This window comes from Carassius gibelio, chromosome B19 (assembly GCF_023724105.1).
Source record: "Carassius gibelio isolate Cgi1373 ecotype wild population from Czech Republic chromosome B19, carGib1.2-hapl.c, whole genome shotgun sequence".
NCBI lineage: Eukaryota > Metazoa > Chordata > Actinopteri > Cypriniformes > Cyprinidae > Carassius > Carassius gibelio.
Window position 1 is genome coordinate 14,151,948 of NC_068414.1, and position 72,089 is coordinate 14,224,036.

At 38.0% G+C, this 72,089-nt stretch overlaps 4 protein-coding genes and 1 long non-coding RNA gene across 8 annotated transcripts; 2 read left to right on the top strand and 3 right to left on the bottom strand.

Moving 5' to 3' along the window:
• Window positions 1–10,385: 10,385 nt before the first annotated feature.
• On the bottom strand, window positions 10,386–12,048 carry LOC127978845 (CD209 antigen-like protein E). The gene is made up of 5 exons (XM_052583789.1): window positions 11,771–12,048; window positions 11,392–11,694; window positions 11,152–11,279; window positions 10,953–11,059; window positions 10,386–10,853 (listed from the first exon to the last, which is right to left on the bottom strand). The coding sequence occupies exons 1-5, from the start codon at window positions 11,859–11,861 to the stop codon at window positions 10,694–10,696; spliced, it is 789 nt and encodes a 262-aa protein (XP_052439749.1). The 5' UTR covers window positions 11,862–12,048; the 3' UTR covers window positions 10,386–10,693.
• Window positions 12,049–14,530: 2,482 nt separating this feature from the next.
• LOC127978842 (C-type lectin domain family 4 member F-like) lies at window positions 14,531–16,675 on the bottom strand. The gene is made up of 5 exons (XM_052583783.1): window positions 16,421–16,675; window positions 16,030–16,344; window positions 15,790–15,917; window positions 15,590–15,696; window positions 14,531–15,490 (listed from the first exon to the last, which is right to left on the bottom strand). Exons 1-5 carry the CDS (start codon window positions 16,509–16,511, stop codon window positions 15,331–15,333), a joined length of 801 nt encoding a protein of 266 aa, XP_052439743.1. The 5' UTR covers window positions 16,512–16,675; the 3' UTR covers window positions 14,531–15,330.
• A 6,697-nt stretch (window positions 16,676–23,372) lies between these two features.
• On the bottom strand, window positions 23,373–28,316 carry LOC127979631 (C-type lectin domain family 4 member F). Of its 2 annotated transcripts, none has more exons than XM_052585218.1 (7): window positions 27,589–28,316; window positions 27,429–27,500; window positions 27,174–27,290; window positions 26,912–27,001; window positions 25,774–25,898; window positions 25,471–25,577; window positions 23,373–25,354 (listed from the first exon to the last, which is right to left on the bottom strand). In XM_052585218.1, the coding sequence occupies exons 1-7, from the start codon at window positions 27,653–27,655 to the stop codon at window positions 25,204–25,206; spliced, it is 729 nt and encodes a 242-aa protein (XP_052441178.1). In that variant the 5' UTR covers window positions 27,656–28,316; the 3' UTR covers window positions 23,373–25,203. The 2 variants fall into 2 exon arrangements, with proteins under 2 accessions (XP_052441178.1, XP_052441177.1); XM_052585217.1 differs by having other exon boundaries at window positions 27,417–27,500.
• A 7,467-nt stretch (window positions 28,317–35,783) lies between these two features.
• LOC127979630 (uncharacterized) lies at window positions 35,784–45,866 on the top strand. Of its 2 annotated transcripts, none has more exons than XM_052585215.1 (3): window positions 35,784–36,336; window positions 44,947–45,139; window positions 45,282–45,866. In XM_052585215.1, exons 1-3 carry the CDS (start codon window positions 35,801–35,803, stop codon window positions 45,525–45,527), a joined length of 975 nt encoding a protein of 324 aa, XP_052441175.1. In that variant the 5' UTR covers window positions 35,784–35,800; the 3' UTR covers window positions 45,528–45,866. The 2 variants fall into 2 exon arrangements, with proteins under 2 accessions (XP_052441175.1, XP_052441176.1); XM_052585216.1 differs by lacking the exon at window positions 35,784–36,336 and adding an exon at window positions 44,573–44,826.
• A 21,540-nt stretch (window positions 45,867–67,406) lies between these two features.
• LOC127979632 (uncharacterized) lies at window positions 67,407–70,763 on the top strand. Of its 2 annotated transcripts, none has more exons than XR_008158821.1 (5): window positions 67,407–67,707; window positions 68,555–69,002; window positions 69,141–69,273; window positions 69,625–69,755; window positions 70,320–70,763. It is a non-coding gene; the product is annotated as an uncharacterized LOC127979632 (long non-coding RNA). The 2 variants fall into 2 exon arrangements; XR_008158820.1 differs by having other exon boundaries at window positions 67,424–67,707; window positions 69,636–69,755.
• Window positions 70,764–72,089: the final 1,326 nt, after the last annotated feature.

Genomic DNA, 72,089 nt, shown 5'->3' on the forward strand with positions numbered 1-72,089 from the left:
TCTACAACATAAACAATCAGAGCGCCTCGTTATCACTAGTTTTATTTTGATTTCCTGGGTCCGTTATTATTAGCTTATAGCCCGTTAGCATCAGCAAGCGTAGTTGCTGCTAATTCCGCTTACATTGCTAATACTCTATTCACACACATTACCATTGCTGTACTCACTGTTACTTGCTTTAATGGCGGATAAATGTCTACCTTTGATCGCAGATGAGGACATGTTCAAGCTGCATTCTGTGCAGCTCTAACTGGAGGCCTTGGAGAAACAGATTCACGACCTGGAGGAGAGGCAGGCCCAGCTGAGAGACCGGAGAGCCGCGTTGGAATCATCCGGGGCTGACGCTCACAAGTTTGGGGTAAGTATACAGCGCGCTGCTAACAGTCCCACCACGTCTTCTCCATGTGTTTCTCTGCACAGGCCTGGTGCACCCTGGACGCGATCTTCCCAGATGTCCTTCACTCTGGCGTTGGGACACCACGGATCATCCACAGCGGAGGACAAGAGCCAGGCCCCGGGCGACGACTTCTCCCCCTCCGATCTTCAAGATCTCCACCCGGAACCGCTTTGCTCCACTCCGCGAGACATGGTTGCGACGCTGTGACCATCGGAGACTCCATCGTCCGACAAGTCCATGCTACGTTAGCCTAAGGTAAAGTTCACACTCATTGTTTCCCTGGAGCTCATGTTCTCGATGTTTCTGCGCAGATACCCGCGATCCTGAAGGCCAACGAGAGCCCCAGAGCAGTCGTGCTTCACGCTGGGGTGAACGACACCACGCTGCGGCAGACGGAGACGCTGAAGAGGGGCTTCAGGAGCCTGATCAAGACGGTTCACAGCACGACAACTGCGGCAACGATCGTCGTGTCATGACCACTGCCCACATATCGACGAGGCCATGAAAGGTTCAGTAGACTTGTTGCTTTAAATGAATGGTTGTTGTCATGGTGTAAAGAACAGAAACAGCTGTTTGTTAATAACTGGAATCTTTTCTGGGAGTGTCCTAGGCTGTTTCGCGCTGATGGCCTGCACCCCAGCAGAGTCGGAGCAGAGCTGCTCTCTGACAACATCTCCAGGACACTTCGCTCCATGTGACTAGTAAGACAATTCTCAAATAACCATTATGATGAGTTTTGTTCCCGCTTAAATGATAGAAGTACTTAATCTATTAAGACTGTGTCTGTTCCCTGAATAGTGAGGTCAAAATATAAATTTAATGTAGGATCTAAAAAAATTGTGATTAAACCAGAAACATGCAAAGTAAATGAACAAAAACTATTTTTAAAGTTAATAATAAGTTAAATATTTTTAAATATTAGATCACTCACACCCAAAGCAGTTATTGTAAATGAAATGATCACAGATAATAGTTTTGATGTACTCTGCTTGACTGAAACCTGGCTAAAACCAAATTATTATTTTGGTCTAAATGAGTCCACTCCACCAAACTACGTTCATAAGCATGACCTCCGTCAGACTGGTCGTGGAGGAGGTGTTGCAACAATATATAGTGATATGCTCAATGTTACCCAAAAAACAGGATACAGGATTAATTCATTTGAAATACTTCTGCTTAATGTTACACTGTCAGACATGCAAAATAAATCTAATGTATATTTTGCTCTGGCTACTGTGTATAGACCACCAGGGCTGTATACAGAATTCTTAAAAGAATTTGCAGATTTCCTCTCAGACCTTCTGGTTACAGTTGATAAGGAGCTAATCATGGGAGATTTTAATATTCACGCTGATAATACAAATGATGCATTAGGACTTGCGTTTACTGACCTAATAAACTCTTTTGGAGTCAAGCAAAATGTCACCGGGCCCACTCATCGTTTTAATCATACACTAGATTTAATTATATCGCATGGAATCGATCTTACTGATATAGATATCGCACCTCAAAGCGATGATGTTACAGACCATTTCCTTGTATCGTGCATGCTGCGTATCACTGATATTAACTATATGTCTCAGTGTTACCGTCTGGGCAGAACTATTGTTCCAGCCACCAAAGAAAGATCCGCAAATAACCTGCCTGACCTATCTCAACTGCTATTTGTACCCAAAAATACTAATGAATTAGATTAAATGACTGACAACATGGGCCCTATTTTCTCTAATAATAATAATAACAATAATATATTTATTTTGTATAGCGCCTTTAAAAGTAGCTTTCTCAAAGCACTTTACATACAAGCATAACAGCAAATTAATAAACACAATGTAAGTACAAGAAAATAAATGAAAAAAATCAAGTTCATGTAAAAGCAATCCTAAAATAAAATGTTTTAAGAAGACATTTAAAAGTCACTAATGAATTTGCTTCCCTGATATCGGCCGGGAGAGAATTCCAGAGCTTAGGAGCATAGACAGAGAATGCTCAGTCACCCCAATTATGAAGCCGTGTCTTCAGAACAACCAAAAGATCACTCTGAGAGGAGCGCAGATTGCGACGTGGTGTGTAGGGGATTAATAAGTCAGTCAAATACTCAGGTGCCAGATTGTGCAGAGATTTATAGGCCAACATAAGAATTTTAAAATCAATACGGTACCTAACAGGTAGCCAGTGCAGGGACTCCAAGACCGGAGATATATGGTCCCTGGTCTTGACCCCAGATAGTACTCTAGCAGCTGAATTTTGAAGATATTGCAATTTATCCAGTGATGATTTAGATACCCCAGCTAGAAGCTGTTGCCCCCATCAAATTGAAAAAGGTTAGAGAAAAACGTACTGTGCCATGGTATAACAGTGATACTCACTCTCTCAAGAAAGTAATTCATAGTCTTGAATGCAAATGGAGAAAAACTAACTTGGAAGTTTTTAGAATTGCATGGTAAAACAGTATGTCCAGCTATAGACAGGCTCTAAAAACTGCTAGGGCAGAGCATATACACAAACTCATAGAATATAACCAAAACAATCCAAGGTTTTTATTTAGCACAGTGGCTAAATTAACAAATTGCCAGATGCCACATGATTCAAATATTCCACCAACGTTTAATAGTAATGACTTTATGAATTTCTTCACTGATAAAATAGATAACATTAGAAATACAATTGCGATTGTAGATTCTACAGCGTCTAACACTTCAGTTTCATCCATTGCACCCAAAGATAAACTGCAGTGCTTTAAAAATAAAGGACAGGAAAAGCTAAATAAACTTATCACTGTATCTGAACCAACAACATGTTTATTAGATCCTGTACCCACTAAATTATTGAAATTAAATTATTGAGTTGTTACCTGTAGCCAAAGAACCTCAATATCATTAAATCGTCGTTATCTTTAGGTCACGTCCCAAAACCGTTCAAGCTGGCAGTTATTAAGCCTCTTATTAAGAAACCAAAACTAGGTCCTAGTAAATTGGCAAATTATAGGCCTATTTCAAATCTTCCATTTATGTCTAAAAAAATTTTAAAATGTTTTTTAAAAAATGTGTAAAAAAGTTGTGTCTGCTCAACTGAGCACCTTCCTGCACAAAAATTCCTGCACCAAAATTTATCTGTATGAAGAATTTCAGTCAGGTTTCAGGCCCCACCATAGCACAGAAACTGCACTTGTTAAAACTACAAATGACCTGCTTCTTGTGTCAGATCAAGGCTGCATCTCATTTCTAGTTTTACTTGATCTTAGTGCTGCCTTCAACACCATAGATCATGACATACTCATAGATCGATTACAAAACTATACAGGTATTGATGGGCAGGCTCTAAGATATTTAGATCCTACCTGTCTGATCGCTACCGTTTTGTTTATTTAAATGGGGAGTCATCTCATTTATCACCAGTAAAATATGGAGTGCCACAAGGATCCGTCCTAGGTCCCCTTCTATTTTCAATATACATTACAATCCATCACGCTCCCTGAGGTCAAAAAACGCTGGAACAGCCTTCCTGATAATGTTCAGTGCTCAGACAAACTCTCTCTGTTTAAATCTAGATTATCTCTTTCGCCAAGCATTCGAATAATGTATCTCTTAAATTGTGAGTGTCGTTGCATCTTTTCATATGCGCATTCTTATTTTTTAGCTTGGTTTAAACTAATTAATTTTACTTTGTTGGATCAGCAGCTATGCTAATGATGTCTCTATTTGTTTCTATGTTTTGCCACAGGATGTAACTAGAATTTACACAAGCTCCAGTCTGGATCCAGAACACCTGAGAAAAGATGATGCTGACTCTAAGTGGACCTCAGATGATGCTAACCCTGAATAAACAAATAGAACTAACAAATATTGCTACAAGTGTGACTGCATCATATAATAATTATTAATTATTAATAATATTAATAATGTTCATCATCTAGCTGAATACATCTTGTATTCATTTTTCTAAAAATACTGTCATACGTGCACAAACTGACAGTCACCACTTATAAGCTACTACTAAATACTGTAGAAACATAATTTTCTGTAAAGTTGCTTTGTAACGATTTGAATTGTAAAAAGCGCTATACAAATAAACTTGAACTTGAATTGAATTGAGAAGCTACCAGACGTCTGTGCGGTGTCATCTGCAATACATTTTGACAGTTGTGTGTGTGATTTTGTCAAATGTCTTAAGAGCTATAGATTAGTGTTTTTTGTTTTGTTTTGTTCTGAGCAAAAAGAAAGAAAATAACTGCATGTTATAACATTTTATCACCATTTCAAGTCCCTGAATATTTCATAATCTTCAGAATGTTGACAAAAATATAACTAGTCAAATTAAAATTACAATTAAATCAATTAACTTACATTGTTATTTATAAGTGCTTATAACTTGTAAAACAAAAACCAGGAACAACCAATAAACAGCTTTCTTGTAAGCACCATATATCATTAAGGGTGCTTTCACACCTGCCTCATTGAGTTTGGGTGCATCATACCAGAGTTTGTTTCCCCCTTTGGTGCAGTTCGTTTGGGCAGGTGTGAAAGCAGCGATTGCACTCAGGTGCACACCAAAGGCGGACCAAACAAGCATACCGAGACCTGCTTGAAGACGTGGTCTCGGTACGCTTTTAAACAAACTCTGGAGCGGTTCGTTTGTGGTGAGAATGTGATCCGACCTCGAACAGACCCAACTGCAAAAAGTACTGATCAATTTTGGACTAAACCAGCTGCCGTAGTCATTAGGGGATGAGGAAGTGTTTGTTAGTTTGTACTTTAGCATGGCAGCTCATAGACAAACTTGGAATAGTGAGGAGGTGCAGAGCCTCATAGAAATTTGGTCAGATGACCATGAGCATGTCAGAGTTAAAGGTGCTGTAGGGAACTTTTGTAAAAAAATATTTTTTACATATTTATTAAACCTGTCATTATGTCCTGACAGTAGAATATGAGACAGATAATCTGTGAAAAAATCAAGCTACTCTGGCTCCTCCCAGTGGTCCTATTGCCATTCGCAGAAACTCCATCGCTCCCGGTAAATAATAACCAATCAGAGCTGCGGTCCGTAACTTTGTTTGTGTTCAAAATGTAGAAAAATTTATATAATAAGCGAGTACACCATGAATCCATTTTCCAAACCGTGTTTTTGGTTTGTCCTGAATCACTAAGGTGCACCTATAATAAGTGTTTATATTCGGACTATTTTAGATTGCTTCGGGGATACCGCGGTGGAGTAACCCAGTACCTTTGTGATTCTTCATAGACATTAACAGAGAGAAGTAGTTCCGGCTACGATGTTCTTCCGCAAGACGCAAGCAGTTCTGTTTATTAACCGCTAGAGCGTCAAAAGTTCCCTACTGCAGCTTTAAGAAGAATTAATGCACGCCTCCGCTTGAAGTAACGAGCGACGCTCGCCATTTGCAGTGCATTAGAACATTGTTTTCAAGCCGCATCCGCGCTTCATTATAGAAATGTTTTGTTTGCATATTGTGGTGTATACAAACACTAGATTATGGCCAGGGACAAAACCAGCCTGCGTAATCGTCTCTCCATAGTTGTGTTGTCTCCGTGTTGTTTGCTGGCTCTCCGTCTTATGTTGTGATATTCCCACACGTAAATTTTGACCAATCGAAAAGCAGTTTAGGAAATATGTCATGGCCAATGAGTGATGTGGATGTTGTCATGTGACTGGATTTTGGTTCGTTTCAACTGGTTCGGACCAAAGCAATCAGTGATGAGTGAAAAGGAACCAAAAAAGCTGAAAAATGCTACAATGTATAATTGTTTACCCTTGGTTCGAACTGTGAGATGTGAAAGCACCCTAAGATAATGGCAGTATTTTCATGAGTTTAAGAGTTTTGTCCCCATGAAAACCAATCTTTTTTGCATTTCTCCCCTCAAGCAGACGTTACAGATCTCTGTGCACTAGAACACCTAGACACTGTGAGCACGGAGACTGTGGTGTTCACAGCAAATTACGCTTAGCTTAAATACGTAATATTAATTAAATAGTATTAATAAATGGCTGCTGAGATGGTATTCTCAAGTGAAATGAGTAGAGTCTTGGACCCAGAAACAGAAGTCCTTACGTCATACTTAACAAGAGGATTCTCCCAAGCCATCAAACTGACTCTATCAGAGCAAGAACGCCATTCCAGAGCCAGAAGCGATGGGAGATTATTTTGTTCCCAGTGTATTGAGTTGCATGTTTCAACTATTTGCTACAAGACTATGGTAGTACTGTGCACTAAAAAAGCAAGTACGGTTGTTTTTGATTTCATGATGTACAATCATTTTCAATACCATTTGCAAAACTACCACATACTGTATACTGCCATATACCTGTAGATATTTTTTTTGTCCATCCATTTTTTCAAGGCATTCATTATTTCAAGCTTTGAAATTGGTTTAATCCAAGTCTTCTAAAAAGACACATTCACTTTATATGATCAATAGATTTTACATAGGCTTTTATTTACATATATAAATATTATCCCTTACAAAAGGAAAATATATTTACCAATATATTTCTTTAAATATATTGTGATATATTGTAATATTTTATTTTCCATTTTTATTTTTTAAATATTTTCTATATTTTAATACATTTAATAATATATTGATGATACATATATTATATAATATATTGCAAAATATACAAATGATTGCCACTTTCAATATATTGCAATGTATTGGAAAAAATAAATATATATTAGAATATATGCCTAATATATTTGTTTCATAAGGGATCCCCCCAATTAACATTACAAAAATCTCAATCTTAAACATTTGCTCATTCTTTGTATTTGTGTCGTTAAAATAGGGTAACTTACTGTCACAGTGTCTGGGTTGTGTTCCCTGGGAATCCACTAGATGTCCGCCTTCCCCACTGTGTCCGTCACTTTATGAACCACATTCCTCACGTTCTCTGCTTAATTATTGCACCCAGCTGTCACTAGTTACCAATCATTACACTCTGTCAATTTCCCATTAGCGTTTGTCTCTCCTTGTGTATTTAACCCGGTCTGTCTTAGTATGTGACATGGTGTCCTTGTTTAATTCATGTCTGTCAGTTTGTGCCCTTGCCCTGTGTTCATGTTTGGTTTATGTTTGGATTGATGTTTTGGTTTCGACTCATGCCTGGATTGTTTATTCTCTTTGGATTACCCCTTAATAAAGACGTACTCGCAATTGGTTCTCTTTCCGTGAATCTTTGTATCCCGGACGTGACACTTACAGTACAAGGAAGCTTGATTTCAAAATGAACTGAATTTACAAAAAAAAACAAAAAAAAAAAGTACACAGTAATACAATTATAAAACAAATGACCTCAATTCAGTTTGAGGTATTCAAAATATGACCACACTGAATTTTTACAAGCAAATATTTAAAAACCATATACAATATGTTAGGCCTATTTATGTAGATCAGTGGTTCCCAACCTTTTTCAACTCACGGCCCACATCACCAAACACATATGTTTGCGCGGCCCACTGCAAAAAAATTAACTGAGCCCGCTAATGTTGGGTTAATAACTCAGTACTCAGAAGCTAGATTGTTAATTGTATTTAATGAATGAACTGTGCGGTATGGACAACAAAAAAAATCGCGATTTCTTTGATCAATTTTGCGATTGTGACACAAAAATATGCTTTTACAGTCATAAATGCATTCAGGATTAATTTGAAACATATCTCCAAAAGAAAACCAATTAGAGCTTTATCAAAAAGTTGTAATGTCTATAGAACAGACATAAGTCAAAATTATCACTATAGCAAAGATGTAACAAAATTTATAGACTTGTGCCGTGTCCAGGGACTTTTTTTTCTCTTTTTTGCCATGCATTGTTCATAGAGCTCATTAATTGTACGGTGCCTCAGGTGTTTGCAGTGTGTATACAGTATGTGTATGCTGTCAGCAGTGAGAGCACATTAAAATAATGCACGAGCGCGAATCTCTCTGCTCACACTGAGATTTCCTTTGCTCTCTCACAAAACCAGACGTGCTTGCTCAGATACACACTGCTCTGCACGGAGAGTGTGCGCACTTAAAACACGTCTCCTCTCACTTAAAGGGGGGGGGGGTGAAATGCTATTTCATGCATACTGAGTTTTTTACACTGTTAAAGAGTTGGATTCCCATGCTAAACATGGACAAAGTTTCAAAAATTAAGTTGTACGTTTGAAGGAGTATTTTTGTTCCAAAAAAACCTCTTCCGGTTTGTCACAAGTTTCGGAAAGTTTTTTTCGAGTATGGCTCTGTGTGACGTTAGATGGAGCGGAATTTCCTTATATGGGTCCTAAGTGTGTGCTCTTCTACCGGAAGAGCGCGCGCTCCCGTATAGCAGAGCACTGAGAGGCTGAGCACAGCCTGATCAGAGCGAGAGCGTCGCGAAAAGTCACAAAAGAAGTGTGTTTTTGGTTGCCAGGGCAAGACAACCCTGCACAGATTACCAAAAGAGAAACAGCATTAAGGGACCAGTGGATGGAGTTTATTTTTACAGAGCATCAACGGAGTTGTGCAAGTGTTTTTGTTTGTTCCCTGCATTTCGGATTGCACATCGTTTATTTCTTAAGGATAATGCAGTCCCAACGGAAAAGGGTCAAGATGGTGTGTTGGAACCACATGCGGTGAGTAAAACTGCTTCAAATATCTCTGTGTTGTTAACTTAGCTATCGGCGCGTAAGCACATCAAGTAAACAATATGCGATGTTGTCATCAAACTGCACTTTCCACATGTACAGCTTAAAAAAAAAAAAAAAAAAAAAGGCGACATAAAATGGAACTTAGTCATTTTCCAAAACCGCTAAGCAAATATATACGGTTTCAGTACATACCACATAGCATACCGCCTTTGCTGATGCTCTTGTTAAATTTCAGCCTCTGGATCTGTGTCACAGCTTCCACATCCTCTCAACGCAAAAGCCTACTGGCGCTCGTGATTCTTTAGCTCCGCCCACACGTCACGCCTCTAGGCGCTCGTGTTTTTCCGGGAAAAATCGGTACAGACTATCTTTCTCTTATAAATATAATAAAAATAAAGACTTTTTGGAGTTATGAAGGATGCAGTACTACTCTATAGGTACTCAAGATTAACAGGATATTGAGTGAAAACGAGCATTTCACCCCCCCTTTAAACTGCATCCTGTGCACTCACAATTCTCTCTATGCTCATGTCTTCGATATTAATCATTTTCGCACATTTTTATTTCTAGCCTTTTACCCCGTGCAGTGTGAACGCTCTGATCCATTAACATGGGCTCAGAAAAAAGCCGCATCACAGACAGTGTGTGAACCTGGAGTTAGGCATTTGCCCAGTCTGTTCTGTTCTCGCGCTAGGCATGTTGCATTCTGATTGGATTGGATAGCATACTGCGGGAGGTCAGAGCCGTGGAAAATGGTGCTATAAAGCGATTTAGAAATCGCACATGTTCAAATCGTTACTTTATGGTGATTTTGATTAATCACACAGCCCTAGAATGAACTGGAGATGATCAGAAAATAACTCAGGCTGGCACCGCTCAGAAAAACGAGGAAAAGACAGTAAGTGGAGCAAGCAGTCTGGAGGGAACATGCTGAAAGCCATTTATGCATGTTTGAATTTGTTGTTCTGTAGCATATGCAGCAAAATGCATATGCTTATGTGCATCCGATTGATGCACATAAGCATTGCCATTTTACATATTTGCATTGCCATTTTGTGAATTTTTGTGTGAAGCCCTAAGTCACATGACATGCGACTCTTAAAGAAGCTAAGTGACTTCTTTCTGTGTGACTTTTAAAGCCTGCATGAAATTAAAATTCACAACATTTCTTCGGACCATTGCATGAAAGTAACACCTCAAATTCACCGTTGCTGCTCTGGAGTTTCAGTTCCTCTGTTTTATCATGTCTCTTAAGCAGGTCACAGTGTACTGCAAGAGATCGAATCTTTTACAGATGTGTATTTGATTCTTAAGAAACCCTTCAAATTCTTACTGGATCTACAGGACTGACAACGACCAGAGATATAGAGCCATACGTCATCTTTAATGATAACATAAGGGTAACATGTAAACAGCATGCTAAATATAAATAGGGTATACTTTATATAAATAAAGTAAAGCAACCTGGGGTTTAGCTTTCAAAAAAGCAAACATCTAAATAATGGTAAGCCACGTATGTAGGAATAGTTATGAACAGTTTTTAGGAAGCAACTACAAATTAATAGACATATAGGCCTAAACATGTATTACTTCTAAATCAGGAACGTTCAGTCCTGAAGACTTGAGCTGTAAAAAAAAAACCTTAAAACCTGTGAAAAAAGTGTTTGCTGTTCCTAGGGCCCAAATCTCTTCTCACAGATCCATTGATAAGCACCATTGCAATCAACATCGAGCCACCCTATTAATTCAGGGTTCTTTTTTAAATAAGTCACAGCACAATTCTCTTGTCCTCCTCCATTTGGCTCTGTTATATGTCCACTGGATGCCCAGAACCTGCAACAGCAGATCAGCATTAGATGTTTAGTGCTGCTTTCTGCGTGATATGATACTGACTGTGAGAATCACATAATAATCAGTTAAATTATTTCTCACCCAGACGTCACGCTGGTGCCATCAACCCATTTCCATCTGCCCTCTTCCTTGGCGTCAGTTACACCAATCCAGAATTCTCCTTTATCAGTAATTTTTGTAACAAAATCCTAAATAGATTAAGCAATTAAATGTGTATATCCTGAACCCACAATGTACAAATTTTATCTGACATCACAGACACAAAGTATCTCTCACTCACTTGTTCCTCTCTGTTGTTTATGATGATCAGATCTGCTCCTCTTTCTGTACAGTCTCTTCTGCTCTCAGTCCAGCTCTTCTTCATTGACGACATGAAGTATAAGCTGAAAGTAGGGTGTACCCATCCATCTGTAAACACAACCAGTTCAGTTATTAGCTTATTATTCCCTCCTAGAGTACAGTGAATGATTAAACTTGTTTTTAGTAATAGCATATTGCTTAGTTGCAGTTCAAAAATCACCTGTTTCATTGATAATCTTCTGCAGTTGATTGAACTGGTTTCTTTCTTTAGTCAGGATGTCATTGTTGATTAATAATCCATTCATTTCATTTGTCATGTTTATGTTCTTGGTTAGAAGCAGGTCACTCTGTTCTGTGAGGTTGTTAATCTTGGTTAGTAGTTTGTGTGTCTCTTCTGTGTAGGTTGTGTTCTTTGTATGGATGTAGACACACAGCACTATGACCGCAGTCAACAGAAGAACACACAGCAGCAACAAACACACTGCAGCTGTTCTGAAACGTCTGATCTGCACTGAATCACTTCCTGAAGATGACAGGTATAAAGATAAAAGTTTCTTAATTTCTACACCCAATAAAATGAAAGTTTGCTTGTATTTTACCTGTGTGTTGAGGTGTATGGTTTGCCCTGGTGCCTCTGTCCATATCACATGTTCTGTCAGTGATCACATTGCCGTAAATACTCTCAGACATTTTTGAGTAGATTTCCTTCAGTCGTATGAATTATGGAAGCAGTGCGTTTTTAATGTGTGGTCTTTTTAAGACTCCTCTCTGAGCAGATGAGCTGAAAATGGACAAAGTATAGCAATGTGATATGTCCTGCTTTTATAAGAATATATTGTCACATGATTTGGTGTTGCTTTGTTTCACAGCTTGTTCCGGGCATCATCAACATATTTATAGTTACAGAAGAACAGAAACTATCTGAAGTCAATGTGTTAAGTTCAAAATTGCATGGAATGCAAAATTGAACAGGAACCTAGAAATGTTTATCATTTGCTGGACTTAACTAGGTTTAGAATATGTTGGCTTATTTTCTGGCTTTTGAAAGAACATTTACTGAACTGTGAGCTCATATCATCTCATCACACACTGCTGCTGTTCAGAAGCTAGTTCATGAGCAAATTCCTCATGATACGAATTAAAATTAAATTAATGCATTTAGCAGACGCTTTTTTCCAAAGTGACTTAAAGTGCATTCAGGCAGTCAATTTTTACCTATCATGTATGATACATGGAGGAAAATGAGTTCATGCAGTTCTTTCTCATATTAAATCAGCACTGACAGAGCAAAAGAGGAATAACCAAGTAAATGATTCTCCAGGAAACATACATTTGGTTGGTTATTATCTTAAAGTGCCCCTTTTTAGGGTAATGAAAGGTTCATAATTTAGTGTTGTGAGTCCCCAGCAACAGGTTGACATGCATGCAAGGTCAAAAAACACATTCATTGTCTTAAAATATGAATTTATTATTATATATTGTGGCGGGGTGAAGTAGGACATGACTCAAGGATGAGGGTAAGTCCCCCGAAGGGTGGATTTTATTGACAGAAAAAGGGTAATACATATACACACATATATATGTGTGTGTGTGTGTGTGTGTGTGTGTGTGTGTGTGTGTGTGTGTGTGTGTGTGTGTATATATATACCCATACATATACATATGTATAGTCACGGAGTGGAAGGAACACACGACAAGGAGAGCTCAAAATAAATACCGCGGAGAGTGGATTTGTTAACTAGAGTGCCGTCAAGGTGAGTAGTGAGCGTGCTGAGTGTTCTTGTGCTCTCCGTGCGAGTCTCCCGGTACTGGGTGCTCGTCTGTGCAGTTTCTCGTGGGCACTGATCGGTCACACACTGGTGTCTGCAGAGGAAGGAGTAAACACAGGTTAGATCTCAGCCACATTGGAGATATCAGTCTCCTCATTGTGGCGTCGAGCACGGCTTATCTGGCCGGTGGCGAACTAGCTTCAGGTGTGGCCGATCAGCTCGTGATGAGGCTCTGCAGGTGCAGGGTGTTAGTTTCCAGGGCAACGCTGATCTGTCCTCGGGTCCCGAAGTAAATTAGTTTATTCAATTAGTGATGGGAAGTTCGATTCTTTTCCGCGAACCGGTTCTTTCGGACGGTTCGATTCAATAAACCGGTTGAAAAAACCGGTTCATCGGTTCTTTCACGCTGGACGTAATGACGTCATTGGCGATGACGTAATGGCGTCACGTCTATCAAACATTCAAATATATAAAGTCAGTAATCATAACTTTAGTCAGTTAAACCTCATAATCATGAAAAGTTTACATTTGAGTTTTGCAACAACACCTAAATACAGTAACAGCAATAATGTGCATATGATGATTTAAGTCTTGAAGATATAAAGTAAATAAATTAGGTGTCATCAGCGCAGAAACCATGATCCACTTACTAAACATAATCCATTGCGATGTATTTGTTATTAAATGAACTTACATTTCGCCAGATTGCCCTTCATCCAAGCCCTCGAAATACCCGCGCTCATAACATTACTAGTACAGAATCAGAATCAATCACCAAAAGAATCCCTTCGGTTCAGACGCGCAGTGAGTCAGTCTGCTTCACGCTGAATCGCGCATGCGCAGTATCATCAGTTCATCGGTTCTCAATTCGGACGCGTCCGACAGAAACGATTCTCGGTTGAGTGTACTGATGATCCGAAAACCGATGCAATCGGTTCTTGACTCGAGAAGAATCGCTCTAACCGGCACGTGCTGCAGTTCAGTGTCATCAGCTGCTCTACTCGTGTTCATGTTCTGTTTACTACAAACTCTATTTGTGAATGTCATCATTAACTATAGCCTAAATACAGTACATCTCATAAATCATCCCTTATTCCTATTAAACATAAGAGTCTTTAGAGTCTTAATTATTGTCCAACTTCCCTGAAAACCCATTTGGCCTATACATTATATACAATATACAGATTGGAAACATTAATCTAAAAATAAAAAATAAAATAAAAAAATAAAATATAGTTATTTTATCACACTTTCCGATGTTTAACAAAATACTTACAAAATTACACGCATGCGCAATATCATCAGTTCATCGGTTCTCAATTCGGACGCGTCCGACAGAAACGATTCTCGGTTGAGTGTACTGGTGATCCGAAAACCGAAGCAACCGGTTCTTGACTCGAGAACGAGAACTGCTCCAGCAGTGGGCGTGTTTGTTCATTATCTGGCTCGGCTCAGTGTTCATCTTCAGTTCGGTCTTCACAGCATTTCATTCAGTCTACTGTTTGAGTAAATGGATTACCCCGGGATATTGGTTAATTCTGACTCAGAGGGAGTGTCAGTCACGTTAAAAAAGTTAACAGCTTAAGTAATTTGTGGATTTATGCTTATTGGAGACGTGAACCGTTTCAAACGATTCAGTTCGATTTGGTGAACTGGTTCAACCGGTTCACTGAGAAGAACCGGTTAAATTGAACGATTCGTTCACGAATCGGCCATCACTATATTCAATTAAAAACTAGCAAAACAAGTTGCGCGGTGTCCTCAGCACTTTTCAAAGCAAAGTTACACCACTGCATGTCACCATATTCTAATTTGGTGAGATAGTGAATTGACGGGTTTTTGTTAAATGTGAGTCAAAATTTGAATTACTGAAATAAATTAACTTTTTTATGACATTCTAATTTACTGAGATGCATCTGTATTTAATCATGTCTCTAAAGCAGGTCACAGTGTGCTGCAAGAGATCGAATCCTCTACAGATGTGTATTTGATTCTTAAGAAACCCTTTAAATTCTTACTGGATCTACAGGACTGACAACGACCAGAGATATAGAGCCATACGTCATCTTTAATGATAACATAAGGGTAACGTGTAAACAGCATGCTAAGTATAAATAGGGTATACTTTATTTACTATATAAATAAAGTAAAGCAATCTGGGGTTTAGCGTATGTAGGAATAGTTGATTAGAATGAATTTCGTGTGTGTGTGTGTGTGTGTGTGTCTTTTAGAGCAAAATACAAAGGAAGCAACTACAAATTAATACACATATAGCCTAGGCCTAAACAGGTATTACTTCTAGATCAGGAGTGTTCAGTCCTGAAGACTTGAGCTGTAAAGAAACTAAAGAAAATAAAAATAAGAAAACAGTGAAAAAGTGTTTGCTGTTCCTAGGGACGAGATCTCTTCTCACAGATCCATTGATAAGCACCATTGCAATCAGCATCAATCCACCCTATTAATTCAGGGTGCCTTTTTAAATAAGTCACAGCACAATTCTCTCGTCTTCCTCCATTTGGCTCTGTTATATGTCCACTGGATGCCCAGAACCTGCAACAGCAGATCAGCATTAGATGTTTAGTGCTGCTTTCTGCGTGATATGATACTGACTGTGAGAATCACATAATAATCCGTTCAATTCTTTCTCACCCAGACGTCACGCTGGTGCCATCAACCCATTTCCATCTGCCCTCTTCCTTGGCGTCAGTTACACCAATCCAGAATTCTCCTTTATCAGTAATTTTTGTAACAAAATCCTAAATAGATTTTAGCAATTACATTTTTACATCATGAACCGACAATGTACACATTTTATCTGACATCACAGACACACAGTATCTCTCACTCACTTGTTCCTCTCTGTTGTTTATGATGATCAGATCTGCCCCTCTCTCTGTACAGTCTCTTCTGCTCTCAGTCCAGCTCTTCTTCATTGACGACATGAAGTATAAGCTGAAAGTAGGGTGTACCCATCCTTCTGCAAACAGAGCTAGTTCAGTTATTAGCTCATTATTCCCACCAAGAGTACAGTGAATAATGACACTTGTTTTTAGTAATAGCATATTGCTTAGTTGCAGTTCAAAGATCACCTGTTTCATTGATAATCTTCTGCATGTTATTTCTTTCTTGATTGAACTGGTCTCGTTGTTTAGTCAGGATTTCATTCTTGATTAATAATCCATTCATTTCATTTGTCATGTTTATGTACTTGGTTAGAAGCAGGTCACTCTGTTCTGTGAGGTTGTTAATCTTGGTTAGTAGCTTGTGTGTCTCTTCTGTGTAGGTTGTGTTCTTTGTATGGATGTAGACACACAGCACTATGACCGCAGTCAACAGAAGAACATACAGCAGCAACGAACACACTGCAGTTGTTCTGAAACGTCTGATCTGCACTAAATCACTTCCTGAAAGTGACAGGTATAAAGATAAATATTCTTCATTTCTACATCCAAAAAAAATGAAAGTTTGCTTGTATTTTACCTGATTGTTGAGGTGTATGGCTTGCCTTGGTTCCTCTGTCCGTATCACATGTTATGTCACTGTTAACATTGGCATAAATACTCTCAGACATTTTTGAGTGGCTTTCCGTCAGTCCTATAAATGATGGAATCGATGCGCTTTTAATATGCAGTCTTCTTAAGACTCTACTCTTAGCAGGTGAGCTGAAAATGGACAAAGTTTAGCAGTGTGTTATATCCTGTCTGCCTATTTAAGAAGAATATATTGTCACATGATTTGGTGTTGGTTTCACACATTGTTCCGGGCATAATCAGCATATTTATAGTTACAGAAGAACAGAAACCATCTGAAGTCAATGTGTTAAGTTCAAAATCACATGGCAAGCAAAATTTTACAAAATATCTCGAAATGTTTAGCACTTACTGAATTTAACCATGTTTAGAATAAATTGAAAGTATTATCTGGATTTTGAATGAAAACTTACTGAAATGTGAGCTCATAGCATCTCATCACACACTGCTGCTCTTCAGAAGCTAGTTCATGAGCAAATTCCTCATGATACATGGAGGTAAATGAGTTTTCATGCAGTTTTTTCTCATATTAAATCAGCACTGACAGGTTGGTTATTGTCTTAAAAGTTATATACTAGCATGAGAGGAACACAACAAACTCACTGCTCTGGAGCTTCACTTTCTTATTTAAGGTCGCTGTGATTTTGCCTAAGACATCTTCATGGATCAACATCTTTTTATGATCAATATTATTGTCCAAAAATATAGACTTAACCCAATCCCTACCCCTAAAACTAACGCTACCCAAAATGTATTCCTAAAATAATTGTGAAATTATCTGATTAACAAGAGTTAACCCTGATTGTAAACCTAAAACAAATATTTCTTGAAAAGTTATATCTCAATTCTGTTTGGTTGATATGAATGTTGTTCCAGGATCAACAAGGATGCTGATCCAGAAACATGTTATACTAAAATCATGCTCGCCGTGTAGGTCATTCATGTCAGACCTCTCTAAGGTTAGTCAGATTGTATTTTACTCCCTGATGCTACTCTCTGCAGGGTGTGTATGATGATTCCAGAGGAAGAAACACTGAAACACTGGTCTCACATAGCAAGACTACTGGAATCTATGGCAGCTTTCATTGGCCAAGACCCACTTCATCTGTTTGACCGACATGTCAAAAATGGTCACTATTGAACATGTCAAAAATGTTCACTATTCAGGGTGCAGAAATGTCGTCACAATAACAGACCAGTGTGTAAAACTCTGCCATATTTAAAAGATTATATGCCACAAACTTTAAATATTTCACATACTTTTGAGATTCCAGCGTTTAGTTGATTCTGATAAGTGCTCGTCATCACAGTTGTAAACACGATGGCTTTCTTCCTTTTTGTGAGAGTTTGGCGCCACTGTATCTTTGTTTGAATGTTAAAGAACGGGACCCACAAGTCTCGCGGAAATCCTGTAGAATTCAACCAATCGAATGACGACTTCGAAACTCCTGAAGTGTTTCAGGAGTGTCCCATATGCATCAGACGTTTAGCCATGAGTTCGAGGGCATGACATCTGAGGCTGAAGCTACTGAAATGCTCACTCTTATAGGCCTGACACTGACCAGTGTGGAGTGACACAATAATACAAAAGGTTAAAAATTTCAAGAGTTTAATGACATAACATCAGAGTGGAACTAACATTTAAAAAATAAATATATAATTTCTCCTTACACATGCATTCATTTCTACTCTCACACCCACATTCTCCTTTCACATACATACATATATATATATATGTGGTCTGAGGTAGATGAGGCAGCCGCAGAACTATTTCAGCAAGCTATGTGAGTTTGAATAAATAATAATTATCATCTTGAAAAGGTTACATGGCCTTGCGAGTTGTGATTGAGGACGCGGGCTCAGCCTCAGTCTTGTTGCGAAATACATTTTAATTTTTTAATTGCCCTAGAGTGGGACACTTAAGGTTTAGTGTTTGTAGCTCCACCATAAATACATGAATTCCAGTGAAACTCTGGGTTACCAAACCTCTGGTATCATGTGATCAAAATACCATCACAACAAAAATGTACATTCATACAGAGGTGTAGCCATCTTTTCAGAAGTGAGGGGGACAGAAATTTTAAATATACTATATATTACAAATATAGTACATAAATTTGGACCACTCAGCAGCAGTACAGTCCTTTTTGTCTTTAGCCCAGGCGAGACGCTTCTGGTTCTGTCTGTTGTTCAATAGTGGCTTGACACGAGGAATGTGACAGCTGAAACCCATGTCTTGGATACATCTGTGCTTAGTGGTTCTTGAAGCACTGACTCCAGCTGCAGTCCACTCTTTGCGAATCTCCCCCACACATTTTTGAATGGGTTTTGTTTCACAATCCTCTCCAGCGTGCGATTATCCCTATTGCTTGTACACTTTTTTCTACCACATCTTTTCCTTCCCTTCGTCTCTCTATTAATGTGCTTGGACACAGAGCTCTGTGAACAGCCAGCCTCTTAGGACAACTGTTAGGTCAGCAGTCTTCCCCATGATTGTGTAGTCTACGAACTAGACTGAGAGACCATTTAAAGGCCTTTGCCTGTTTTGAATTAATTGATTAGAGTGTGGCACCAGGTGTCTTCAAAATTGAACCTTTTCACAATATTCTAATTTTCTGAGATACTGAATATTGGATTTTTTCCTTAGTTGTCAGTTATAATCATCAAAATTTAAATAAATAAACATTTGAAATATAACAGTATTTATTTTTTGAATGGAATTAGTGAAATAAATCAACTTCTTGATGAGATTCTAGTTTTAAGACCAGCACCTGTATATTTTATATTTTCATCAAATTTCCTACTGTCCCACTTTAGTAAATATGGTTTTGTGGGACAGTATGATTAGCCTACTGTGGGACAATACTTCAAACAGTCAAAAATGTGTGGAGGTGCTTGTTTTTGGGGGGTAAAAATTATTATTTGCAGGGTTTTAGCATTGTTATGCAATATTATGCTGTTACTGCAGATGGGATTATAGATGATGATGATGACGAGGTCTTGACATGCAAAGTACTGCTTGTATTCAAAGATGTAATGAGATAACCTCTGCAGGTTGTTTTTATTCAGGTTGTTCTCAAGGTTTATGCAGGCTATCTGCTAGAGGTTTTCAAAAAGATATATGATTGTATGTGTCTGTTTAGTAAAAGAGAAAGCATTAAGCAAATTGGTCTTAAATGTTTTTAACAGTAGTTCACTGCATGTTCATGAATTTTGAATCAAGGTTGATCTAGCATAAAGTTAAGCTTAACTTAACCTAAAGCCTCAACTGTGGTTGTATATTTTGCCTTAAAATAGACATAGATTATGCCCGCAGTGTTTGTATGTGTTTGTTGAACTAGAGAACAGTCAGGAATTCTATCTACATAACATAACACATGTCTATGATAATAGTTGCTTAATATCTTTATAATAATTGCATCAAAACTATCATATTGTATTATTTATCTGATGATGTTTTATGATCCAAATTTTATCCAACAATAACCAAGAGAAATAATAACTTTTAAGATTTGACTGTTCTACATGAAATGTGATTTTGGCCTTTTATCATAGACTTACATGTATTAGTGTCCCACATTAGGAAGCTGCAGATTTTCTCAGACGATTTGCACTAAGATCAATTGTATGTCTATAATTTATTTTATGAATAAGGTCTTTTGATTTATTTAGGACATATCCTGTTTTTTTTTTAAATGGTACTGGGTGTGGATTTAATGTTCTGGCTACACATCGTCACATGTCACAGAAATCTGAAATGCACAAAATGTCCCACATTAGGGCAATTCATCCTATTATAAGTGTCTATGGATAGATAGATAGATAGATAGATAGATAGATAGATAGATAGATAGATAGATAGATAGATAGATATAGCAATGTGGCATCACGCAACAGAAATGGTGTAGAGACAACTATTGAGGAAATCCCACGCACCCTCAAGTGCTACTCAAGGGAACAGATTCGATACTACTAAAAAGAGCGAAAGGCATGACTTACCCAAATAAAATATTTTTTTTTGTTTTACAGTCATGAATCCTAAAACATTCAAGAATGGTCTCGTCAACAATTTAACAGTCAACAGGTGAATCTAAAAAAAACTTTTTCCTGCATTTAATGACAGTCCTATGGAGCTTGACACCATGAACTAGGGCAGGTTGCATTTAAGCTGCATTGAAAAATGCTGACCCATATTATCCATGAGATCGTTATAACATTCTCAAATACCATTCATGCCCAAAACACGGGAGAAGAGGCTATTAAGACCTGAGGAAATGTCTTTAACAATGGAGGACACCTTGTTTAGATATCACTTTACCAAAGATTTCAACATCCAGCTCTAAACCGCCTATGTACAGAAAGTCTAAGCCATTAGCAGCCTTAAGCTACAACCAATGAAAAGAGACCTTTTCCTAACCTCAAGGCTCAAAGTTCAACAAAACCTTCAATTCACAGTTGACACCATTGGGCCAGTTTCTAACAGACAGGGGACTAACACCCCTCCAACGCTAACAGTCACATCCCAGCCCCAGGAGTATTTAACACTCAGGATCTTCCCTGGGCCTAAGTTTCATTTTCTCCCTAGCTTTCCCTTCAAAATGATCATACCAAAAGCGTGCCTCAAAGGGGAAGTGGTGAACACGCATACTGGTCTTTACTTCCTCTAACCAATTAGTCAAAGGAATTTTGGTGTGACCATTAAAACCAAAGACTTTTCCGCTCCCCAAGCACATAAAATCAGCCTTTCCATCACTACTGATTTACCATTGGAGGACAACCTTGGGCCTGTGTCTAACCCCGCCCCCCATCATTAAGCTCAGAGGGCACAATACCAGAACTTGTCCGAACCTCAGAACATTCTTGATGCAGGCGTCCATTATCAGCTTTAAGCTGGGCCACCAGGTCTTGCAATTACTGCATCTCATCCTCCAAAGTAACGGTCTAAATAGAAAAGACAGGGAGGAAAGTTAAAAAAATACACTAATGCGCTAGCTGTTCTTTCAAAGTCAAACACCAATTAATATCACAATAACACAAAGAAATAAATGGAGTAAAGTATCTGCTTTATACTAAATGTAGACCCTGTCGACTAAGCCAGAATGTAGCAACATGGCGTCACGCAACAGAAATAGTGTAGAGACAAGGGAAATACCACGCACCCTCAGATGCTACTCATGGGAAAAGGATCGAGACTACTAAAAGAGCGAAAGGCATGACTTACCCAAATAAAACCTTTATTTTACAGTCTTGTCAACAGTTTACCAGTTAAATACCCACAGATACAAAGAGACTGTAATAAAGCTTTACCATTAACAGAAGGGACAAACCCCACAACAAATCAGTGCATACAAATCCATAAGCAAGTGACAAACCAAAAAAAAAAACTACAGCAAAAGAAACACAAACCCTTCAAAACTTAACCCTTCTGTTAAGCTTCAGTATCACAGCTCAAACATTCACCTGTGGATATAAATGCACAGAAAAACTCAGGGGAGCAGTGGTCCAGTACCGTGATGGCCCACAGCTGCATGCTGCTTCGGACACACACACACACACACACACACAAGGGCAGGTTATTCCTGACAGGATGTAATTTGCTATATTATCTTTAAGATTGCACTGAAGACACACACAAAAATGGGAGAAGACGCACAAGCAGAGAAAATACTGTACCAGACAGAACAAGTTCGTTGAAATACTGAAAGAAAACCATAATTATGCAATTAGGGTGGGGTGAATATAGATGTATTTCTGTATGTCTTCAGAAAAGTGTTAATGCCATTTTCTTTTTCCTCTTACCATCTGTAAATTCATATTAAAAGAGTGTTAATTATTGCAGCGCTGCGTAGCTACAGTACAACAATAACCCAGAAACTCTGCTAGTGTTCTATAAGCGCCACCTGCTGTCAGAGATTGAATTAGCATTTTCATCAGAATCAGAAAGACCAGGGAATTTGTCTTGGTGTCAGGAGCTTCCAGTACAGAGAGTACAAACATAACACACATCTTATGGCCAGGGACCATTTGAAAAGGAGAGTATATGATTTCGACTGGTAAAATAAAGGAATAATAATAAAAATAATAATACATGCATATTATTAAGGTAAAATAACACTAATAATAATAAAGTGTAATAATAAAAATATTAATTCAGCCTGTCTGATGTTTTGGTTTTGTGCAGTTGCTTCATGCTGCATATACTTTTGTTTGTTTGTTTGTTTGCTCAAGGTTAATTTGACCAGTAACAGAGCAAAATAAACATTTAATAGATGATAAAAAAGCACACTAAATAAATTGGCAACGGGTATTGGAATCAGCTCATTTGATGGTAAAATAAATTAACAATTGTGTGTGTGTGTGTGTGTTCATGTTTTTTTTTTATATTAATATTTTAGGCTAATATTTATGTAAATGAACAAGTGATAGTCTACTATATTGTCTCTCAGTTAATTAGAGGAAATGAAACTTGTATGTCACACTAATACTTTAAAAAATATATAAAATAAAAAAAATAATTGTACTATCTTCTACAAAATCTTAAAATCTTCAAGCTATTTATGAATATCAGCAATGTTTTGCTACAGTTGTGAATATAGTGTGTGTGTACACCTGTACCTGTTTGTGGGGACTTAAACCTGAATACACACTGACTCATGGGGACTTGTGGGGACATTTCCTGATCTGATATGAAGTGCTTTCCAATGAGTTTGGTGACATTTTCTTGAATATTGGTAGCAAAGATGATTTTGTACCCTTCCAAATTTATTCTGCTACTGCCACCATACATTAAGTTATCATTAAAATGAAGAGTTCCAGTTCTAGAGACAGTCATGCATGCTCATGCCCAGGGGCGGGTCTACGTCCGTCCCCCCCCCCCCCCCCCCCCCCCCGAAATTCGATTGGCCACCCCAGGTGCCCCCCCATAAGATGTCTTGTGATTGGTTCATTTTATGGCCAATCATTTTATAGACTTATAAGAAGTGCAGCGTCGTCAGAGAAACAACGCTCCTCGCAGACTTGGACTTTTACTTTATCAAGTGTGGGATCATTTGCAGTTCCCTTTTTTCTCTCTAAACTTTTGCTTTCCAGTCACTTAGATAAAGGTTAATCTTTGTCTCATCGGCCCATCAACTCAGTTCCAAAACTCTACTGCCTTACATTTGTGAAGAATCTTTCTGTTTTTGCTGCTGATCAGATGTTTGTATCTTGTTGTGTAGCTTCTGTAATTCTGTGTCAAATTCTCCTGCGGACAGTAGATTGACAGAGCATCACCCCAGCTTTCTGGAGGTTGTTGGTGATGTTACAGACTTGTATTTTAGGTTTCATTTTCACAGCTTTTATGATGTCTGTTGTTTTTCTTTTTGAGCCGATCAGGTCATCGTTTGTTGCTGATGTCGCCGGTCTACTTGACTTCCTCTTTTCTTTTAGCATCCAAATTTCTTGCTTTTCTTTCAGAGTCCGCTTCCTCATCTTCATCCTGGTTTGTGTGTCATCATCGAATGCAAGACTCAGAATGCAGAACTGATAAGACACATTCACAATCACACACATTCATACAATTATTTTAGTTTTGCAGTTTTATTTAAATTAAAAAAGATAAAATAATGCTGCACTGAATGAATCAAAATTAAATTATCATTCTGTGTCTGTTGAACGAATACCATTAATTTTGTTTTAATCAAGTGATTAGTTTGATGGTGTGTTATTTAATGCTATTTTTCAATACAGTTCCAACACATACTTATTCAACAGATAAACAGATGATAAAAGATGATAAAACAGCCAAGACACTTGAGTTTGCACCTCTGTGCTGGAAACTTATCGGATATAGATATTGAAAAGTCATTTTTGTCATGAAAAGCATGATACTTCAGAACATGTGAGCCTGAACATAAATGTTTTAGTGTCTATACATTTCTTTTGGTTTCCTGCATGTTTACAAGCATAATTTCCATTAATGTTTGAGAAAAAGACCAAGGCGTATGCAGGTTTTTTTTTTTTTTTCAGGTATATTTTAGTTGAACACTAGATTCTGGGTTTACTAGAGATTAAAATGTAGCACTGTAAAATACACACTCTTAAAAATAAAGATTCTTATAAGGTTCTTCACAGCAAAGCCATAGAAGAACCATTATTTGGTTCCACAGAGAACCATTCAGTCAAAGGTTCTTTAAAGTACCATCGCTTTCATACCTTTTTATAATCTGGAAAATATGTAAAAGATTCTTTATGGAACCATTTAGTCAATTAAACTTCTTTTTTGTTGAATGTTGAAACAAGAATTAAGTCTATGCAAATGTTGATTTTTAGTTTTGTAAATGATTCTAAAAATCGAAAATAGGCAGTTCATTTTCTTCAAAGATGTTCTGATATGGCAAAACAGCTGAAAATTGGTATATGACTATGAAATATTGGTCAATGAGATTTTTTAAATGTTTCTAAAAGAGTTCAATAATATTGTGAAACATTATTTTCAATAAAAATAACTTTTCTATTGTAATATATTTATACGTGTAATTAGTCCAGTCTTCAATGTCACATGATCCTTCAGAAATCATTCCAATACACTGCTTGAGAAACAGTTGTGACACATCATATATTTCTGGAAACTGTGCTACATTTTTCATCATTCTTTGGAGAATAGAAAGTACAAAACAAAAACATTTATTTGTCCGTAAAAAAATCTTATTGATCCTAATCTTTTGAATGGTATAGAGTACCATGCTATCAGCTTTACTTTTCACAGATGAACTTTTTTAGTTTTGAGCATGGAGCATCAAACCATTCACTCTTAGTTTCCAGAAAAGCACAGTCTTCTCCTTCGGAGTCCTCCTGTGTCCAGTTATCAGGTTCAGATAGACCAGCTGTCCTTTTATGCCAGAACCTGTCACAGAAAACCATTGCACATTTCTCAGTTGCAATACAGAAATTCAAACGTAGCTTGACAACATGGATAAAATGCATTTATGCCAGCTAAAGTGAATGAACTCAAACTCATACGTTTCTCCTGTGAGAGTTGTGTTGTCCACCCACATCCAGTGTCCTTCAGTGTACAAATCATGTAGTCCAATCCAATGTGGCTCTTTCAGCTTTGAGGCCAAATTATACTGGGAAAGGACATAATAAGACAGGTTCTTGAGATGTGATATGTTATTGTGTCCATATGTATTTAAGTTATTTTTGGTTATGGAGTTGGCCAAAAAAAACTAAACTTTTTGTTGATTATAAACATTTTCTGGAAGCACCTCCTTTTAGTTGTTTTGAGTTGTTTTTTAAATCTAAAAACACATATTAAACACCTACCTGATCCCCTTTGCCTGTTATTGTGACCAGCTGACCTCCAGTTCTCGTACAGTAATCTCGACTTTCCATCCAGTTGAGTTTTTCTGAAGAGAAATAGTAGTACTTTCTTCTTTCAAATGTGCTGTCTGTGCGAGAAAAATTTGATACATAGTAAAAAAAAAAAGTGTATGGATGCATTACATCTGATATGAATGTATGCACTTTAAGAGAGTATTTATTTAGCAAAATGTCCAAGCAGATTTCTTGAGCATATATAACCTAAGTTCATACAGATCACTGCAGAAGGATGGTCACAGTATCCAACCAAAAAGTTTCTCTTCCTCAAGAAATACATGCAGATGGGAAAAAAAGAAAACCCCAGGCAGCTAAAATTAGTTTGTTGGTATCAGTACTTCTGTAATCTAGTAACTTGAATAGTGAAAACAGCAGGTGTGTGTGTTACTTCCTCTCTTAGCATTCACCGCTCTTGGAGGTTTTTATATCTTGGAGGGATTTTTATAGAAATAGTTCACCTATAAAAAAAAAAACATACTCACCTCAGTTTTTTCACTTGTGTATGATTAAACTAGAGTTCAAAAGTTTGAGCTCAGTAAAACGGTTTTAATCGTCTCTTATATTCACCAAGGCTGCATTCTTTTCTTCAAAAATACAGTTAAACAGTAATATTGTGAAATATTGTAACAATTTTTAAAAAGTGCTTTCAATTTTAATATATTTTACATTATAATTGATTCCTGTGATAAAGCTTAATTTTCAGCATCATTCCTCCAGTCTTCAGTGTCACATGATCCTTCAGAAATCAGTCTAATATGCTGATTTGATGCTTAGAAAACATTTCTAAAATTTTTGTGTAAACCTCAATATACTTTTGATGAATACAAAGTTCAAAAGCACAGCATTTATTTAGAAATATTTGTAACATTATAAATATATTTACTGTCACTTTAATATCATTCCTGTCACCGCAAACCTTTGAAGTTTGAGTCTCTGTCCGGTAGCAGACACGTGCTTAACACATGGTTCACACACACACACACACACACACACACACACACACACCCACAGTCTTTTCTCAAACACAGCCTCGAACCTACAAACTGAATGTCTTTAATAATGAATAAACCTCTCAACTCCTCACCTGTGGGAATCTGCTGCTGTATTTCAAAGTCGGCTGCAGCATTTCTGTTCTGCTCTTTTAACAAATCAGATGACCTCAGTAGTTGGGAATCTGAAGTAAGAATATCATATAAAAGTGTACTGGTGTAACGCTTTTATTCGTGAAAAATGCCATGCTTACGATGTGAGTTATATGCTGCTGCATAATATGCAGCAAATTGTGGCCTGTATGTGTGTAGGACAATGTGTGAACCATCATAAGTGTTAAGATATTGTGTACTCACAGAGAATTCCCAGAACACACAGAGCCACGAGCAGAGAGACACTAAGGACAGCAAGAAGAACTGCCTTACAGGACTGGTCTTTCTCTTTCCTAGATGAAAATGTGTGTTCAGATGCATCTGTAAACACCCAAGGCAGGTCTATTACTTAATGTTATTTATGATGCTATGTCTGGGAGTCTCTGTCTGAACACCTCAACATTTTGGTCACTTGAAATCAATTTAAGAGTCATAAACTGTACTAACATTGAGAGGCACCTGCAATGTCTTTTGTCTTTGGATCCAAGTCCAGGTCATCACTGTTTCCATAAATGCACTGGTCTGCTTCATCTAAGGGATGTAAAAGAGAAGACCTTTAAAAATTTAAAAAGTAAACATCTGTAAAGAAAAGCAGGTAAATTGTAGTAGCATGTCTTACCAACTGAGGTTGGCTGTTTGTTATATTTTAGCCTTACGAAGTCACCATTTGCATAGGTATCTGCCATTATACAAGTTGTCACACACAACTCTAACCAGAAATCTAATCAGACCTTAGACTAATGTAACCAGGAAATGTCATGTCTCTTTTTAACTCAACCGAGAGGAAGTCTGAATTGAATCCTTTGAAGTCTATAGCTATATCCCCTAAAAATGACATTATATTATGCATTGTTCATTAGCAAATTGTTTACATTCATTTAAGAAGATTCTTTACTTGAGTATAGTTTACTTGAGTTTATATACATTTGTGACCCTAAAGCACTAAAGCACGAAAGCAGTCTGAAGTCTCTGGGGTATATTTTTAGCAATAGCCAAAAAAAAAAAAAAAAAAGAACATTGTTTTTTTAAGTTGGCTTAGACACAATTTTAAAAACAAAGCTCATTTTGTCAAAACACTACACACAATTAACACATACACACACAAACAACCACACACAGACACACACAAGCATCAGATCATTTCAGATCTTTTGAAAAACCAAGCACTTCATTCAAAACTTTACATTATGTTACTATCACCATCACCAATACCACCACCACCAACACCATCACCACCACCACTACCACCACCATCACCAATACCACCAACACAATTACTACCACCACCATCAACGACACCACCATCACTACCACCATCAACACCATCACCAATACCACCACCGACACCATCAACACCAACACCCTCACTACCACCATCACCAACACCACCACCATCAACACCATCACCAATACCACCTTCAACACCAACACCCTCACTACCACCACCACCACCATCATCAACACCATCACCAATACCAACACCACCACCATCACCAACACCAACAACACCATCACCAATACCACCACCACTACCAGCAACACCATCACTACCACCACCATCACCAATACCACCCCCACTACCACCAACAACATCAACACCACCACCAACACCATCACTACCACAACCATCACCAACACCACCATCACAGTCTGCTGATGAGCACTTCCTCCTCAGCCTTCTGCCTTTTCTGCAAAGCATGCCGCCTCATACAAAAGAAATGATAAACTTTCAAATGTACAAATTGGCGATGGAAAACAGCAACGTTGTGCTAAATTTAAATTTGGCTTTAAAAAAATTTAACAGCAGGCTCTGCAGGAAACACAGAATGCCCTCCTTCCTCTTCTCCTACTTTTTGTTCCCTGAAGCTCTTCCACCTTCCAACTCAGACAGGAATAAAAAGGACCTCGCTTGGAAGAGTGTTGGTGAGGAGATTGGGGAACCTGATAATTTGTAAATACACATTTTACCTTTGAGTCACGTACACGTTTATCGACCCGCAGCCTTCCCAACGTTTTTTTTTTTACAACTAATTTCCCCCTAATATACAGCTACTGTAGAATAATGTGTTTATCCAGAGGACGTTTGCAGGAAAAATTGGAAAAGCCTCAGGGACACGTACCTGAAGGAGAAGAGGAAGAAGATGGAGAAGAGGAGTGGGTCAGCAGCAGGGTCAGTGAAGAAGTGGAGGATCCTGGGATTCCTTGACCCCTTCGTCACCCCACAGGAGACCAGTAACATGGGGGGAGTACAACCACCCCAGGGAGAGCGAGAGAGAGAGGCAGAAGCAGAGGATATGGAAACAGGTGAGTTTTCAAATTAAGCCAATTTACAAAGCATACAGTATATGCTGTCATTATTTGCAGATGAAGAGTATAATGTAATCTCTCTTTGACTATTGCTACCAACGTGTTGTATTCACATTTAATATTGTCTTGACAGAGCCTACAGATAATGAAGAGGCTGCTTCTCCTGTCTCCCCAGTCCTGCACCCCCGGTGTGTGAAGGCAATACTACAAACAATATTTAAACATGTTACGTTCAGAAAACATCAGTACAGTATCCACTCATAGCTTTAACATTCACATAAAAAAAGTCAAAAACATTTTTTTTAATTAGTCCGTTTACTAATAATCATTGTATTTGTAAATGCAGACTCAATTCTATTGCAATGTATGCCACCAATACATCATTTTAACTACTGTTCATTTGCATGTTTATGTTCCTGATGTTTATATGTCTGAAGTATAACTTTATGTAATATATGTTAACGCAAGTTCAAAACAAATTTTGACCAAACAAACAAAAATCAAACGAACAAATCACCAAAACCATCACCAACACCACCACCACCATCACCACCACCAACACCACCACCATCACCAACACCATCACCAACACCACCATCACAGTCTGCTGATGAGCACTTCCTCCTCAGCCTTCTGCCTTTTCTGCAGAGCATGTCACCTCATACAAAAGAAATGATAAAATTTCACATGTACACTGAAAAAAATGATTATGGACCCAATTAAATTAAGCGTAATTCAATTGTGCTAGTTTAATGCATTTAAATTTAGTTTTTGATTTTAATTAATAAATATTAATTGGTTTTAAACGAATTACACATTTGTTAAATCCAAGCCATGTGAATTAATTAAATTCAGTTTGAAAATATTAAGTTGAACAAATTTAGCTGAAAGTTAATTTTATATTAATAATAAATTTGTTTATTTAAATATAGCTAAAATAAATTGATTGCGAACCACTTAAACCACCATAAAAATTTGTAGTAAATTCAATGAATCATTTTTTTCAGTGTATTTCCCATCATGCACTGGGGCATGAATAATTAAAAATGTTAAGTTTTCGAGTTGTATTTACACAGTTTTATGGTTGCTTTTGATGTTAGTTTTAGTGACATTCATTCTTGTGATGCCTGAAGTTCATTTTTTACTCAAAATGACCCATTTATACTCAAACACTATTCACTGATTGTTACCGTCATTGTGTGTGGTGTACCATGTATTGAGGTCTCTGAGAAATGATGACTACTGAGTTACATTACAGGCACTCTTGTTTGGGAGAGCAGAAATATTTCTTGGATCAGAAAAATAAAGTTAGAGTTGAAAATGTTGAGTTTGCTTTATTTGTCTGAATATTAATGAAAGAGACTATACTAATTAATTTTACTATGTAGAAATTAAAAGATTAAATTGATCTGGTTGCACAATTAATTTGAGTAAATTCTACTCAAAAAAGTTTAGCTAAAATTATTAATATAATTAATCTGAAATTACTGAAAGAGATTAATAAACTCAATGTATAAAATATAAGTACAACCAATTTATAAAATATAAGTAAACTCAACTTATAAAATATAAGTTCACTCAACTTAAAAAAACATAACTGGACTTAGATACATTTATTTCGTGCAACCCCTTGACGTCATAAAATTGAGTAAATTTAACATAACATTTTTTTCAGTGTACAAATTGGCAATGGAAAACAGCAACGTTGTGCTAAATTTAAAGTTGGCTTTAAAAAAACGAGACAGCAGGCTCTGCAGGAAACACAGAATGCCCTCCTTCCTCTTCTCCTACTTTTTGTTCCCTGAAGCTCTTCCACCTTCCAATCGAGGTCCTTTTTATTTCTGTCTCTGTATGTAAATAGTTTGTACATATTGTATTTTAAGTTTATATTGTTATTTTAAGTATATATTCTAATTATTGTATGTTTGGCCTGAATAAATTATTTTGAAATATGACTAAATGCCTGGTGTGGTTCTAATTCACAACAAAGCAAGTGTTTTATCACATAAAAACTTGATTTCAAACTATGACACACATTCATTTTGTATAGAATGCTATTTATTCCATTTCCATCTTGATTATATGAAACATTATTATAATGTAAAGACAACCAACATTCTTTAGTGTGTCTGGACAGGGTTGTGTGAGGAAAACAAAGAAATCACAGGACAGGTTAAATCCTTTTGGAGGCTGGCTCCATTTATCATCAAAACAAAAATAAATGACAGATTATTTCACAGTAATAACCTGAACTGAGAAATAACACAGACCTATAGATTTTTTTATACATCAAAGGAGGAATTATATTGTTCAGCTATGTTAACTATAAACACTTGCAGTCATACATTTCTGAATTAGATCAAGAAAAACTCCAAATATGGGATTGTTTACCATGTTACATTAATATTAGGACTACTAATAATGTATGTTACCTTATATACTAATGTGGAAAACCTACCATTTGAAAAAATTAATGACTCAGGGTCTAAAATAATTAAATGTGCATGTTGTGGTGGACCTGACAGTCTGGAACAGGGCCAGCAGGAATAGAGCAGACAGACTAGACACAGTGCAGCCATGACCTGCAAACAGAGAGGAGGCACAACAAAACAATATATAAACCAATAATCTTACAGAGAACATACTGCATTTAATATATATATATATATACATATGTGTGTCTGTGTGTGTGTGTGTAGGTATATATATATATATATATATATATATATATATATATATATATATATATATATATATATATCTATATATATATAGATATATATATATAGATATATATTAGTAATGGTGGTAAAACTCTTTAGATAGTCATGTTCTTTATAGGTTTGTGGGTGGCTCTTAAAAGAGCCGTTGAGGGGAAGTCATGAGTAGGACTTCAAACACTATTCTGTCTGCTGCCATGCTACTGCTATTATATATTATATATATGATATTATATATTAATAATGTCTCGTCTGTCCGCTGATGTAGCTAATGTTTGCTCATTAAGATAAACATAATTCATTCACGCTTAGGTAAAATTCGCGACTTTAAAGAATTAATTTGGCGGAGCCAGGATGTTTTCATAGGGGTAGCAGGGAGGGGCCAGCAACCAGTCTGGGGTGGCACATAAATCTTCAGTATTTCAATATAAAAATGTGTTTGACTATAATGTACATGACTGTCTTAGTGCATAAAACACATCTGAGTACAACTAATTTCTACTCAACTGTAATTGAGATATTTGTGAATTAGATCATTAATACTGAGTGAATTTGACCATTTTTGTATTATTCCTCATTTATTTAATTTTTTTAAGGGACTCACTATAGCTTTATTGCTCACTCAGCTTCGCAAAACTCCCAAATGCTTGCTCTCCAACATTGCAAACTCGTGGATGAGACATGCAGATAGTGATAAAAATGTGAAATGTGATTAAAAAAATTTTAAAAAAAAGTTCATAATTCAACACATAAACGCCAGAATATTTTTTATTTTATTTTATGGATTTAAACGGTTTGATTTTTTTGTGTGTCCACTGTGCTTACATTTATTTGTGCATTAAAGTACAAATAAAAAAAAATACATATCTGCTTCTTTGTGATCTCGAATTGCAGAATATTTCAGTACATGCAATTGAGTGACGTTCTTGTGTGCTGCGTATACGTGTCCAGTTTACAGCTTTATCACCTTTTTGGTAATTTCATGACTTACCTGACGACAGAGTTATGTATGCTCATAGTTTCTTGTGCAGGTTATTTTTGATGATGTGATATAGAGCGTGTGCCAAATATTTGCATACTGTTGAAAAGTGTTCACCGAGAGCAGAGTAAAATAGCTGATTAGACAGGAAAGTGTGTTTTAATGACATATAGTCTGAACAACATCTCATCAGACAGCAGTTCACAGTTGTTCTACTGAAGCTCGTTTGACTCGCACCTGACACTGAGGGAAAGCTGAAGTGCGCATCTGATAATTATCCTGTTTGATGTGATCATTAAGAGATATGACAGTTCCGCATCTTAACAAATGCATTTTGTGTAAAGAAAAAAAAAGACAATAACTGCAGTTTTGAGTGGGTTGGCCAAGCTTTCGTCAGTGGTGGCCACAGCCAACCTTTGACCAACCCCTGGCTCCGCCCCTGAATTTACCCGGCTGCTCATGAAGTTTGCGTTGTAAGTGTAACGTACAATACAAAGAGACTTTCCTATTAATTTAAAATCCCAAAAATGGCTTCGGGGAGAGCTTTACTGTTTACTCAAGAGCAATCAATGGTTGCCAGGGCAACTCTGACACGTCACTATGGAATGTTCGTGGATGACGTCACACTGAGCCGCTATAAAAGCTGGTTTACGGATTGGAACATTTTATTTCATCGTCGCTTGTTATGCGAGTAATATCAGTGAGTGAATATCTGTCTGAACGAGTACGAAAATCTTGCTTAATCGTCTTTTCAAAAAAGACCAGAAATTCAGTTTGAAAATATCAAACGGCTCAAGAGCGATCTCTCTCAGAACTGTGTAAACGAGAACTGTTGAAAATCTCTGTAGAACAAGAGTTCTCCTTTAGGATCAGAGATGGCTTTTAACAAGAATACATCTTTTTCATCATCATCTTCATCGTCCTCAGTTGTGGATGAAATGTCAGAGATGTCGCTGAGGAACACATCTCTGGACTCATCCGATGAGGATGTTTCCTCCAGTCACTGTACTGACAGGCTTGTGAAACATCAACTGCTGATGAACAAATTCCTGGACCTTCAGTACAGAGCCCGAGAGCGCCAGGAGGAGTTTCAGTCACTGCTGGAGCGATTTAACTATATACGTTAGTAATCTGGTTTTAGTTATACACTTATACACATGTAGTTCAGTAGCCTACTCAGACCAATGAGTCGAACAGAGTGGTCAAGTTAATGGTCTTTAATTGGCCTGATTCTTCAAGCCCTCACAAAAAACTAGAACTTCAAATAATAAAAAAAAAAAGAATACAAATGAATCAGACACTCATATTTAGGCATGTATTGGTATTCAGTTGTACCTAAATGCATTGCAAACTGATTAACCAGTAAAAGTAACATTTTAAAATTGCTATTAACATAAAAAAAAAAAAAAATAGAAAAAAACATTCATAATTTTAGTGTTTAAAACTATAAAATCGATGTTCAAACATTAAACAATCGACCTTTAACCTTCATTTTTCGAGGAGAACTGTAGAGAGCCCTTAAAACTTCTCTTTTGTTGACAAGCATTTCAGGAAAAATGGATGATGCCTAATGCATTTACAGATTTACTCTAAAGCCCCAAATTGGGATCAGATACAGAGATGAGATCTGCACTTGACTTTGAGACAAGCAGCGCATATATTTAATTAAATCACAGCCTTTGAGATTTGACAGTGACAACAACCCAATTCACGATCCCAGTTTCATTTTGATTAACTTTGCAACCCTAAGCCATATATTGATCTGCTTTTTAATATAATCTAACTTTACTTAACAGTTAACGATATTTATGTTTTACTTCTTGCAGAGGAATCGCTAGAATGGGAGATTGAGAAAGTGGAGAAATCCATGGTCAGCATGGAGTGGCTGGAGGACTTGCAGAAGATCATTGATGAGTTCCAGGCCAATATGGCAAACAATGTGAGCCGCCTTCGAGAGAGCTTCAGAAAAATGCAGGAGGTTGCCTCGAAAAAAGTTCTGACCGTGAAGGCAAAAGGTAAGTTAATGTACACACACACCATCATTCATTAAAAAGCATATCTGAATCACTTTGGTTGCAGTGTGATCTAAAATGCTGTGTCAAGGTAGCTTACAGTGTAAAATGTGTTGGTTTTCAGGTAAATCAGGAAAAGATCTGGATGCCAAAGTAGTTAAAAGCATTCAGTCTCTGCCGACTTGTCCCACGGTAGCAGAATTGAAGGCAAATTCAACCGCTGCATCAACGTACTCATCAAATCTGATCATCGCCTTGAATAGCATCACCAAATCATCCTCCTGCAGTCCAGCCACAAGCAAGGCACTAAAACTATCAGCAGCGACCATTGAAAACCTCAACAAGGCATTTCAAGATCACTGCTTGGAAATTAAGACTCTCAAGACACCTCAGAAAGCGAGAAAGGTGGTTCGAGATGTGAACAGAGACGTCTTAGTTTCTCCTGTGCACCAAAGTGGATCTGCAGGTCAGCAGCAGAAGGTGAAAAAACTGCCTGCCTTTCCTGTGAAACCCAAGGCAGATGATTTTGGTTTCCCTCAGGTCAAAGAGCTTGTACGGGAGACAAATGTTGAAGTGTTGCCACTAGATAGACCAGTGATAACATTAGACACAGCTCCAAAAGACCTCCAGAGTCCGTCTGCTGATGACCCGTCTCCTCCTGGCCTTGCCAGGACATTTGCTCTCCCCAAGATCACACGATCTGTCGAGGAGACAAAAGTTTCCACAGAGCAAAAGGTAAACGTCAGATCATCTGAAGAGACACAAGCTGATGCAGAGACGATGGAGAGAACAGAGACATCATTTGAAGAGACAATGGTTCAGGAAGACCACCAAAGTCCATTTCCTCATAGCTTCCGTCCTCCATCCCTTGTCAGATCTTTTGCTCTTCCTCAGATTTCACAGTCTGTAGAGGAGACAAAAGTTTGTGCTATGTCAGCGGTAGAACGTCAAAGTCTGTCTTCTGTCCACACCCATCCTTCCTCGTCTGTAAAACTGCCCAAAATTCAGACTCAAGTAAAGCCGTCACTTCAGAAGTCTGAGAAACCTGAGACTCACAAATATGATTCCGCAGTCTCGGGCAGCATTGAGGAGCAGTACATGAAGAACAGCGAGGAGGACGGAGACAAACTGCTTCATGCTAGCATGAAAGACCCATCGTTCATAATTGACATCAAAGCTCAAGAAAACAACCTCCAGCAGCTGGATCGAGCTTTTCAAAATAACAACATTTCCTCTGAAATGTACAACCTGTGCAGAGGAACCGTCAATCAGACACTTAAGAGTGTTGAGCTGCGTCTTGGATGTCTTTTACGGAGATACATCAAACATGTCCAAATGAAGCAGTTAAGGTTAGAAAAACTTCCATTGGCTAATGGTTTATTTGATTATATATTTTGTGGTAAATCATTTTACAATGTTCCATTAAAAAATTCTCATTTGGCTCATTGCATGTTTAATCTGTTATACAGGAAGACGCTCGATGGAAATTTCAAGGCCACCAGAAATTTAAGGGATGGACTGGAGTTCAAAAAAGTCCATTCTCAGCTCTGCAAGTTTGACCGTTTCCAGCAGAGTGTGAACAAAATCTGGGACGCCAAGCAAGCCTCCACTGATGAGACGCGAGAACTCTGCATCGCACGGACGGCCCATTTATACCAGCAGGTCAGTAGGAATTAGACAAGGGGGCATTAAAGCATTGATATTGAGTCTAAGACTAGTTTGTCATGTTGTAAAAATGTTAACAACATTAATTATATGGCTGATGTAAATAATAATATAAAACATGTTGTTGTCCTGCCTTCAGGTGAACGCGGTGCATGGCCTACATCTGACAGGCATATCATTTGTGCAAAGGCATGTATCACTGCCTCTGCTCACTGTGACACCCGTGCGGTTCAGCTCCAATTTGTGTCCATCTCCTCCTCGTGGACCACGAACTTCACCCAGCAGAGCCAGTCCAGCACGCCATCCTCAAATCCACCCCAAACCTCTGCACCACACGACCAGGAACACACCAGGCAGTTTCCTGAAGATCAGTCACATTCAATAATGATGGCCAGTGTCAACATAATGGCTTGTATCTGAACCCAAGAACAGATTATCGAAATGTCACAAAAGTAAAACAAAAGCGAGGACGCATCAGGAACAGACTCTGGAAAAACAGAAGCACCGGCCTGTAGACATAGGAAGATGAATATAAATATAAAGATTGGTTAACCCATATTAGTGATTTCAAGCTTTGCCAGAGTCAAATAGCCAATGTTATATTAAGAAAGAGCTATGTCTTAATCAGTGTATATTTTTGCTTAAGCTTATATTGTAATATATATATGAAAAAACATATGAATAATAAAAATGATTAATAATAAAGATATGAATCTCTCTTTATTGTTGGGCACCTAAGTATTTTGATCAATTAATCGAAGCACACCACTGAGTAGATTTGATTTTATCGGTGAAAATGGACATTTAACTGATCAAATGTTTGTTTTTTATTTATTTTTTTATTTATTATTATTAATTTATTTTAACTGAAGAAAGCATAATTTAAATGAACATGAAAGATGAGTACCTTTTTATTTGTTTAAATTCTATTTAATTGCTGCTTAAATAAAGGGGAACATGCAAGTTAGGCATGAGTGTGTCATGATATTAATTATGACATGTGACTAAAGTATCAGATCGTCTCAGATCTTTTGCAAAACTAAGCACTTCATTCAAAAATTTACATTATTTAAAAATTATTATTATTATTATTTGGTACCATATGGCACACACATGGTTCATACAGAGTTGGATTCTGTTTGAACCACTTAGAAACTGTTGGGCACAATCTTAAACACGTTTAACATTTCTATTTCTGATGCGAGAGGAGAATCTTCTCAACTGGCGAATCCATCCTTACACAGACTCTGAATAGCTTGAATGAGGTGGTTTAACAAAGGGTCATAGATCATAAAACTTCCACTGCCATGCAGAAGGGGAAAAGGAAAGGAAGGAAGAGTGTTGTGGGAGGTATTGGAATAATGGGAGCAGACACCTATTCTGTCCACTGCCTGTGCTGCGTTCATACTGCGAGTCACTCGTTCAACATGGAGGAACGACTGATATTATCAGTGAGCAGTCACCCGGAGCTATATGACACAAGTTCATATTTCTATAGAGACAGGAATAAAAAGGACCTCGCTTGGAAGAGTGTTGGTGAGGAGATTGGGGAACCTGATAATTTGTAAATACACATTTTACCCAGAGCCTACAGATAATGAAGAGGCTGCTTCTCCTGTCTCCCCAGTCCCTGGTCCTGCACCCCCGGTGTGTGAAGGCAATACTACAAACAATATTTAAACATGTTACGTTCAGAAAACATCAGTACAGTATCCACTCATAGCTTTAACATTCACATAAAAAAAGTCAAAAACATTTTTTTTAATTAGTCCGTATACTAATAATCATTGTATTTGTAAATGCAGACTCAATTCTATTGCAATGTATGCCACCAATACATCATTTTAACTACTGTTCATTTGCATGTTTATGTTCCTGATGTTTATATGTCTGAAGTATAACTTTATGTAATATATGTTAACGCAAGTTCAAAACAATTTGACACTCTTATTTAAGCATTGGCTATGTCACCCACACAGATATCATTCTCCCAATATCTAGACAATTTTGTTATTTCAGTTATCATCTTTCCGTCTTCTCATTGCTCTGTGTATTGTATTTTTGATTTCACAGGCCAAAAGAGGAGGAGAAGCACCCGGTGTCCCCGGGATGGTCCGTCGGAGGTGGAGCAGATGCTGCTCGAGCTCCTGAGGCATCCTCCAGCCCCACCATCACCGTCACCAACACCATCAACACCACCAACACCACCACCATCACCAACACCATCACCAACACCATCACCACCACAAAAGCCAAAACCACCACCATCACCATCACCAACACCAACACCATCACCACCACCACCACAAAAACCAAAACCATCACCACCACCACCACCAACACCACCACCATCACCATCACCAACACCATCACCACCAACACCATCACCACCACCACCACCAACATCACCATCACAACACCATCACCAACACCATCACCATCACAAAAACCAAAACCACCACCAACACCACCACCATCACCATCACCAACACCATCACCACCACAAAAACCAAAACCATCACCACCAACACCACCACCATCACCAACACCATCACCACCAACACCATCACCATCACCACCACCACCACCACCAGCACCACCACCATCACCATCACAACACCATCACCACCAACACCATCACCACCACAAAAACCAAAACCATCACCAACACCAACACCATCACCACCACCAACACCACCACCAACACCATCACCATCACCAACACCATCACCAACACCAACATCACAGTCTGCTGATGAGCACTTCCTCCTCAGCCTTCTGCCTTTTCTGCAGAGCATGTCGCCTCATACAAAAGAAATGATAAAATTTCACATGTACAAATTGGCGATGGAAAACAGCAACGTTGTGCTAAATTTAAAGTTGGCTTTAAAAAAATGAGACAGCAGGCTCTGCAGGAAACACAGAATGCCCTCCTTCCTCTTCTCCTACTTTTTGTTCCCTGAAGCTCTTCCACCTTCCAAGCGATTTCCTTTTTATTTCTGTCTCTGTATGTAAATAGTTTGTACATATTGTATTTTAAGTTTATATTGTTATTTTAAGTATATATTCTAATTATTTTATGTTTGGCCTGAATAAATAATTTTGAAATATGACTAAATGCCTGGTGTTGTTCTAATTCACAACAAAGCAAGTGTTTTAACACATTCATTTTGTATAGAATGCTATTTATTCCATTTCTAAATCTTGTTTATATGAAGCATTATTATAATCTAAGGACAACCAACATACTTTAGTGTGTCTGGACAGGGTTGTGTGAGGAAAACAAAGAAATCACAGGACAGGTTAAATCCTTTTGGAGGCTGGCTCCATTTATCATCAAAACAAAAATAAATGACAGATTATTTCACAGTAATAACCTGAACTGAGAAATAACACAGACCTATAGATTTTTTTATACATCAAAGGAGGAATTATATTGTTCAGCTATGTTAACTATAAACACTTGCAGTCATACATTTCTGAATTAGATCAAGAAAAACTCCAAATATGGGATTGTTTACCATGTTACATTAATATTAGGACTACTAATAATGTATGTTACCTTATATACTAATGTGGAAAACCTACCATTTGAAAAAATTAATGACTCAGGGTCTAAAATAATTAAATGTGCATGTTGTGGTGGACCTGACAGTCTGGAACAGGGCCAGCAGGAATAGAGCAGACAGACTAGACACAGTGCAGCCATGACCTGCAAACAGAGAGGAGGCACAACAAAACAATATATAAACCAATAATCTTACAGAGAACATACTGCATTTAATATATATATATATATACATATGTGTGTCTGTGTGTGTGTGTGTAGGTATATATATATATATATATATATATATATATATATATATATATATCTATATATATATAGATATATATATATAGATATATATTAGTAATGGTGGTAAAACTCTTTAGATAGTCATGTTCTTTATAGGTTTGTGGGTGGCTCTTAAAAGAGCCGTTGAGGGGAAGTCATGAGTAGGACTTCAAACACTATTCTGTCTGCTGCCATGCTACTGCTATTATATATTATATATATGATATTATATATTAATAATGTCTCGTCTGTCCGCTGATGTAGCTAATGTTTGCTCATTAAGATAAACATAATTCATTCACGCTTAGGTAAAATTCGCGACTTTAAAGAATTAATTTGGCGGAGCCAGGATGTTTTCATAGGGGTAGCAGGGAGGGGCCAGCAACCAGTCTGGGGTGGCACATAAATCTTCAGTATTTCAATATAAAAATGTGTTTGACTATAATGTACATGACTGTCTTGGTGCATAAAACACATCTGAGTACAACTAATTTCTACTCAACTGTAATTGAGATATTTGTGAATTAGATCATTAATACTGAGTGAATTTGACCATTTTTGTATTATTCCTCATTTATTTAATTTTTTTAAGGGACTCACTATAGCTTTATTGCTCACTCAGCTTCGCAAAACTCCCAAATGCTTGCTCTCCAACATTGCAAACTCGTGGATGAGACATGCAGATAGTGATAAAAATGTGAAATGTGATTAAAAAATTTTTAAAAAAAAGTTCATAATTCAACACATAAACGCCAGAATATTTTTTATTTTATTTTATGGATTTAAACGGTTTGATTTTTTTGTGTGTCCACTGTGCTTACATTTATTTGTGCATTAAAGTACAAATAAAAAAAAATACATATCTGCTTCTTTGTGATCTCGAATTGCAGAATATTTCAGTACATGCAATTGAGTGACGTTCTTGTGTGCTGCGTATACGTGTCCAGTTTACAGCTTTATCACCTTTTTGGTAATTTCATGACTTACCTGACGACAGAGTTATGTATGCTCATAGTTTCTTGTGCAGGTTATTTTTGATGATGTGATATAGAGCGTGTGCCAAATATTTGCATACTGTTGAAAAGTGTTCACCGAGAGCAGAGTAAAATAGCTGATTAGACAGGAAAGTGTGTTTTAATGACATATAGTCTGAACAACATCTCATCAGACAGCAGTTCACAGTTGTTCTACTGAAGCTCGTTTGACTCGCACCTGACACTGAGGGAAAGCTGAAGTGCGCATCTGATAATTATCCTGTTTGATGTGATCATTAAGAGATATGACAGTTCCGCATCTTAACAAATGCATTTTGTGTAAAGAAAAAAAAAGACAATAACTGCAGTTTTGAGTGGGTTGGCCAAGCTTTCGTCAGTGGTGGCCACAGCCAACCTTTGACCAACCCCTGGCTCCGCCCCTGAATTTACCCGGCTGCTCATGAAGTTTGCGTTGTAAGTGTAACGTACAATACAAAGAGACTTTCCTATTAATTTAAAATCCCAAAAATGGCTTCGGGGAGAGCTTTACTGTTTACTCAAGAGCAATCAATGGTTGCCAGGGCAACTCTGACACGTCACTATGGAATGTTCGTGGATGACGTCACACTGAGCCGCTATAAAAGCTGGTTTACGGATTGGAACATTTTATTTCATCGTCGCTTGTTATGCGAGTAATATCAGTGAGTGAATATCTGTCTGAACGAGTACGAAAATCTTGCTTAATCGTCTTTTCAAAAAAGACCAGAAATTCAGTTTGAAAATATCAAACGGCTCAAGAGCGATCTCTCTCAGAACTGTGTAAACGAGAACTGTTGAAAATCTCTGTAGAACAAGAGTTCTCCTTTAGGATCAGAGATGGCTTTTAACAAGAATACATCTTTTTCATCATCATCTTCATCGTCCTCAGTTGTGGATGAAATGTCAGAGATGTCGCTGAGGAACACATCTCTGGACTCATCCGATGAGGATGTTTCCTCCAGTCACTGTACTGACAGGCTTGTGAAACATCAACTGCTGATGAACAAATTCCTGGACCTTCAGTACAGAGCCCGAGAGCGCCAGGAGGAGTTTCAGTCACTGCTGGAGCGATTTAACTATATACGTTAGTAATCTGGTTTTAGTTATACACTTATACACATGTAGTTCAGTAGCCTACTCAGACCAATGAGTCGAACAGAGTGGTCAAGTTAATGGTCTTTAATTGGCCTGATTCTTCAAGCCCTCACAAAAAACTAGAACTTCAAATAATAAAAAAAAAAAGAATACAAATGAATCAGACACTCATATTTAGGCATGTATTGGTATTCAGTTGTACCTAAATGCATTGCAAACTGATTAACCAGTAAAAGTAACATTTTAAAATTGCTATTAACATAAAAAAAAAAAAAAATAGAAAAAAACATTCATAATTTTAGTGTTTAAAACTATAAAATCGATGTTCAAACATTAAACAATCGACCTTTAACCTTCATTTTTCGAGGAGAACTGTAGAGAGCCCTTAAAACTTCTCTTTTGTTGACAAGCATTTCAGGAAAAATGGATGATGCCTAATGCATTTACAGATTTACTCTAAAGCCCCAAATTGGGATCAGATACAGAGATGAGATCTGCACTTGACTTTGAGACAAGCAGCGCATATATTTAATTAAATCACAGCCTTTGAGATTTGACAGTGACAACAACCCAATTCACGATCCCAGTTTCATTTTGATTAACTTTGCAACCCTAAGCCATATATTGATCTGCTTTTTAATATAATCTAACTTTACTTAACAGTTAACGATATTTATGTTTTACTTCTTGCAGAGGAATCGCTAGAATGGGAGATTGAGAAAGTGGAGAAATCCATGGTCAGCATGGAGTGGCTGGAGGACTTGCAGAAGATCATTGATGAGTTCCAGGCCAATATGGCAAACAATGTGAGCCGCCTTCGAGAGAGCTTCAGAAAAATGCAGGAGGTTGCCTCGAAAAAAGTTCTGACCGTGAAGGCAAAAGGTAAGTTAATGTACACACACACCATCATTCATTAAAAAGCATATCTGAATCACTTTGGTTGCAGTGTGATCTAAAATGCTGTGTCAAGGTAGCTTACAGTGTAAAATGTGTTGGTTTTCAGGTAAATCAGGAAAAGATCTGGATGCCAAAGTAGTTAAAAGCATTCAGTCTCTGCCGACTTGTCCCACGGTAGCAGAATTGAAGGCAAATTCAACCGCTGCATCAACGTACTCATCAAATCTGATCATCGCCTTGAATAGCATCACCAAATCATCCTCCTGCAGTCCAGCCACAAGCAAGGCACTAAAACTATCAGCAGCGACCATTGAAAACCTCAACAAGGCATTTCAAGATCACTGCTTGGAAATTAAGACTCTCAAGACACCTCAGAAAGCGAGAAAGGTGGTTCGAGATGTGAACAGAGACGTCTTAGTTTCTCCTGTGCACCAAAGTGGATCTGCAGGTCAGCAGCAGAAGGTGAAAAAACTGCCTGCCTTTCCTGTGAAACCCAAGGCAGATGATTTTGGTTTCCCTCAGGTCAAAGAGCTTGTACGGGAGACAAATGTTGAAGTGTTGCCACTAGATAGACCAGTGATAACATTAGACACAGCTCCAAAAGACCTCCAGAGTCCGTCTGCTGATGACCCGTCTCCTCCTGGCCTTGCCAGGACATTTGCTCTCCCCAAGATCACACGATCTGTCGAGGAGACAAAAGTTTCCACAGAGCAAAAGGTAAACGTCAGATCATCTGAAGAGACACAAGCTGATGCAGAGACGATGGAGAGAACAGAGACATCATTTGAAGAGACAATGGTTCAGGAAGACCACCAAAGTCCATTTCCTCATAGCTTCCGTCCTCCATCCCTTGTCAGATCTTTTGCTCTTCCTCAGATTTCACAGTCTGTAGAGGAGACAAAAGTTTGTGCTATGTCAGCGGTAGAACGTCAAAGTCTGTCTTCTGTCCACACCCATCCTTCCTCGTCTGTAAAACTGCCCAAAATTCAGACTCAAGTAAAGCCGTCACTTCAGAAGTCTGAGAAACCTGAGACTCACAAATATGATTCTGCAGTCTCGGGCAGCATTGAGGAGCAGTACATGAAGAACAGCGAGGAGGACGGAGACAAACTGCTTCATGCTAGCATGAAAGACCCATTGTTCATAATTGACATCAAAGCTCAAGAAAACAACCTCCAGCAGCTGGATCGAGCTTTTCAAAATAACAACATTTCCTCTGAAATGTACAACCTGTGCAGAGGAACCGTCAATCAGACACTTAAGAGTGTTGAGCTGCGTCTTGGATGTCTTTTACGGAGATACATCAAACATGTCCAAATGAAGCAGTTAAGGTTAGAAAAACTTCCATTGGCTAATGGTTTATTTGATTATATATTTTGTGGTAAATCATTTTACAATGTTCCATTAAAAAATTCTCATTTGGCTCATTGCATGTTTAATCTGTTATACAGGAAGACGCTCGATGGAAATTTCAAGGCCACCAGAAATTTAAGGGATGGACTGGAGTTCAAAAAAGTCCATTCTCAGCTCTGCAAGTTTGACCATTTCCAGCAGAGTGTGAACAAAATCTGGGACGCCAAGCAAGCCTCCACTGATGAGACGCGAGAACTCTGCATCGCACGGACGGCCCATTTATACCAGCAGGTCAGTAGGAATTAGACAAGGGGGCATTAAAGCATTGATATTGAGTCTAAGACTAGTTTGTCATGTTGTAAAAATGTTAACAACATTAATTATATGGCTGATGTAAATAATAATATAAAACATGTTGTTGTCCTGCCTTCAGGTGAACGCGGTGCATGGCCTACATCTGACAGGCATATCATTTGTGCAAAGGCATGTATCACTGCCTCTGCTCACTGTGACACCCGTGCGGTTCAGCTCCAATTTGTGTCCATCTCCTCCTCGTGGACCACGAACTTCACCCAGCAGAGCCAGTCCAGCACGCCATCCTCAAATCCACCCCAAACCTCTGCACCACACGACCAGGAACACACCAGGCAGTTTCCTGAAGATCAGTCACATTCAATAATGATGGCCAGTGTCAACATAATGGCTTGTATCTGAACCCAAGAACAGATTATCGAAATGTCACAAAATTAAAACAAAAGCGAGGACGCATCAGGAACAGACTCTGGAAAAACAGAAGCACCGGCCTGTAGACATAGGAAGATGAATATAAATATAAAGATTGGTTAACCCATATTAGTGATTTCAAGCTTTGCCAGAGTCAAATAGCCAATGTTATATTAAGAAAGAGCTATGTCTTAATCAGTGTATATTTTTGCTTAAGCTTATATTGTAATATATATATGAAAAAACATATGAATAATAAAAATGATTAATAATAAAGATATGAATCTCTCTTTATTGTTGGGCACCTAAGTATTTTGATCAATTAATCGAAGCACACCACTGAGTAGATTTGATTTTATCGGTGAAAATGGACATTTAACTGATCAAATGTTTGTTTTTTATTTATTTTTTTATTTATTATTATTAATTTATTTTAACTGAAGAAAGCATAATTTAAATGAACATGAAAGATGAGTACCTTTTTATTTGTTTAAATTCTATTTAATTGCTGCTTAAATAAAGGGGAACATGCAAGTTAGGCATGAGTGTGTCATGATATTAATTATGACATGTGACTAAAGTATCAGATCGTCTCAGATCTTTTGCAAAACTAAGCACTTCATTCAAAAATTTACATTATTTAAAAATTATTATTATTATTATTTGGTACCATATGGCACACACATGGTTCATACAGAGTTGGATTCTGTTTGAACCACTTAGAAACTGTTGGGCACAATCTTAAACACGTTTAACATTTCTATTTCTGATGCGAGAGGAGAATCTTCTCAAATGGCGAATCCATCCTTACACAGACTCTGAATAGCTTGAATGAGGTGGTTTAACAAAGGGTCAGAGATCATAAAACTTCCACTGCCATGCAGAAGGGGAAAAGGAAAGGAAGGAAGAGTGTTGTGGGAGGTATTGGAATAATGGGAGCAGACACCTATTCTGTCCACTGCCTGTGCTGCGTTCATACTGCGAGTCACTCGTTCAACATGGAGGAACGACTGATATTATCAGTGAGCAGTCACCCGGAGCTATATGAGACAAGTTCATATTTCTATAGAGACAGGAATAAAAAGGACCTCGCTTGGAAGAGTGTTGGTGAGGAGATTGGGGAACCTGATAATTTGTAAATACACATTTTACCCAGAGCCTACAGATAATGAAGAGGCTGCTTCTCCTGTCTCCCCAGTCCCTGGTCCTGCACCCCCGGTGTGTGAAGGCAATACTACAAACAATATTTAAACATGTTACGTTCAGAAAACATCAGTACAGTATCCACTCATAGCTTTAACATTCACATAAAAAAAGTCAAAAACATTTTTTTAATTAGTCTGTTTACTAATAATCATTGTATTTGTAAATGCAGACTCAATTCTATTGCAATGTATGCCACCAATACATCATTTTAACTACTGTTCATTTGCATGTTTATGTTCCTGATGTTTATATGTCTGAAGTATAACTTTATGTAATATATGTTAACGCAAGTTCAAAACAATTTGACACTCGTATTTAAGCATTGGCTATGTCACCCACACAGATATTATTCTCCCAATATCTAGAAAATTTTGTTATTTCAATTATCATCTTTCCGTCTTCTCATTGCTCTGTGTATTGTATTTTTGATTTCACAGGCCAAAAGAGGAGGAGAAGCACCCGGTGTCCCCGGGATGGTCCGTCGGAGGTGGAGCAGATGCTGCTCGAGCTCCTGAGGCATCCTCCAGCCCCACCATCACCGTCACCAACACCATCAACACCACCAACACCATCACCACCACCACCACCAACACCACCACCATCACCATCACCAACACCAACACCATCACCACCACCACCACCACCACCACAAAAACCAAAACCATCACCATCACCACCACCACCACCAACACCACCACCATCACCGTCACCAACACCATCAACACCACCAACACCATCACCACCACCAACACCATCACCAACACCATCACCACCACAAAAACCAAAACCACCACCAACACCACCACCATCACCATCACCAACACCAACACCATCACCACCACCACCACCACAAAAACCAAAACCATCACCATCACCACCAACACCACCACCATCACCATCACCAACACCATCACCACCACCAACATCACCATCACAACACCATCACCACCACAAAAACCAAAACCACCACCAACACCACCACCATCACCATCACCAACACCATCACCAACACCATCACCACCACAAAAACCAAAACCATCACCACCACCAACACCACCACCATCACCACCATCACCATCACCACCACCACCACCACCACCAGCACCACCACCATCACCATCACAACACCATCACCAACACCATCACCACCACAAAAACCAAAACCATCACCAACACCACCAACACCAACACCATCACCACCACCAACACCAACACCATCACCAACACCATCACCAACACCAACATCACAGTCTGCTGATGAGCACTTCCTCCTCAGCCTTCTGCCTTTTCTGCAGAGCATGCCGCCTCATATAAAAGAAATGATAAAATTTCACATGTACAAATTGGCGATGGAAAACAGCAACGTTGTGCTAAATTTAAAGTTGGCTTTAAAAAAATTAGACAGCAGGCTCTGCAGGAAACACAGAATGCCCTCCTTCCTCTTCTCCTACTTTTTGTTCCCTGAAGCTCTTCCACCTTCCAAGCGATTTCCTTTTTATTTCTGTCTCTGTATGTAAATAGTTTGTACATATTGTATTTTAAGTTTATATTGTTATTTTAAGTATATATTCTAATTATTTTATGTTTGGCCTGAATAAATAATTTTGAAATATGACTAAATGCCTGGTGTTGTTCTAATTCACAACAAAGCAAGTGTTTTAACACATTCATTTTGTATAGAATGCTATTTATTCCATTTCTAAATCTTGTTTATATGAAGCATTATTATAATCTAAGGACAACCAACATACTTTAGTGTGTCTGGACAGGGTTGTGTGAGGAAAACAAAGAAATCACAGGACAGGTTAAATCCTTTTGGAGGCTGGCTCCATTTATCATCAAAACAAAAATAAATGACAGATTATTTCACAGTAATAACCTGAACTAAGAAATAACACAGACCTATAGATTTTTTTATACATCAAAGGAGGAATTATATTGTTCAGTTATGTTAACTATAAACACTTGCAGTCATACATTTCTGAATTAGATCAAGAAAAACTCCAAATATGGGATTGTTTACCATGTTGTATTAATATTAGGACTACTAATAATGTATGTTACCTTATATACTAATGTGGAAAACCTACCATTTGAAAAAATTAATGACTCAGGGTCTAAAATGATTAAATGTGCATGTTGTGGTGGACCTGACAGTCTGGAACAGGGCCAGCAGGAATAGAGCAGACAGACTAGACACAGTGCAGCCATGACCTGCAAACAGAGAGGAGGCACAACAAAACAACATACAAACCAATAATCTTACAGAGAACATATTGCATTTAATTTTTAAAAGTTTGTAAAATTTTATAAAAGTTTGGACACACCTTCTCATTCAAAGAGTTTTCTTTATTTTCATGACTATGAAAATTGTAGAGTCACACTGAAGGCATCAAGGGCTATTTGACTAAGAAGGAGAGTGATGGGGTGCTGCGCCAGATGACCTGGCCTCCACAGTCACCGGACCTGAACCCAATCGAGATGGTTTAGGGGTGAGCTGGACCGCAGACAGAAGGCAAAAGAGCCAACAAGTGCTAAGCATCTCTCAGGGAACTCCTTCAAGACTGTTGGAAGACCATTTCAGGTGACTACCTCTTCAAGCTCATCAAGAGAAGCCAAGAGTGTGCAAAGCAGTAATCAAAGCAAAAGGTGGCTACTTTGAAGAACCTAGAATATGACATATTTTCAGTTGTTTTGTTATGTATATAATTCCATATATAATTCCACATGTGTTAATTCATAGTTTTGACGCATTCAGTGTGAATAAAGAAAACTCTTTGAATGAGGTGTGTCCAAACTTTTTGTCTGTACTATATATATAAAAATAATATATATATATATATATATATATATATATATATATATATATATATATATATTAGTGCTGTCAAAATTAGCGCGTTAACGCATTCGATTAATTTGAAATATTTAACGCGTTAAAAAAAAATAACGCAATTAACGCGGTTGCAGTTTTTTTTATTTCCAGATGTGGCCTTGTGTGTTCAACGTGCAAAGAAATATGGATAAGACCAAGGAAGGACTTTTAGACGGAAAGTTTCAGTATAAAACTCTGCCGGATTACTCTTCAGTCTGCCGCAAGAAACATTACTCTTCATTTAGTCTGCCACAAGAAACAGCAACATTAAAATCATGAACTCAAATGTCATTGTTTAAAAAAAACGTTAATAAGCTTAAACGAAAATAACAAAATAATTGTGTAGCGGAGTATTTTTTGTACACAGTGCCGCGAACTGTCAATCACTCCTGTACGCGTGCATCACTGTCCTCCTCGCAGCTGCAGCAACTTGCGCTCTCTTCATCAAGCTTTAAAATAAAAAGGGGACAAAAAGATCATATTGTCTTTGTGCATAGGCTATAGATTAATTAGATAAATGAATATCTAAATTTGTGCCTTGTCGTCTACGGTATTTTTTTAGAACTTAGAAAAAAGATGCTGCAGCCAATGAGCAGCCAGCGGGGGCTGCAGGACGACTCAACCTCCGCAGACATTTTTTAATGTTTATCAGACAATAAATACTCAAGATTTTGCTTTAGTATAACTCACAACGAGTTTCAGACACCTTCTCCGGCCACGTTGAGTTGTTGACACTTATAACAGTGGGAAAAGCGACACATGCGCTATTCACTTGTATAACTTAAGGGTGAATGGGTAATGTAGTTTCTGCTCTGGGTGGGATGAATTAGGAAGCTTGCATTGTGAAGGGCGCTCTGAAAATCGGCAGTGCAGGTAAAAGATTAAAACCTCTATTAAAACAGATGTCCAGATGAGCGTACCGTTACGCTACAAGCACGTTCTGGGCGCACGGAGAGGTGGCGGTACGCTCAAGAGCTATATTTGGAAGTGGCGGTTCTGAGTACTGGTGCATACCGGCCCACTTAAAGCACTGGCAATGACTATACTTTGGAATTTTTTTGCAGTCCACTTAGAATTCAACATGGAAATCATTTTTGTTTTTTATTGGCATTGATTGTTTTGAAATTCAAATGGTACTTACATGCCTGTGTTTTTATTTCTGTAATAAATATGGCTTTCAAGCCAACAGTTAATTTGGAGGATATTGATGGTTTATTGCAGGTATGTTGTTTACATGAGAAAATCTGTGTTACAAGTTAAACAAAAATTCCAATAAACAATCATATTTTGAATTTAAATAGTTTCTTTGTCTTGAGTTTACATTAATTATTTACATTTTACATTTACATATCCAAAAAGTTTCAGTCTTTTAATTGCGATTAATCGCGATTAATCGCGATTAATCGCGATTAATCGCGATTAATTTTAAAAAATTGTGCGATTAATTAGTTAATTTTTTTTAAGCGATTGACAGCACTAATATATATGTATATGTATATATTTTTTTCGGACTATAAATCGCACTGGAAAAAACATTACCGTCTCCAGCCGCGAGAGGGCACTCTTGGTTCATGTCAAATTCATTTTGATAAATAAGTCGCACCTGACTATAAGTCGCAGGACCAGCCAAACTATGAAAAAAAGTGCGACTTATAGTCCTGAAAATACAGTATATATATATATATATATATATATATATATATATATATATATTAGTGCTGTCAAAATTAGCGCGTTAACGCATTCGATTAATTTGAAATATTTAACGCATTAAAAACAAATTACGCAATTAACGCGGTTGCAGTTTTTTTTATTTCCAGTTGTGGCCTATGTGTGTTCAACGTGCAAAGAAATATGGTTAAGACCAAGGAAGGACTTTTAGACGGAAAGTTTCAGTATAAAACTCTGCCGGATTACTCTTCAGTCTGCCACAAGAAACATTACTCTTAATTTAGTCTGCCACAAGAAACAGCAACATTAAAATCATGAACTCAAATGTCATTGTTTAAAAAAAAAAAAAAAAAACAATGACTGTAACAGTGCGTAAATCAGACCTTTCTGTAACGCTAACGTTAATAAGCTTAAACGAAAATAACGAAATAATTGTGTAGCGGAGTATTTTTTGTACACAGTGCCGCGAACTGTCAATCACTCCTGTGCGCGTGCATCACTGTCCTCCTCAGCTGCAGCAACTTGCGCTCTCTCTCTTCATCAAGCTTTAAAACAAAAAGGGGACAAAAAGATCATATTGTCTTTGTGCCTTGCCGTCTACGGTATTTTTTTTAGAACTTAGAAAAAAGATGCTGCAGCCAATGAACAGCCAGCGGGGGCTGCAGGACGACTCAACCTCCGCAGACAGTTTTTAATGTTTATGAGACAATAAATACTCAAGATTTTGCTTTAGTATAACTCACAACGAGTTGTTGACACTTAACAGTGGGAAAAGCGAAACATGCGCTATTCACTTGTATAACTTAAGGGTGTATGGGTAATGTAGTTTCTGCTCTGGGTGGGATGAATTAGGAAGCTTGCATTGTGAAGGGCGCTCTGAAAATCGGCAGTGCAGGTAAAAGATTAAAACCTCTATTAAAACAGATGTCTAAATGAGCGTAACGGTACGCTACAAGCACGTTCTGGGCGCACGGAGAGGTGGCGGTACGCTCAAGAGCTATATTTGGAAGTGGCGGTACTGAGTACTGGTGTGTACCAGCCCACTTAAAGCACTGGCAATGACTATACTTTGGAATTTTTTTGCAGTCCACTTAGAATTCAACATGGAAATCGTTTTTGTTTTTTATTGGCATTGATTGTTTTGAAATTCAAATGGTACTTACATGCCTTTGTTTTTATTTCTGTAATAAAAATGGCTTTCAAGCCAACAGTTAATTTGGAGGATATTGATGGTTTATTGCAGGTATGTTGTTTACATGAGAAAATCTGTGTTACAAGTTAAACAAAAATTCCAATAAACAATCATATTTTGAATTTAAATAGTTTCTTTGTCTTGAGTTTACATTAATTATTTACATTTTACATTTACATATCCAAAAAGTTTCAGTCTTTTAATTGCGATTAATCGCGATTAATCGCGATTAATCGCGATTAATTTTAAAAAATTGTGCGATTAATTAGTTAATTTTTTTTAATCGATTGACAGCACTAATATATATATATATATATATATATATATATATATATATATATATATATATATATATATATATATATATATTAGTAATGGTGGTAAAACTCTTAAGATAGTCATGTTCTTTATATGTTTGTGGGTGGCTCTTAAAAGAGCCGTTGAGGGGAAGTCATGAGTTCAAACACTATTCTGTCTGCTCCCATGCTACTGCTCCCTCCGCCATGAAGACATCCCTCACCTGGACTGCCTCTTTGGAGGAGTTGTTTGCTGCAACCCGACCCAGACCTGGCAGCGGCTCCTCTCCAGCATGTCCCGCGCCCCTCACAGCAGGTGCCTCTCTCCCCTCTGAACACCTCATGAAGTAGTGGAGAACACACTTCACCTTCACACATTTCTCCGCAACTTCAGGGTGGACCTCGATGAGCCACCGGTACATCCTCCACTGTGAGCTGGGGCTCTGGAGAGACGGTAATTGAAGACACGCCTCTATGGAGGAAGGGCTGGAGGAAAGACGTGGGGCTGGGGTGCTCTTTCTTCAGCACCAGGTAGAGGCTGGTCAGGAGGCAGATGAAGTGTGCCAGCTCGGAGCGCCTGTCCAAAGGTGGAGTTCACCAGAATCCCACCGTCACTGCTCCTGCCGTACCCCCGACATCGATCACCCGGAAGCGATACTTGGCATCCACAACTGCAAGGAGAAAGATGGAGAAGGTTCCCTAGTAATTGTGGAACTGGGTTCCTGAGTTGGGGGGTGCCTTCATCACCACATGCTTCCCATCCACCGCTCCACAGAACAGAGGGACGTTCCACCGCTCCTGGAATCCCTCTGCGATGTACCCTCCAGTGGTGGGTACAGCAGTGCAGTCCTCCACAAGGCAGTCCCAGATGGCAGTCACTACCTGAGGGACAATCTGGCACACCGTGGAGACACCAACCCTGCAGCTGGACGCTATCGTCCTGAATGAGTCCCCAGTGGCAAGAAACCTAGAAAACACTGTTATAAATATCATTATAATATTATTAATATATTATTATTAGAATATTATTATAAGTACACTGCAATAGTACTACTTTATTGACTTTAAAGGAAGCCTAAATCAAAAATTAACAAGGATTAAACTGTGACTGAAAAAAACAGGACTAAATTAGGACAACACAAGGTCTAACCCAGGACAAAAGTAGGACTCAACCAGGTCTAAACCACAATTATACCAGAACAAAATCCAGATAAAACTAAATCAGGACTTCAAATAAAAAGACCTAATGAGTATCACTAGTACAAACAGTGGTATCAATAGTTTAAGCAACATTGATAAAATAGCGTAGTAGCATACAGCTGATAAGTGAAGTGAGTGAGTGAGTGAGTGAAGTGACATTCAGCCAAGTATGGTGACCCATACTCAGAATTTGTGCTCTGCATTTAACCCATCCGAAATGCACACACACAGAGCAGTGAACACAAACACACACACTGTGAGCACACACCCGGAGCAGTGGGCAGCCATTTATGCTGCGGCGCCCGGGGAGCAGTTGGGGGTTCGATGCCTTGCTCAAGGGCACCTAAGTCGTGGTATTGAAGGTGGAGAGAGAACTGTTCATGCACTACCCCCACCCCCGATTCCGTCCGGCCCGAGACTAGAACTCACAACCCTTCGATTGGGAGTCCAACCCTCTAACCATTAGGCCACGACTTCCCGATAATACCGCAATGTGGTGCAAAGGGACGGATTGCGAACTGAATGTAATTGTAAAATTTTGGTTTGCAAACGGAGATGTAAGGACAAAGTAAAACATTATAATATAACATTGTAACATTCTTAAAAACCATTAGAAAATTTACAGTAAGTTAATTTCAAAACATGGGATAGTCTTAGGCTACAGTCTACTCATCAAAAATTAAAAGAAAGACCTTTACACAAAGGCTCTTGTGTATGCTATTGTTATTAAACAGCCATTACATAATAGGCCTATATATATATCAGAGTTTCCGCTAGAAAAAAATGGTGCCGGTCAAAGTGACCGGCAGAGGTTCCTTTTCCGGACATTTTGATGATATGCCGGTCAAGTATCGCCTCTTAATTAGTCAAGGTGAGGAAAACTGGAGGCAGGCTATGTAACGTAAAAAATGACATAATCAGGCCGCCGAATGCAACATGTTTATTAGCCTAACTTTCAAATAGACGGAAAAAAAAAACATTTTCTACTATGGTTCATTTCTTCATTCGGATCTATTTGCGATCCATTCCATTCTAAACAAACAAAGCATATGTTTCGTCCTTGTTTCATTATAGATTAAGATAATAATTCATAAATGCACGCATAATTATCAGTGAACTTGATAAAAGTTGCAGATATGTTTTACATGCATGCCCAAACAAATGCCTTTCATCTTATGTGTGCAAAATTCAGAATGAAATGAATGTGCAGCAATTTGTACAAATAGAGATTCTAGGTCTACTATACATGTTGTAGCCATTAAATAAGCTTATTTAGTTTAATATTTGTTAAAATATTATAATGTTATTTTTTAATTTATGTTGATTATGAAAAGTGAACCGCACGAGTAAGATAAGATGCGCAATATCGAGAGACATGGAGCGGGTCAGACATGATTTTGACCACTTAATTAAGTTTTGTTTAGTAGAAATACTTTTTTGAAGTGAATTTCGTTTTGTATAAATTGTATCTTAATTTTAATAATTTTTTTTATCAACCAATTGCCTGGATTTAATACATAAGAACATGGCCGCGGGAAGTGGGGGTGCTGGGGGTGCTGCAGCACCCCCTAGTGACGAGAGGGAGATTAAAAAAAAATGTAGGCCTATTAAAATATTTTGCACAATTTATAAATTCCTTATGAATATTTTAGAAAATGATTTTGAAACACGTAGGCTATTACGTATATTTTGGATTTTAATTTCATATTTTGAGGACTAATCAACACAGGTTCGGGAATTACGTTGTCAACGTCAGGCAGGCAGGTTTGGTCGCCGAGTAACGAGGTTTCCCGCTCATTCCGTGCAGAATACATCCATCTTTGGCAGCAGCTGACTAATAAATTTAAATAGTTAAATGACAGAAACGAGGAGAAAATATGTCACAGAAACGGATTTTGGATTTTTTTGGAAAACCACCAGCGAAGAAATCTAATACAGCAACCATGACAACGGAGTCTGTCCGCCTGCCTCTGCCTGCAGTTGGACCGGCAGACCCAGCCCCAGCACCCGCAACCCAACCTAGCGTGATTGGATTGGACGAGCCCTTCCGGCCAACATCCAGTTTCAAATTTCCCGCACGGCGTTGTGGTAATGAAACGTTCTCACGTTCTGTGGCTCCGGCTTGGTTTGCTAGATGGCAGTGGCTGCATTATGTGGAAGAGACTGATCATATTTTGTGTTTTGTTTGCCTGAAAGCAGTCGAAAAAAAAGTCATACCTAGAGACAAATTTAAGAAAGACAACCCTTTCGTGAATGCCGGCTTTTCAAATTGGCGTAAAGCCACTGAAAAATTTAATGAGCATGAGAGATCAGAGTTGCATAGCGAGTCAATACAAAAGTTGGCCGCTTTGAATGATGTCCCCATCGATGCTCGCTTATCCAGCGCTCATGCCAGAAAGCAGGCTACTGCCCGACACTGTTTGGAGCTTCTCTTCAGGACCATCCGATTCCTTGGCAGTAAGGGAATTGCCTTCAGGGGCGACACAGCACGCGAAGGAATTCTGTATGAATTGATGCTGGAGCGCGTCTATGATCTCCCTGAAGAAAGAAAGTGGATAGAAGGAAGAGACAACTGGATGTCGGACACTATACAAAATGAAATAATTGAAAAGCTCATGCAATCCAGAGGGAAATTGTTGCCTGCTGATCGCACTGCCGATTTTATGGCCTCACAGCTGACGGTACAACTGACATTAGCACCACTGAGCAGTTCTCCTGCTGTCTAAAATATGTTGACAGCAGCTTGGAGCCTCACACTGTTTTTTTGGGATTTTATAACGCCCGGGACAGCACTGGAGAAACTCTTTTCAGTTGCATTAAGGATATTTTTTTAAGATTAAATATCCCCATTGAACGCATCGCAGGATTTTGTTTTGATGGAGCAGCTAATATGTCAGGGTGTTTTTCAGGCGTGCAGGCTCGGCTTAAAGAGTTAAACCCGCACTCACTTTATGTGCATTGCAGCAACCACTCACTGGATTTGATTCTTCAAGAAGCAGCGCGTGAAGTGAGTCTTGTGGCCGATACTTTAAACTTTGTTCAGGGTGTCTCATCTGTGATTAGAGAGTCACCAAAGCGAAAACAGCTCTACCAGTCGTTTTTTGGCTGTGATGAGGTTTCTGTCAACATCTTAGGCCTTTGCCCGACAAGGTGGTGTATCCGTGACATGTCCATTAACCGCGTCATTGCAGCTTACCCCGCTCTCCTGACTACACTGCACGAGCTGAAGGATGACAAGAGTGTCAGGGGGGACAGCAGAGCAAAGATTGGGGGACTCTACAAACAGGCTTTAAAAGGGAGAACATATTTTGGTCTTTTATGCTGTCATGCCCTGTTTGAACCCTGTGAAGCAGTTGCCACAAGCTTACAGAGTGCCACAGCAAGCGCGCAAGGTGCACTGGAATGCACAGGTGTGCTGAAAGAACAAATAGACACACTCCGGGATGATGCAGTTGTGGACGAGCTGATCCGCAAGGTTGAAACCTGCGCATCACAAACCTCCCTGAAAATGCCAGACAGCACCACCCCTAGAGTGAGCAAAACCCCAGCTCGCCTTCGCCAAACTAGAGAGCCGGAGGCAGTCGCGCATGGCGCACAAACAGTGGATTGGCGATGTAGCTTTTTCGAGGCTATTGATGTGATATCGGCGGAGCTGGACAGAAGATTTGATCAGTCCAGTATGAAGCTTGCCGCAAAGCGAGAGAGGGCTGTTATCAAAGCAGCAGAGGGAAGAAGCATCGATCTGGAGGCCCTTCAGCTCCCGGAGGAGCTTGATACAGACCGCCTTGAACTCCAGCTCAAAATGCTTAGGCCAAGCATCGCCAAGCAGCTTGCCGATGTCACAAAAGACAGAGGGTTTATGTGTGTCACAGTCCAAGATGTAGCATCATGTTTGATAAAGCTCCAGCCACAAACAAGAGCCATGTTTTCAGAGATAGAAAAACTGATCGAGTTATGTCTGTGCCTACCCATCTCCGTGGCCTCATCCGAACGCACTTTCTCCGCCTTGCGTTTTTTGAAGACATGGGTACGCAGCACCATGACCCAGAAAAGACTCACACACCTTTCGCTGATGCATACCAACACAGACATTCTGAACTCCCTGGACATTCGTCCCCTCATGAGAGACTTTATCTCCACGACCCCAGAGCGCACCTCGACATTTGGACACCTGTAACCAGGGCACCCCGCATGCATGTAGCTCAGGTAAGAGTATGGTGCTGCCGCGCTTGTAACAATTTTTTTTTTGGCAACAAGTGTGGGATCAGCTTTGACTAGCCAAGCAATTGTAAGTAGTATACTAGTATTTTTGGAAGGTGGTGGGGATGGAGAGTATTATTTCGTTCGTGTGTTCTTTGCGTAATGGTTGTGAAGAACAGTTAAATAAAGTTTAAATAGTCGGAGATTATTTCCTTGTGGTTTGTGTAAAAAGGTTGGAGATGGAGACAGAAAGTTTATACTGTGCGTGTGTTCTTTGCGTAATGGATGTGGAGAACTGTTCAATAAACAAATTGCTTAAATAGTCAGAGATTATTTCCTTGTGGTGTGCGTAAAAAGATTTTGGAGTTAATAGAGTTGCGTGTGACAAATCGATTGCATTGTTTTAGCGTTATTGTGAAGTTTGATTAATATTATATTTTGTTGTAATATTATTTGTTGTATCCAAATAAGTTGCATGTATGTATAGGATATCTGAAATTGTAATGAAAGTAATTATTTCGTTTTCTTTCGATTATTAAACTATTATTTCTGCTTCTGCTTCAGATTAATAGCGCATTGCGCATATCTGAGAACTGATGTCTGTGTGTTTCAGACCCTGGCTGGCTGTGCACCGAAGTGTATCTGACAATAAAGTAGTAAATCTCAATATATTTATTTTTAAAATGTATTTTAAATAGGCCTTTGGCTCATAGGTTTTTTGTCAAAAAAAAAAAAAAAAAAAAAAAATTCACAGTACCCCCTGTTCAAAATTACTTCCCGTGGCCCTGCATAAGAAGCAAATATAGCAGACGACAGGCCTAATCATGCAGGCGCCCTCGCGGCCACTTGCATTGCTAGTGAACTGGAGTGCATCTCATCCTAATTTAACGAAACTCAGCGTAGGCCTCACAGACATGAAATATATCTTGAAATGTCTTTTTAACAATTTAAAACGAATTTTTTTTTTTTTACCTATGCTAATTACACATTAAATTCAGGTAGGCTACTGAGTCGCTGTCCTCAGTGCCCAGAAAAGCGCTGAAACTGAGATGAAAGGGGAACCCGTTTTTATTTATTTATTTATTTTTTTGGCTTATTTTAACTGGCCCATCCAGTTTTCTGGAGGCCCACCTACAATCAAAATCCTGGCGCCGCTAGTGCTTCGCAGCGGTCTGATATCAAGAAATAACAGACCACATTCCACATTGGAATTCAACCAAGCCATGTAATAATGTTTAATAACTTTCAAACGAGCCTGGTCCTTCATAACATAGCCAAAGTTCGGTGTATTTTTGCTTTATACACTTTAGGCTTATTCTCAGATTCAGATTGTGTTAGGCGGGGCGGGATTATTAGGCAATTTTATTCGGACAGTTTGACCGGAGAGATTTAATTTTGTCGGACATTTCATTTTTTTTCCGGCCAATATCCGGCAATTACCGGACAACGGAAACCCTGATATATATATATATATATATATATATATATATATATATATATATATATATATATATATATATATATATATATATATATACACACACACACACACACACACACACACACACACACACACACACACACACACACACAGCTCTTGCGCATTCTCAGGTTTTCCAGCATCTTTTGCATATCTGAACATTTTGCAAAAGTGACTTTATGATTTTGAGATCCATCAATTCACACTGAGGACAACTGAGGGACTCAAATGCACATAAGGTTCAAATGCTCACCGATGCTACAGAAAGAAAAAAGGGGGTTATTTTGTCTTATGAGAAACATGTAACTATCTGCTGCAGCTAGCCTCTGACGGGCAGTACTAAATAAATAAATAAAAATATTTAGGCAAAATAAGTAAAATGTACACATCTCCATTCTGCTCAAAAGTTTTCCACTTCTCTGTCATTTTCCTCCACTGCTGCTGGTCAAAGGAAACGCCCCACGAACATGAAGAATTGATTTAAAATATAAAACTAAAGAAAATATTTCAGTTGCATAGACTACTGCATCTATATCTTATATAAAACCTTTATATAAAATACCTAACGTCTGTTCTGTTCGCAGGGTTCGAGTCAAGCAATTTCGCCCCAGCAACATGAGCGCATTCAGCCCGTTCTCTTCAGTCAAATAACACGACTTTATACTTTCCAAACGTCCGATAACTTTACCAAAAATGACCCGATACAGGCGGGAAGGGATATTTTTGAAAATATGACTGCAAATTATTGTTTCTTCGCGGAGTTCGCGCGTTATGCATAATGTCTTTTTGCGGACAAGCGATGCGGGAGTCGTAAACGAAGTGTGCACACAGACGACACAGGTATTTACTTAACACAAAATATTTCTGTTGGCATGAAACGTTAACCATGGACATATATCTGGGATTATTAACAGATGCGATTCGAATACAATAAGGCCTATACAACAAGCATTGCAATAATTAATATTTAGGTCCACACACAGGAGAATCTGAGAAACAACAGCTAAAGTGTTACATTTGGATAGGAATTACGTTCTTTATAATGTTGCGTCACGTGTTAATTAAAGTTCAAAGACTGTTTAATTTTGTTAGCTCTGAATGATGCACATTAAGTTATAGTAACTAATGCTAATAACAAAGTATATTATAACATTTAGCACACAACATAATTATGTTATAACACAAAGCGAATTATATGATTAGCATATAAAGCCCCTGTATTCAGATTTCAAACCGATATTTGCAATATTAATAATGTCTCGTCTGTCCGCTGATGTCTAATGCTTGCTCATTAAGATTAATATAATTATTTCACGCTTTACATTAAACAGGTAAAATTCGCGACTTTAAAGAACTAATTTACCTGGCTGTTCATGAAGTTTACGTTGTAATTGTAACGTACAATACAAAGAGCCTTTCCTATTAATTTAAAATCCCAAAAATGGCTTCGGGGAGAGCTTTACTGTTTACTCAATAGCAATCAATGGTTGCCATGGCAACTCTGACACGTCACTATGGAATGTTCGTGGATGACGTCACACTGGGCCGCTATAAAAGCTGATTTAGAATTGGAAAATTTTATTTCATCGTCGCTTGTTATGCGAGTAATATCAGTGAATGAATATCTGTCTGAACGAGTACGAAAATCTTGCTTAATCGTCTTGTCAAAAAAGACCAGAAATTCAGTTTGAAAATATCAAACGGCTCAAGAGCGATCTCTCTCAGAACTGTGTAAACGAGAACTGTTGAAAATCTCTGTAGAACAAGAGTTCTCCTTTAGGATCAGAGATGGCTTTTAACAAGAATACATCTTTTTCATCATCATCTTCATCGTCCTCAGTTGTGGATGAAATGTCAGAGATGTCGCTGAGGAACACATCTCTGGACTCATCCGATGAGGATGTTTCCTCCAGTCACTGTACTGACAGGCTTGTGAAACATCAACTGCTGATGAACAAATTCCTGGACCTTCAGTACAGAGCCCGAGAGCGCCAGGAGGAGTTTCAGTCACTGCTGGAGCGATTTAACTATATACGTTAGTAATCTGGTTTTAGTTATACACTTATACACATGTAGTTCAGTAGCCTACTCAGACCAATGAGTCGAATAGAGTGGTCAAGTTAATGGTCTTTAATTGGCCTGATTCTTCAAGCCCTCACAAAAAACTAGAACTTCAAATAATAAAAAAAGAATACAAATTAATCAGACACTCATATTTAGGCATGTATTGGTATTCAGTTGTACCTAAATGCATTACAAACTGATTAACCTGTAAAAGTAAAATTTTAAAATTGATAATAAAATAAAAATAATAGAAGAAATATTCATAATTTTTGTGTTTAAAACTATAAAATCAATTATAATATTCATGGCTTTTTTTCTTAATTTCCAAACATTAAACAATCGACCCTTAACCTTATTTTTTTGACGGAGAACTGTAGAAAGCCCTTAAAACTTCTCTTTTGTTGACAAGCATTTCAGGAAAAATTAATGATGCCTAATGCATTTACAGATTTACTCTAAAGCCCCAAATTGGGATCAGATGCAGAGATGAGATCTGCACTTGACTTTGAGACAAGCAGCGCATATATTTAATTAAATCACAGTCTTAAATCACAGAGATTTGACAGTGACAACAAGCCATTTAATGATTCCAGTTTCATTTTGATAAACTGTGCAACCCTAAGCCATATATTGATCTTATTTTTAATATAATCTAACTGTACTTAACAGTTAACGGTACTCATGTTTTACTTCTTGCAGAGGAATCGCTAGAATGGGAGATTGAAAAAGTGGAGAAATCCATGGTCAGCATGGAGTGGCTGGAGGACTTGCAGAAGATCATTGATGAGTTTCAGGCCAATATGGCAAACAATGTGAGCCGCCTTCGAGAGAGCTTCAGAAAAATGCAGGAGGTTGCCTCGAAAAAAGTTCTGACCGTGAAGGCAAAAGGTAAGTTAATGTACACACACACCATCATTCATTAAAAAGCATATCTGAATCACTTTGGTTGCAGTGTGATCTAAAATGCTGTGTCAAGGTAGCTTACAGTGTAAAATGTGTTGGTTTTCAGGTAAACCAGGAAAAGATCTGGATGCCAAAGTAGTTAAAAGCATTCAGTCTCTGCCGACTTGTCCCACGGTAGCAGAATTGAAGGCAAATTCAACCGCTGCATCAACGTACTCATCAAATCTGATCATCGCCTTGAATAGCATCACCAAATCATCCTCCTGCAGTCCAGCCATAAGCAAGGCACTAAAACTATCAGCAGCGACCATTGAAAACCTCAACAAGGCATTTCAAGATCACTGCTTGGAAATGAAGACTCTCAAGACACCTAAAAAAAAAAGCAAGGTGGTTCAAGATGTGAACAGAGACGTCTTAGTTTCTCCTGTGCACCAAAATGGATCTGCAGGTCAGCAGCAGAAAAAATTGCCTGCCTTTCCTGTGAAACCCAAGGCAGATGATTTTGGTTTCCCTCAGGTCAAAGAGCTTGTACGGGAGACAAATGTTGAAGTGTTGCCACTAGATAGACCAGTGATAACATTAGACACAGCTCCAAAAGACCTCCAGAGTCCGTCTGCTGATGACCCGTCTCCTCCTGGCCTTGCCAGGACATTTGCTTTCCCCAAGATCACACGATCTGTCGAGGAGACAAAAGTTTCCACAGAGCAAAAGGCAAATGTCAAATCATCTGAAGAGACACAAGCTGATGCAGAGACGATGGAGAGAACAGAGACATCATTTGAAGAGACGATGGCTCAGAAAAACCTTAAGTGTCCATTTCCTCTTAGCTTCCAACGTCCGTCCCCCGTCAGATCTTCTGCTCTTCCTCAGATTTTGCAGTCTGTGGAGGAACCAGAAGTTGATACGGAAACAATGGAGAGAACAGAGACACCATTTGAAGAGACAATGGTTCAGGAAGACCACCAAAGTCCATTTCCTCATGCCTTCCATCATCCATCCCCCGTCAGATCTTCTGCTCTTCCTCAGATTTTGCAGTCTGTGGAGGAACCAGAAGTTGATACGGAGACAATGGAGAGAACAGAGACACCATTTGAAGAGACAATGGTTCAGGAAGACCACCAAAGTCCATTTCCTCATGCCTTCCATCATCCATCCCCCGTCAGATCTTCTGCTCTTCCTCAGATTTTGCAGTCTGTGGAGGAACCAGAAGTTGATACGGAGACAATGGAGAGAACAGAGACACCATTTGAAGAGACAATGGTTCAGGAAGACCACCAAAGTCCATTTCCTCATAGCTTCCGTCCTCCATCCCTTGTCAGATCTTTTGCTCTTTCTCAGATTTCACAGTCTGTAGAGGAGACAAAAGTTTGTGCTATGTCAGCGGTAGAACGTCAAAGTCTGTCTTCTGTCCACACCCATCCTTCCTCGTCTGTAAAACTGCCCAAAATTCAGACTCAAGCAAAGTCGTCACTTCAGAAGTCTGAGAAACCTGAGACTCACAAATATGATTCTGCAGTCTCGGGCAGCATTGAGGAGCAGTACATGAAGAACAGCGAGGAGGACGGAGACAAACTGCTTCATGCTAGCATGAAAGACCCATCGTTCATAATTGACATCAAAGCTCAAGAAAACAACCTCCAGCAGCTGGATCGAGCTTTTCAAAATAACAACATTTCCTCTGAAATGTACAACCTGTGCAGAGGAACCGTCAATCAGACACTTAAGAGTGTTGAGCTGCGTCTTGGATGTCTTTTACGGAGATACATCAAACATGTCCAAATGAAGCAATTAAGGTTAGAAAAACTTCCATTGGCTAATGGTTTATTTGATTATATATTTTGTGGTAAATCATTTTACAATTTTCCCCTTAAAAAATTCTAATTTTGGCACATTGCATGTTTAATCTGTTATACAGGAAGACACTCGATGGAAATTTCAAGGCCACCAGAAATTTAAGGGATGGACTGGAGTTCAAAAAAGTCCATTCTCAGCTCTGCAAGTTTGACCGTTTCCAGCAGAGTGTGAACAAAATCTGGGACGCCAAGCAAGCCTCCACTGATGAGACGCGAGAACTCTGCATCGCACGGACGGCCCATTTATACCAGCAGGTCAGTATGAATTAGACAAGGGGGCATTAAAGCATTGATATTGAGTCTAAGACTAGTTTGTCATGTTCTAATAATGTAAACAACATTAATTATATGGCTGATGTAAATAATAATATAAAACATGTTGTTGTCCTGCCTTCAGGTGAACGCGGTGCATGGCCTACATCTGACAGGCATATCATTTGTGCAAAGGCATGTATCACTGCCTCTGCTCACTGTGACACCCGTGCGGTTCAGCTCCAATTTGTGTCCATCTCCTCCTCGTGGACCACGAACTTCACCCAGCAGAGCCAGTCCAGCACGTCATCCTCAAATCCACCCCAAACCTCTGCACCACACGACCAGGAACACACCAGGCAGTTTCCTGAAGATCAGTCACATTCAATAATGATGGCCAGTGTCAACATAATGGCTTGTATCTGAACCCAAGAACAGATTATTGAAATGTCACAAAATTAAAACAAAAGCGAGGACGCATCAGGAACAGACTCTGGAAAAACAGAAGCACCGGCCTGTAGACATAGGAAGATGAATATAAATATAAAGATTGGTTAACCCATATTAGTGATTTCAAGCTTCGCCAGAGTCAAATAGCCAATGTTATATTAAGGAAGAGCTATGTCTTAATCAGTGTATATTTTTGTTTAAGCTTATATTGTAATAAATGTGTGAAAAAATGAATAATAAAAATGATAAATAATAAAGATATGAATCTCTCTTTATTGTTGGGCACTTAAGTATTTTGATCAATTGATCGAAGCACACCACTGAGTAGATTTGATTTTATCGGCGAAAATGGACATCTAACTGATCAAATGTGAACCGGTTATTTCTTTTAACTGAAGAAAGCATAATTTAAATGAATATGAAAGATGAGTACCTTTTTATTTGTTTAAATTCAAGTTAATTGTTACTTTAATAAAAGGCACATGCGAGTTAGGGATGAGTGTGTAATGATATTAATTATGGCATGTGACTTAAGCATGAACCATGTGAAAGGTTAGTGAACATAATTTCCATATCTTTCTAAATAATTTGCACTGATTAATAAAAAATTAAAATAATAAACCAATGTGAAAGCTTCATAATGTAAGAGATCTCTGCTGCCTGTCTCAGGTGAGGGTGGCGCTAAGTGGTCATCGCCCGCAACCGAGGTTTAAACATTTCCATTTCTAAGCATTTATTCAACGAAAGATAATATATAAAACAAATTGTGAAAACATAATATTCATTTCATAAAGGCTGTAGTACTGTGGGAAACATAAATTAAACAGAAATGTACATTTTCGCTGCTCTAGTTGTTTTCCCTCCCAAGCTGAAGTTTTGAAATATTTCTTGCCCACTGTTCATTTTCAAGCGCAGTGGGCACACCGAGCAAACTTACTAAAATCTTACTGAAACAAACAGCGGATGGGTCTCCGTCTAGATCGGAGGTGAAATAGAGAAACATGAGGATGACACAGATATATAGTTTATGTACGATCTGTAATTATTTATTCTGCAATCACCGATTGTATAAATGAACATAACTCTGTGAACACCCAAGTCACTTCTTCCTGGGGATATTTAACAGGATGGTAAAGAATTATGAAATATTCATACCTATCCTCATCTTCTCCTCCTCAATGTATTTCGTTCTTCGCGCTTTCGTCCGTCTTCTGTTCTGTTGCTAAAACTAACAATAGTTAAAGTTAATTTTTTTGAGTGTGATTAAAGAAATAAGTTTAAAAAAATCTCCAGGTTCCATATGCAGAGTGAAATGAGAACAGTCCAGCATTTAGAAATAATTCTTATTAACTGTTATTATTCTTGATTTTTCAAACTGTTAACAGTTTGGATTTTCGAATTATGCCTTTACTTTAGTTGTGCAGATCTGGGCTGAGGTTTTGCCCTTTGAGTGTAAGGTTTCACTGGCTGGGTGTTATTTTTAATTTTGGTAAAAAACTAAAGATTATGTTCCATGAAGATATTTTGTAAATTTCCAACCGTAAATATATCAAAACTTTATTTTTCATTAGTAATGTGCATTGCTAAGAACTTCATTTGGACAAGTTTATGGCGATTTTCTCAGTTTTGTTTTTTTTTGTTTTTTGTTTGCATCCTCAGATTCCAGATTTTCAAATAGTTGTTTCTCTGCCAAATATTGTCTGATCCGAATAAACCATAAATCAATGGAAAGCTTATTTATTCATCTTTAGATTAAATTATGTCAAAAAATTTACATTTTAGACTTTTTTTGTGGTCCAGGTTCACATTTGTGCTCATGATTTTACATACCACTTGCAGAATATGCAAATATGTTAGTAATTTTAACAAAATAAGAGAGTTCATGAAAATAGCATGTTATTTTTTTTTATATGCTATCCTGAATAAGTTATTTCACATAACAGATGCTTATATGTACTCCAAAAGAAAAAAGAAAAACGATCCCGTTCAAAAGTTTACATACCCTTCGATCTTAATACTTTGTGTCGTTTCCTGGATGATCCAAGTTGTTCATGAGTCCTGCGTTGGTCCTGAGCAGTTCAACTGCCTTCTGTTCTTCAGAAAAATCCCCCAGCTCTTGCACGTTCTCTGGTTTTCCAGCATCTTCTGCATATCTGAACATTTTGCAAAAGTGACTTTATGATTTTGAGATCCATCAATTCACACTGAGGACAACTGAGGGACTCAAATGAACATAAGCACCCGATTCGAACGTTATCACTCGATTGAATGGGGCGTTATCAGCGGTTATCAGCCCATAGCTATGGGCCAGGAGGGGCCTCCTGCGCCTACTAGTAGGCTCAGAAGGCCGTGATCATCCATCCAAATGGTTGATCACCAACAAATATACAAGAGAAGACTCCAGATCCAATCCCAGAATTCCTGCTCACCGGTAATCGGAAGTCTACTGGACGAAAGCGGGAACGTTGCGATATTTCCTGCTTAATATTTTCAGGTAAGACTATTAAAATTATAAAAATGAGCATTTAAACTGTAATGGAAAACAATGCATACACTCGTATTGCGTGTCATTATTGTTGACATGAGATAACCGTATTGCGATGTGTCTGCAAACGTTATCGCTAGACAATATTACGTTATTAGCCTGTCGTTACGTTAACGTTGCATGCTTTATTATGTGAGCAATAATGTTGCTAATATGAGTTTGTATTTACGCCTGAAGCTAATGGGGGAATTAAGTTTCTAGTTAAACTGTCAAAATGACTTTTTACACTCATACCGGCTTATATTGTGTATGCTCGATAACGCCTCACTGAAGCCAGATCATAGGCTTAATGTAACACATATTGACTTGAGAGAAATATTAAACACAAGATGTATTTTACGGCTGTTTGGAAACCTTGCGATCTTGACTAGAGTGTAAAATAAAGTTCTGTGGGTTTGGCTCTATCTGTCTGTCTGTCTGTCTGCCTGTCTGTCTGTCTGTCTCTCTCTTTCTCTCTATACTAGCTAGCTAGCTGTGTATATATTTATATAATTTATCTAATATATATATATATATATATATATATATATATATATATATATATATATATATATATATATATATATATATTTAGCTGTCTGTCTGTGTCTATCTGTCTGTCTCTCTCTTTCTCTCTCACTCTCTCTAAAGCTTGCTAGCTGTGTATATATATATATATATATATATATTATTTAGCTATCTATCTTAAACTTGAACTTGAAAAATAAAACCCAAAGGTCTGTCTGTCTGATTAGCTGTCTCTCTGCCTGTGTTACATTAATGTCTCTTTACCTAACTTTTGGGTCTCCCTTTACAGCATACATCTCCAGCTGGTTGCAAGGACTTCTGTGGCAAGTTTGTTTTATTACTTCCATGCTCTATGTCTTTGTTGAACTATCCAAAATTTGGTTTTGGGCTGTTTAGAATTTATTGTTCACAAATCTGTCTTGTGCAAGTTTCTCTCTGTTTGTGTTTTAGGTTGAAGATGGCCCAGAGAGGTTAGCCTTACAGTTGCTGATCTAGAAGCATTAGGCAAGAGTGTCTGAGAAAGATGGTATGATCTGCAACACTGTCTTTTTTTATTACTGATTTATTACTGACTATCTATTTCTTTCTTTGTTGTTATTCACCAAGAGAGAACTCCCATTAATGGGAATCAAAAGGAAACCCTGAAATCATGTTTTAAGGATGGAATGACATGAGTTGTTTCAGAATTCAAGAGCTGCATCAGCTACTGGTTTGGACACCAGTGTCGTAGAAATAAGGTTTACTTTTGTGCCACACTAACAAACATCATGTCAAATAAATAAATCATTCTGCTGCACTGCTTGTATAAATGAAGTGTTTTGTTAACATTCGGTTTAATTGGTGTAATACCTTTTTGCTATTTTTTTGTTTTTCAGAACTGGATAGGTAATTACAAAAGATCACAAATGACTAATGCTTCGTCTGAGCCCCGGCCATCAAAGGCCAAAGTTCACATTAGAGAGCTGTCGGATTACAATCTTTTTTATAGGGACATATTCAAAAACAAAGGTGAGAAACAAAATTTAAAGACTTAAAAAGTTTAAAAGTTTTATTTTTTTATACTAAATTGTTTCTTTTCATACATGGTGGCCTTGTTGACATAAGGTTTATGAGGGTCATGAAACAGATTTTTCATGATAGTATTTGGGAAGTACTTCACTCACACAAATTGCATTCATCAGTTTAAGAATGCTGAGTGTATTGAAAAGAATCATCAGGTCATCTACTTTACACGTTATCTTGTTTTTACAGAGTTTTTACAGATAAATGGTTTTCACAACCCAAGTACTGATTGTCGTTGTATGAATTTACTTTAAAAAGGAGATGCTGACTAATGCGTTACGTTTTCTGTGCATCTAGTTTTTCCTCAGGCACAATGAATGATATTAAGGGCAGGTGCGCCACATTGGGGGAAGATGCAAAGCAGAAATACATTCAAGAGGCAGCAGCACTGAGGGCACATGGGCAGTCACAGGACACTAAACCCTGAGGTGAGGGATGCCCGAATTACAATGCACTTAAAGAAGCTGAAGTTAGGGGTTCATTTGCTAAGCATTAGTGGTATTCTTAAAGTATTAGATGGAAGGATGATCAACAGCAATTGTGGTGTGTGCAGAACATTGTGTTAGACAACCGGATTGTTTATCTCTAGTTTTTATCATAATTTCAAATGAGTTTGTTACAAAAAAATATTCCAGCTGATTTTTGTTTACAAGGCTATCAACATCAAATATTCTCACATTGAAGAAATTGTCAAAGACTCATACCACCATATCAAACTTGAAGCAGCTGAAGAAAAAAGTGGTCATGAGGTTTGTTAAATTAAAATGTAGTTACCCCTCTGTTTCAGGTTTGATTTACATCCATTTCTGAAACGAAAAACCCAGAGTTTTCCTAAAGATCTGAGATGAATTGATGTACAATACCCACATATTCCTTTGGCAACAGTTAAAAATGAACAAGCTGCCTTTGAGATGTTGCTTTAAATATAGTGACGAGTAAGATTTAAACTAACTGGCTTGACTTTCAAAATATTTGTGTTTTTTCTTTGGTAGATGGAGGCAATTTGTGCTGTGTCTGCCGCGTCCATTTTTATGATAAGAAGAAGAATGCAAGAAAGAAGTGGCATTCATGGTCTCAGTGCACAGTGTGCCAATCATGGTCACACACAGCATGTGGCTTTAAAAAGAACATGTGCCTTCACTGCAAATGTGAAGACACCATGCTAACACCCTGAAGATGTATCTTGTTACTTGTTTGAGTTGTTTTCACTGTGTTGACGGCCCCCAACCCATCCATACAAACACACACACACAATACATACATATGCTGCAAATTTATTGTAATGACCACACTTCACACGTAAGAAGAAAATTGTGATCTTTTTGTTATTTTCATTCACCCCATTTTTATTTATTATTGTTGTTTGTTGGCACCATCAATGTGTTCTCCTTTATACAGGACTTATGTGGAGACCAATAAAGTTATATTGTACTGAATTGAGTCTACATGTTTTTTTATATATATATATACACCTGTTTCATCATTGGTTCAGTAGGGCTGGGTTTTAGCAAGGACCTCACCTTAATATTCACAACAGTGGGTCAGAGTATGATTTCATGTTATGATTAGATGCTTCACATAACTTAACATGTTTCACAGTTTTGCTGTCAGTAGGAGATGCTTGGCAAAAAAATATATTGAAAAGATGGTTACTGGTACTTGTAGAAACTTTGGTATACAGCTGAACACTACAATTTATTTATTTTAAATTTAAATGGTTTCTATGGCATTGCTTACTTCCACTCTGAAGTATTTTCTTCACAATTACTGTTACGCTTTTATTTTAATGATAAACATTTAAGAGAAAATGTGAAGGGTATCATTTTATCTGTGTTAAGGATATCAATCGTTTCTCCTTGGATTCAGATAAGTAAAGTTTATTGTCAGTTTATGTGAGGGAGGACTGGCGTGTTCCACTTTTGTTTGCAGTTGTCTGCCGTGGGTAGACTACATTTCAATTCAAAGTGCTGTCGGTCAATTATATTTATATATATATATATATATATATATATATATATATATATATATATATATATAATTAATTATACATTTTAAATCTGATTAGTTTATCTGGTTTGCAAATTAGGGTTGTAAAATTATATATTTACTGAACATATAAAATATCTAGTATAGCCAAACTATTAATTACATTGCATCTAGATGAATGCAAAGAAATTAATTGACAAGCTTTCAAACATGCTTTTTAAATGACACATGAGTTTTGGTAACATGGACAGAGAAAACATTTAATGATCTTCTGCTCAGAAACCTTGTAAAAACTTTAACTTTTACCAGCCATTACCAGCAATCTTCAAATTATCTTTTTTTATGTTCAACATAAGAAAGCAACTCATACAGGTTTGGAATGACATGAGGGTGAGTAAATGATGACAGAACTTTCATTTTTGGGGGAACCATCCCATAATTAGATTTGCCACATGTGAACCAAACAGAAATGCAAAATGAGTCTCTCTCTCTGTGTGTGTGTGTGTGTGTGTGTGTGTGTGTGTGTGTGTGTGTGTGTGTGTGTGCGGACAGGGTATTTGTCATGTTGTGGGTTCATAAATCTGTTTACAAAGTCAGAAACAAGCAAACAAGCAAATAGCTTCTTTTTATATAGGCTATGGCTATTGAGCCTTCAAATAGCTCTCTGAAACTACACCCGAGATGGCTTGTGCATGTGAAATGAGAAAATTAAAACTTTGTTGTAGAGCTAAACCATATACATTGTTATAAAGGTCTTGACCCAGAGAGTAACATAT

Bases quoted from the DNA above. Each gene is read 5' to 3' on its own strand.
- LOC127979631 (XM_052585217.1), bottom strand. From the start codon at position 27,655: ATGGCAGATACCTATGCAAATGGTGACTTCGTAAGGCTAAAATATAAC. The intron at 27,291-27,416 runs GTTAGTACAGTT...GGGTGTTTACAG, and splicing joins CATTGCAGGTGCCTCTCAAT to ATGCATCTGAACACACATTT. The intron at 27,002-27,173 runs GTGAGTACACAA...TTCTTACTTCAG, and splicing joins GTGTGTTCTGGGAATTCTCT to ATTCCCAACTACTGAGGTCA.
- LOC127978845 (XM_052583789.1), bottom strand. From the start codon at position 11,861: ATGTCTGAGAGTATTTACGGCAATGTGATCACTGACAGAACATGTGAT. The intron at 11,695-11,770 runs GTAAAATACAAG...TGTCATCTTCAG, and splicing joins CCATACACCTCAACACACAG to GAAGTGATTCAGTGCAGATC. The intron at 11,060-11,151 runs GTGAGTGAGAGA...TAATCTATTTAG, and splicing joins TAAACAACAGAGAGGAACAA to GATTTTGTTACAAAAATTAC.
- LOC127978842 (XM_052583783.1), bottom strand. From the start codon at position 16,511: ATGTCTGAGAGTATTTATGCCAATGTTAACAGTGACATAACATGTGAT. The intron at 15,918-16,029 runs GTGATCTTTGAA...CTCTGTTTGCAG, and splicing joins GAAGATTATCAATGAAACAG to AAGGATGGGTACACCCTACT. The intron at 15,491-15,589 runs GTGAGAAAGAAT...CTGCTGTTGCAG, and splicing joins GGCACCAGCGTGACGTCTGG to GTTCTGGGCATCCAGTGGAC.
- LOC127979630 (XM_052585215.1), top strand. From the start codon at position 35,801: ATGGTTCAGGAAGACCACCAAAGTCCATTTCCTCATAGCTTCCGTCCT. The intron at 36,337-44,946 runs GTTAGAAAAACT...TCTGTTATACAG, and splicing joins GTCCAAATGAAGCAGTTAAG to GAAGACGCTCGATGGAAATT. The intron at 45,140-45,281 runs GTCAGTAGGAAT...TCCTGCCTTCAG, and splicing joins CGGCCCATTTATACCAGCAG to GTGAACGCGGTGCATGGCCT.